We start from the raw sequence: 72,089 nt of genomic DNA, 5'->3' as shown, positions 1-72,089 counted from the left end.
TTTTCCTTTTTTGCGCAATGCTTTCAAAAAAAAAATTTACTCTGAAATATTAAGGATTTTCCAAGTTGGGATTTTGGGGCGTTACAGATCTTGGTATCAGAGCTATGTTTTATGAGTGTGGTTCAAGTCTCTGCACGCATCGACCATCGCACTGTAAGTATGCCTCGTTGAGTGTAATTGTGATTCTAATGTTTAGTTGTCTTTCCTGCATGCTGGTGGTAGACTTCTCTTAAAAGGGTTTGTGTTGCGCTTGTGGATGTGGGTTCCCAAGCTAGTTCATGATTCCTTTATGTTTTCCAACTTCATTGGATATGTTCATAATTTTATCCTTGTTGGAAGATATGTTTTTGGGAGCAATCTTTCGGACAGAAGGTTAGAGCCCTGTCTGTGCTGATTGAATCTTTGTGTTCCTCGTTGGAGGATGTTGTTGTTCCCAGTTGTTCTTGGTGATGAGAACATGTGCACCTAGCAGTGGCTTTTGCGTTGCCAATTATGGCAATCGACTCCTGAGAGGGTCGTCGTTGGGAACAACATAACACCGAAGTTCAGGGTGTTTTTGCTCTTGAGGGAGCGATGTGGGAGTTCTTGTCTCCCAACCACAGTCGAAAGGAATTGTGGTGTGATGAGTTGGCTTAGGGTGGTGATTCTCTAAGTGATGCTACTGAAGTGGTGACTCTTCAGTATTGCCGTTAGAGTGGTGACTCTCTAACGATGCCGTCAGGGTGGTGATTCTCTGACGATGCCATTAGGGTGGTGATTCCTTAGTGATGCTACTGAGGTGGTGATTCCTCAGTATTGCCGTTAGAGTGGTGACTCTCTAACGATGCCATTAGGGTGGTGATTCCCTAGTGATGCTACTGAAGTGGTGACTCTTCAGTATTACCGTTAGAGTGGTGACTCTCTAACGATGCCATTAGGGTGGTGATTCCCTAGTGATGCTACTGAGGTGGTGATTCCTCAGTATTGCCGTTAGAGTGGTGACTCTCTGACGATGCCATTAGGGTGGTGATTCCCTAGTGATGCTACTGAGGTGGTGATTCCTCAGTATTGCCGTTAGAGTGGTGACTCTCTAACGATGCCATTAGGGTGGTGATTCCCTAGTGATGCTACTGAGGTGGTGATTCCTCAGTATTGCCGTTAGAGTGGTGACTCTCTAACGATGTTGTCGGAGTGGTGACTCTCTGACGATGCCATTAGGGTGGTGATTCCCTAGTGATGCTACTGGGGTGGTGACTCTCCAGTAATTTTGCTAGAGTGGTGATTCTCTAGCGATGCCATTAGAGTGGTGATTCTCTGATGAAGGTTGTTGAAGTAATGATTCTTCAACAATGTCATTTGAATAATGATTCTCTTGTGATGATGTCGGAGTGGTGATCCTCCGGACAACATGTTAGAGTGGTGATTCTCTAATGTTGGTCATCAAGAATGGTGATTTTCTGATGACAGCGACCCTATGTGGCGTCGCTTGAGATATTGCGCAATTAGATTTGTGTTGTGACATTGTTTGATTATGCATCAAGTACTCAAAACTTTTGAAAAATTGTTGTGGTTATTACTAGGCGAACATGATTGCGAAACCTATCGCTTAATAACTATTATATATGTTTGTCTTGATAGATGGCCTGGGAAGCCAGGTGCAACGATATCATGGGTACTGTGAACAGCCTTGCGGAGGTTGTGCAACAGCAAGTGGTTGCGATGCAACAGATGGGTGCGAACCTTCAACTGGTAGCCCATGATAGGCAGAACGTTGGTACAACCACCTATAAGCGCTTTATGGAAATGGATCCTCCTGCTTTTATGGGTAAGACAGACCTTGAAGCTGCCCAGTCATGGCTACGAGAGATTGAACGTATTTTTCGCGTTCTGGGTGTTCCAGAGGAGCAGAAAGTGAACTTCGGCACCTATCGTTTGAAGGACCACGCTGAGAAGTGGTGGGACACGATCTCTGCGGTTAAATTCCAAAACAGGAATGTTGCATGGGATGAATTTGTAGAGATTTTTAACTCTGCATATTTTCCCAAGCATGAGCGGAGCAAGAAGATGCAAGAATTTTTGGACCTGCAACAGGGGACGATGACCCTGTCTGATTATATCACCAAGTTTCGTGGTTTGGAACGATATTGTCCGAATGTGTACGTCCTGGAAAAGGATCGAGCAATGAAGTTTGCTCGTGGGTTGAAACCAACTCTGAGAACCAACGTGTTCACTAATGGACCAAAGTCACTTGACGAGGCCATCGAGGTAGCAACACTGTTGGAAGAAGCCCAGATCGAGGAGCAGAAGAACCAGTGGAAGGGAGCCGGATCACAGACCAAGATTCTCGCGTGTACCAGTGAGAAGGATCCCAGTGGAGATGAGTCCACACCGACTGCAAAGAAGCAAAAGCGTCAGGAAGACTACCAGAACCGCCAGCAACGAAGTCGATCTCGACAACCAAATGTCCAACGAAAGTGTAGACGGTGCAACAAGGATCATGCTTTTGGAGTTTGCCCTCTCTATGACGGCAAGTGTTTCGAGTGTGAACAACCTGGGCATATTGCTAAGTTTTGTCCGAAGAGGTCTCTTGAAGATCATGCTTATGCGGATTAGACTCCATCGACAGAAGAGGTCATGATGATGAACGAGGAAGCTGTCAAGATCGTGAATCATCGAGATCAAAGTTTTGCGTACCGAGACCATTCTGTTGGTCAAGGTGTGTTGGTGACTCCATGGCATCGAAGAATGCTCATGGGAGGCTGAAGCGTGTATGAGGGAAGACTATCCCGACTTTTGTGCTTCTGATTTCGTGGACGAAATCCTTTTTAAGGAGGGAAGGATGTAAGACCCATGATATTTTTGAGAAATTTGATATGAAATATGCTTTCAGTATTGGTCATTTCGGGTTTTCCCGCGAGAATTTCTCGTAATTATGCATATAGAGCTATACGAGGTCCTTAATCGCATATTTTTTTTCGAAGCGATTAAGGACAACCCTGGCGAATTAAGGTCCGATATTCCTAAATTAGATTTATTATTAGACTTACCTCAAATTTGGAACCTAAACGAGGATATTACCTCATTATTTTATGTAATTGGCAAAAAAGGGGTATATCGGTAAATACGAGTCGGATCGAGGCCCGAATTCATTGAAACTGGAGATCTAAATATGTAATATTGAAATTTAGGTCTTAAAACTATGAAATATAATTTGGAAATAAAGCATTTAAATTATTTAAATCTAACTTTTAAATAAGAAAGCAATTAGGGGTTTAAATAACTAAATAGCAATTTTTATAAAACCTAATTGAGGTTTTTCAAAAAGTTTAAAGGAGAGCTTGTTCTTGGCATTATTAGAGAATGCTTAGCATAGGGGCCCACCTCAGCCATGCTACTTAAAAAGAATTTCAAAAAAATGCACTTTGTAAAGTGCTTTTGAAAAGTTTACAAAAAAAACAAAATTTGGGTCTTATTTTGGAAAAAGAGGAAGAGGTTGGCTAAAAAGCCAACGTCTTTTCCATGTGGCTGGGCACCCCTTAGGGGATAGCCTTGAGCTGCATTTAATGAACTCAAAAAAAAAAATAGTAAGAAAGTTAAAAAAAAAACAAAAACAAAGTAGAAGTCGATTTTTTTGGTGGGCTTGCTACTTTGGCAAGTCAAGGTCAACCTCCCCTAAATCAAGGAGGATTTAGGGGAGAGTGGATGGGGGGTGGTTGGGGCCAGACCTTGACCCCTTGACTATAGGCCCTAGGGGAGGAATAGGAAGGGGCGTGAGCTGTGGTCACCCTCCATCCCTTCCCTTTTCAATCTTAGCCATCCAAGATGGCTTTATCTTGAGAAAGGAAAAAGGGGGTCCAACGGCTGGCCCTCTTCTTCCATTTTTTTTTCTTCTTCTTCTTCCCTTTTTCTGTTCTTTTTCTTCTTAGTGGGGCTGTGCTGTGTGTGTAAGAGTGGCTCAGCCCCAGCTGAAGGAAAACCTCCATCGTCTTCCTCAAGGTGAGTAAAGCCCTCCTTACGTTTCCTTTCTTTGGTAAAATGTGAATGGTTTAGGCATGGAATCCGGTTTGCACTTGCGAAGTGCAAACCGATCTATGGTGATTTCATGCCATGGTTGTGCTAAGCAAGCCTAGGCTTGCATTTGAAGCCATATGATATGCAAAAGAAATTTTTTTTATGGGTTGCCCTTGAAAAAGTAACTAGTGATTGATTTCGTTTCTCGTTTTTACGAGTTGTCAAAGAACCCTCCGGTAAAATGAGCGTATCTCCCTGGATACGCATCGGATCGGAGAGTTCTTGGGCATTTCGGAAAGCTCAGACATAGCTACACAACTTTTTAGTTGTCAACTTTTCCTGTTTCTGTGACGCCCCAAACCCCGACCTTGTAAAAACCTTTGATTTTTGAGAAAAAAATTTTTTTTTTGTAAGAATTTAAAATAGATGGCGGAAGTGCAAAGGGGTAAGCAAAGGCCGCAAGTCTGAGCGGGCCACAGTAAAAGAAACAAACCACATGTCCATTCCAAATACATATAATATCAGAGTTTTACAAAATGAGACTAAAAACACCCATACAACGAGTCTCTCTCAAAATGAGAGGAAAACTCCCCTCAAACCCCAAAACAAGACACGGACCAAGATCTGCAGCTAAGTGTGGGTCTCAAGTCTCCAACCGTACACCGTCGCATCGCCACTGCGCCTACTCATCACCTGTATCCCCATAAAACGGGGTCAGAACTCTTGCGAGTTGGTAAAGAACAACAACATTGTATATCCATTTTATCAAGAAAAGGCACATATCATGCAACAGGTAAAATGACAGATATATGTGCAAGTGTCAGGTAAGTGCTCGTGCTAGAAGACTGTAAAACTACAAGTAAGTAGCAGTGCAACAACTGAAACAGAGCAGCAACTAACCAATAAAGTACAACAGTCTAATAGAAGTGCAAGCAGTGCTAAAGTAAGCAAGTAACCAACTACTGTACATCAGTCTGTTTGGTTAGTCTTTATGTTCTTCTTTTTAACCTCCTTCGGGTACGCGAAGGAAAGACTCTCGAGTTCTGTGAGACATGCACCCGGCGTCTGTTATTAAATTTCTAGTGTGGTAACCAGGGATGCTACAGAACGAGAAAAACCACCTGCGGGCGACACGCAGCTAGGAGAAACCTTTCGCAAGGGCAAAGGATTGCAATCCGTACTACTACAATAGCAAAGGTCCCTGTGGAGGGCAACCTTGACCTCCCTAACTCCGAGTGACTGGAGGTCAGAGGGCACATCGTCTCCTCAAAAGAACAGGTCGTAGTAACGACACGTCACTTGGGGTTGTACCATTCACCCTCTCCCTGGGTGACCAAATTTGTGAATGGGGCGCGGCAGGATTATCTTATTTAGGCTCATTTTTCAGGTCATACCTCCCTTCGAGGTAGTTGTGCCTCGTGGTCCCCTCGGGGTACGCAAACGAGGACTTGGCCTGCCCATCCACGTGCTCAGCCTCTCACGGCCACCACGAGCACATCGCCTGTGAAGACGATATTATAACATTTTCATTTTTATGCCTAGGGTGACACAAGGTGTGAGTACACTCTCACAAACCCGGGCCACTGCCCGAAGACTCCAACCGAGTCTCAAACCTCAACAGGTCGAAAGTGTCATACCCTACAATGCTTTCAGTTCCTTCCAAGTGTATGTCAGATTGAGTACAAAACACGCCTCTGGTGCATCGTAAATCCATTGATATACGAATGTGAGCCAAAACAAGAAGTACTCGACGAACCTGAACGGGTGACATACGTGTCATGATGTGCCACGTGCATGAACCACACATTATCACGATTTGGAACACATATTCATAGAGGCACAAACCTGAGCGATAACAGGCTCAAAATATATATATCAACATGTTCGTACGACAACTAGTGTCCAAAGCTTTAAGCACGGATCTCCCAAATACACATATTTTCGCCGCCCTACGTCGGCTCCAACACTTAGCGAAACCATTCACTTAGGGAAGACTGTAGTGTAGACACTGATGAGTGTCGAGAAAGGTTCTTAAAGTAACCCCATGTGTACGGGGATTACGTCAATACATCCGTGATGTGCCACCGCACTAGCAAAACTCAAAAAGGTCAAAACGACGGTTTTCTGTTGAAAACGTCGAAAGACCCAATACTTGGGAAACGTAATAAGGTACATGGGCAGCGTACCGCTCGCCACACTATACCCCTTTCCAAACTCACCACGATGTGGCAGCGAAGGCTAAGGTGGTCATTCTGGACCACTGACGTGACGGCAAGGGTATAATTGTACAATGTGTGCCAAAATGCCAAAAGGCTAACCGTAGCCCACCAGGCCCTATAGGCAGTTCCGAACCATGCACCGTTGGTGCCAAGTGTACAAAACGGCTGTTTGAACATCATACACGTGCTACAAGGAGTCTATTAGTGACTCTCTATCAGTTTTGCCTTCATGCGTGCATTTTCGTGCTTTTTGAATTGGCGGCGAGGTGGAAATCCCATAAGTAGGTGGTCTAGGCATGTCGTACCAGACTCATAGGGCTGTGACAGCCACCAACACGAGCTTCACTAAGCTCTACACGAGGCTACTGGGTGGGTGCAGCAGGTCACGCAACCACCCAGTGGTTGGCTAAGCCTTGCGGGCGCACTTAGCACCCGCCGCCACCATAAGGCTCCAACCGGGGTCATTTGGGCAGCCTGGTCTGCTGGACCAGACCTAACCCCGCCTTGGTCTGACCTATGTGTCAGACCCCAGGTTGGTAAGGCAGCAGCCCGCAATGGGTCGCGAGCAGCCTGCACCATGGGGTGTAGCTAAGGTGCCTTTGGGAGGCAATCTGGCCAGCGACCAGCTGGTCTGGTCCACGTGGGGCCAGACCCTGCCGGGTCTAGGAGGAACCCTCCTTGGCCACGGGACAGCCAGCAGCAAGGATGCAGCCTGCAAGCTGCTGGGGCGTGTCCCAGCAAGAGGGTGCTCCGGGTGTAAAGCACACCCGGTTACCCGAAACCGTGGGCGTCCCTTCCCCACGTGATTGGGGAAGACCCAATGGGTGGGTCCGAACCCCGAGGTGGGTCAGACCACCCTGCCTTACCCAACGCTACAGAGGTTGCAGCGGGACACGGCGAGTCCCGACCGATCTCTCTCTTTTTTTTTTATATATATATATATATAGTTATATCTATAGCTCAGAAATGTCCTGAAAGGTGACCCGATTCGAGGTCCGTCTGCACCGAAACAGTGAAAATTTTCAGCACGGAACTCGTAGATCCGTGTCTCAGCTTCGCACAGACACCAAGATCACTCTGATCCGACTATCGGTCTGGAAAAAGAGCGCTGTGTTAACAGACAGTGTCTGGAACTTTCTGGACCACTGTCAAAACCCTGTCAGTCTGCTAAAACATGACTTTTTGAAGGGTTTACAAAACAAATCAGGGGAAATCACAAACATCGAAGTCGTAGATAATTATTCTACCTTTCCAACGAGTTATAGCATGAAAAATTCCGACAAACGGTTTAAGAAATACCAATGGATTACCGGATGATGTTCAGGACTTCCTGTACACTGACAGAAGTTCTGAACGTCTGCTAAAAACGAGGCTTTTTAGCAAGGGTTTCGGACAGAAACAGTGAAAACTGTAAACACATAAGTTGAAGAACATGGTTTCCCCTTTCCGAAAAGTCCAAGATCGCTCCATTCGGACCAGTATCGAGTGAGATACGGTCTTTTGAGCAAAGGCGACTCCGGAGCTCCAGAACTCCGAAATCGCCTAAGGACAGTCCCATTGCGTGGAACGTCCGGTGTGTGCGTGTTTACCACAACAAACTGTCGATCCCTCTAAAACACACCCACACTCATACAAGTTTCATGACTTAGAAAAAAAAGGAAAAACCCAAACCAACCATAACAATTTTTACATGCATTTTTCAAAAGAAGTGGAATGCAAAGTGGAAGCTCTTCACCTTCAGGGTTTTCCGGCGTAGGGACGGAGATGGTTCCGGTGTGGTGGTGCTGGTGCCCTCACTTGCACTCTCTCAGCCACACTTACCTCACTCTCTACACTCTCTTCACTCTCACACTTGAGAGAGAGAAGGGGAAGATGGAAGGATGGAGGGAGAGGGTTGAGGAGGAGGAAGAGAGAAAATGAATTTCTCTCTCCTCCCTCGCTTAAATAGCCACTCCAAGAGATGGAGGGCTGGGATGAGAGGGGAGGAGATGGAGGGCTCTCCTCCCACACGCCCCCCCTCCCTTTAGGTGCTATAAGGCTAGCCCAAGGGGATTTGACCCCCTTCATGATGGGCCTAGCTCAAGGGTGTACAACCCTTGAGCCTAGCCCACAACTACTCTCCCTAAATTAGGGAGAGTAGGTCTCCCCATAGACCACCTTTTGACCCTAAGGTCAAACCCCTTTTTAAAATCAAATCAACCCCTTTTTTTTTTTTTTTTGACATGATGGGCTGGAGCTACCCCCCCCTAAGGGGCGCCCCCCTCCAGCCCAATAGCCGTTGGGTTTTGGGCTACCACTTGTGGTAATGCCAAAACCCAACCCCAACTTTTGAAAATTCATGCTTTTCAAAAATGCTATTTAAATACCATTTTTTTATTATTATTGTTTTATTATAATTTTTTTTTTTTAAAAGTAGCATGGGCTGGGCTCATGCTCACGTGGGCCCCATGCTAACTACCTTTTCCAAATTCCAAATTAGGTCTTGGAGATTTTTGAAAAAATCTCTTCTAACTTTACAAAAATCAAATTTTAATATCTCATAAAACCTTAGTAAATTTTTCATTTAAAAGCTAGGTTTCAAACTTTTAAGAAATTTCATTTCAAACCTTACCCTTTTGAATTAAAACTTAAGTTTTAAGCTTATTTACTTAGGCTTTCCATTCTGACAAATTCACTCTCGTCGTGACTCGTATTTACCGATATACCCGTTTCGCCCTACTACCAGAAATATTTCCTAGTTTAGGTTTCCAATTCGGGATGAACCTACTTAGATGAGTTATAAATCTAGTCTAGGGATATCGGACCTTAGTTCGCCAAGGTCGTCCTTAATTGCTTCGTAAATCGAATCTTACGCGATTGAGACTTTGTATTGCTATATTAGCACAATCACGAAAAATTCTTGCGACAAAGCAAGAGTAACAAATAATGAAGCACATGCCAATACAAAATATCTCAAAAATATCATGGTTCTTACAGTTTCGGCTTGCAAAGCTGACGAAAATCCATGTCATTGGCTGACACGTTTTTCCGCCAGCAACCCAGGAGCGTTCCAAGTGATGCCTGGTTTTTCTGCAATAATTTCTGGACCATATATCGGAATGTGGATTTCTTGGATTCTGTAGAAAGCTAACGAAATTGTCTACGAATCTTGTGTTTAAAACTCTTGCCGGAAATGCCTGTAAATGGTCGAAAAATGGCAGTCTTTTGACTGCAATATTAGAAAAATATATATATATATATACATAAGTATGTAGTTTTTTGAGTTTTGGTGATTTTTGTCCTTCGTTTGCATGTTGGGACAGTACTACCTGTCCGGTTTGTACCCGTATGGGACAGACCTCACTAGGTGCACATTGGTCTGAGCACGAGCTCGACCAAGTGCACCTAGCTGATCCTTTTGGCGCAGCTTATGGCTCTCGGGCGCTAGGCGCCCTACTTCGCTTGGCGCATCCTTGGCAGGCTGTGGGCTGGACCTGGTCTGAGCCCTTTTTGGGTCAGACCACGGGTGCAGGCCCTCCGACAGGTCTCTCACCTGTGCTTGACCCAGTTGGGTCTGGACCCACTGGGTCAAGACTATTGTTCGGTGGGCGCCACCCAAATCTGGTGTGAGCGCCCCCTTTCTGTTGGGTGCACCTTTGGTACGGCTGTGAGCTCAACCAGCGCCCTGGTCCGAGCCCACCTTTGGGTCAGACCAGGGGCTTCCTTGTGACCCAGTTGGGTCTGGTCATGGTTGGACCAGACCCGCTGCGTGGTCTTGGCCGGCCCAATTGGGCCTAGCCTTGTCGAGCCACCGTGGGGCTCTCCTTTCGTTTAGCCGGGTGCAGATGCACCCGGGAGAGCATGGTGTTGGCCTTCAGGCCAGTGCTGCAGCTTGGCAGCACTTGGTCTGCACATGAGGTGCAGACCAAGGTCAATGTAGATCTGGCGGCCCTGTTGCAGCAGGCCCCACCCGAGCCTCGCTCATCTTTTCCCTGTTTGGCACCAAGTTGGTGCCAAGTGCTCAGGCACCCGGCAACTCCGTTGCCACTCGGGTAGCTCTGAGATGGACCCCGGCTCCTGGTTGGAGCTGCTTGCGGACTCGAAACGGGTCCCCATGTTACCCATGGAGTTCTCGCGGAAGTCCATCGATGGCGACAATTGTCTCCCTCGTTGCCGCCGGCCTGCAAGCGGAGATTTGCTTGTTAAGCGAGAATGTTCGCTTCTAAGCAACGAAGCCGTTGCAGCCTCGGGCTTTTGTTGCTCATGCTCTGCTGTCCCATCGTGGAAGCAAGATGGTTAAGCTTGCGACTGGCGTCGCGTCACACACTTGCGTGTGTTTGTCCGTTTCGTCGGACCTTTCTGGAAGATAGCCTTGTCCATGCCCCGTCGTGTGGGCAGAGCGCGACCATGCCTTGAGGATTGATGAGGTGTTTCCTATACGAACGAAATTAGGTTGAGTCTCACTTTCCACACTCGCAAGTATCAATTTGTGAGGGTCCTTTGCGGAAGGCTTCGCTACGCGAGCTTTGCTGCGATACGTCGGTCGGAGTACGTGTATTTGGAAAAATATATATATATATATATGTAGTCCAGGCTCTGGACGCTCTTCGCATAATCAATGGCTACCGTATATGCATTTTGAACCTTGTACCGCTCAAAAATAGCGAGTGGTGTCGTTTTAAGAATATATTTTTTTGTATCGTTGCCTCGGCTAGATACCTGTGCGATTGATTTTGACTTTATGACCTTTCTTGTTTCGCACGTGGGCGTTGGCACATCTTGACCGTAGGTTACTGAATGCGGGTAGTCGAGTGTTACTTGTTGATTCATGTTCATATGTGATGATTGCTTTACGCACAAGAGGTGTGCTTCACACTCGACGTGTCATACACTTAGAGAATCGAACACCATCTGAGTATTAACACAGTTTGACCCGTTGAAGTTTGGGACTCGATTGGAGTCTTTGGGTAGTGGCCCATGATCGTGAGAGAGCTCACGTACTGTGATACCCTAGAATGGAAATGGTAGTGATGTGAGATCGCTTTCACCGGCAACGTTCTCTTCTTGGGTCGGGTGAAGCCGAGCACGTGGGTGACATGGCTAAGACCTCGCTTCGTACCCCACGGGGATAGCGAGGCATTTGAAAAGTTTAAATTTGTGCAAGAAGGCACGTGTTGGGTATGCTTGTATTGTTATAATTGTAAATATCGAAATACGATCACTTGTTACTGCTGGGTGGAATGCCACTTAGCCCTTGCATGTGTTCACACATGACTAGGAGTGAGATATATAAATATTAACATTTACGGTTGATGGTTGGGCAATTATACCTTGCAGTTATCGACATGTATGTCATATGGATTGTATGCGATGTCAGTACGCGTACGTATGCGGTGATTCACCCTTGGCATTGAGCTAATGCTTGTCACATCTCTGAGTGTCATATATGGTTATCGCCTGCGTTGGCAAGGCCCTTTACTATGCTAGTAGTGCTGGAGCACGTAAATGTCTGAGTGTGATCTCGACATTTCTGCTCGTGTTGCCCTGCGGGGAACACCAGGCCGGATGGGCCTAAGTACCTCGGAAGGAGGAATTGTGACTGGATACGCATAATTATGCCTAATTGTGGTTTGGTGTACACGATAATTTTCATCATCGTAATGGCTTCTTTAATTAAGTACTTTACTGCTTAAATGTCCGATTAGTTTTGTATGCATTTTCTTTGGGCACACGACTTACCTCATGATCCGTCCCGTCAGTACAAAAGGGACTTGTTACGTATTTTAGAAATATATGCTTGTTTTGAGATGGGTTTTTAGAGGTGATGAACTCCGTGGCAAGTTCTTGTGGGCGATAGACCCATCTTGTGAGTGGAGCTCACCTGTGCTAAGAATGTGTGGTTACACGTATTTTTCCTTATAGTATATCCCGTGTGCCTTGGATATATAATTAATGAACATTCATTGTTGCCCTAGAATGCAAATGCTAATCGTTTGGACATGATAGCGCTGCTCATTCTTGTTTCGTGACGCTAGAGTTGTAGCTTCCTTGCTTATTCGCTTAGATGGTTGCCGTCACTGTCTATGTTGTTCGTGTTCGACACTGTCACTTATCACTTAGCAGTATTCGCTACCTTGCTTACTTACTCAGATATTTGACGTAACTGTCTAGATGTTTTAAGGCTTGACTTTGTCGCTCATCACTTAGTATTATTTTTACTTCACTACTCGTGTTAGTATCGTTCTTGCGCTTGTCTCGTGCTTGGTTCCTTAGTTGCTTGTTGTTCAGCAGTTGTTTGGCTCAGCCATTTTGTTTTGCTTAGTTCCCTCATCTCATTGTTCAGTAGTTGCGTGTCTTGTTTTTCCTTGTTCAGTTCGTTGTAGTAGTTGTACTTGCTACTTTCACTGTTGCTTAGACTTGTAACACATACACTTGCTTGACACACGCACTTGTACTTTGGTTTAAATGTCTCTAACTGTTCCATCATGTTAGCAGTAGCCTGTTACTTGTAGTTTTCAAGCTTGACATATCTGTATCCTGTTTCATGCTTTATACCTTATGCGTTTCCTTAGAAATGATAAATGTATGGATGGTTTATCTCACCAGCTCGCAAGAGTACTGACCCCGTTTTATGGAGATACAGGTGTTTGGCTTCTAGTGGTGCAATGGAGCTCGATGTGCGGCGGAGGACTGAACCCACACTCTAGAACTTGAAGATCCTGGCAGTGGTCTTTGGAAAAAGGGAAATGATGTATATTGCTCACGTATCAATTTGTAATAAATAAAATGTTTCTTCTTGTTGTTTCTTCTTGTGACCCGCTCAGAATTTCCAACTGTTTTCCCTTGCCAGTTTTCCTTTTTTGCGCAATGCTTTCAAAAAAAAAATACTCTGAAAATTTAAGGATTTTCCAAGTTGGGATTTTGGGGCGTTACAGAGCAGGTGAGTTCAGTGATTTAACATCAGACACCACCAAAGCTCAAGGACCCTGGAGCCCCTATCATTGCTTGTACCATAGGAAACATTCAGATAGAATGCGCTTTGCTCGATCTTGGAGCAAGCGTGAACATTCTTTCCGGATATTTCTATGATTCTTTCAGGCTAGGAGAGATGAGATCGACTCCTATTACACTTCAGCTGGCAGATCATTTTGTCAAGTTACCGAGAGGTGTCTTGGAAGACGTGCTAGTTAAGGTGGATGCTTTTTATTTCCCCGTCGATTTCATCATCCTTGATATGGAAGGAGTGGATAGCCAGCACCAGACTCCGATCATTTTGGGTAGACCATTCTTGGCGATTGCTAATGCATGTATAAATTGTAGGACCAGAGCTATGGATTTATCATTCAGCAACAGGAAAGTCAAGCTGAACATTTTCAATGCCGCGATGGGTCCAGCGGAAGATATGGACTGTTTCCATTTAGATATTGCGCAGGATTTAGTTGAAAAATAGCTCGATTTGTACATTACTGAGGATTCATTAGATCTGTACCATATAGAGAAGAATAGTTGTATAGTTAGTGTAGATGTGTCTAGAGTGTCGTCAGAGTTACCTCGGAGAGTTGGCATTGAGCCTCTCCCACCACTTGCGGAGACCCCCGCCAAATCCTCGATCGAGTCTCCTCCAAAACTTGAGCTGAAACCCTTACCGGATTTACTCAAGTATGCATATCTCAGAAACGGTAAGACTCTGCCTGTGATCATCTCGTCACTGCTCACTGAGGAGCAGGAGCAGAGATTGCTTACTGTTTTACGAGAGCACAAGGCAGCGATTGGCTGAGGAGTGGTTGATTTGAAGGAAATTGATCCTTCGTTTTGCATGCACAGAATCTATTGTGACGAAGAAGTCAAGCCAGTGAGGGATATGCAGAGAAGGTTAAATCCCAGCATGAAAGAAGTGGTGAAGAATGAGGTAGTGAAGTGGTTGGATGCCAGAATTATTTACCCCATTTCTGATAGCCAATAGGTCAGTCCGATTCAGGTTGTGCCGAAGAGGTTAGGACTCACTGTTGTGGAGAATGAGAAGGGGGAAAGAATTCCGATGAGAACCACCACAGGGTGGCGAGTCTGCATTGATTATAGAAAGCTGAATGTGGCAACTCAGAAAGATCACTTCCCATTGCCCTTCATTGATCAGATTTTGGAGAGACTCGCAGAACAGAGCTACTATTGCTTCTTAGATGGATACTCATAGTATAATCAAGTAGCTGTCCATCCTGACGACCAGAAGAAGACGACATTTACATGTCCTTATGACACCTTTGCATTTAGACGTATGTCATTTGGGCTCTGCAATGCCCCGACAACTTTTCAGAGGTGCATGTTAGCTATCTTCTCCGATATGATAGATGATGTCATGGAGGTGTTTATGGACGATTTTTCGATATATGGCTCTTTATTTGAGGATTGCCTCCAAAAACTTACTCGAGTACTGAGTAGGTGTGTGGAGACAAATCTTGTTCTGAGTTGGGAAAAGAGCCATTTTATGGTCCAGGAGGGGATTGTGCTTGGACATATTATGTCCAAGAGAGGGATTGAGGTTGACAGAGCGAATGTGGAATCCATTTCTCGTTTGACTCCACCTACCACTATAAGGCAGATTAGGTCATTTCTAGGGCATGCTGGATTTTATAGGCGGTTCATTAAAGATTTCAGCAAAATCTCTCGACCGCTGTGCACTTTATTGGAGAAGGATAAGCCCTTTGACTTTAGCGAGGATTGCATGAAGGCCTTTTAGATACTCAAAGAGGCCTTGATTACTGCACCCATTATGAAACCTCCGGATTGGACGCTCTCGTTTGAGATTATGTGTGATGCTTCTGACTATGCTATGGGGGCCATTTTAGGACAACGAATTGACAGGAAGCTCTATGTGATTTACTACGCAAGTAGAACTCTGTCTGATGCCCAAATAAATTATACCACGACAGAGAAGGAGCTACTTGTTGTAGTATTCGCATTGGACAAGTTTAGGTCCTATCTTCTCGGTTCGAAAGTGGTTATCTATTCTGATCATGCTGCATTGAAGTATCTTTTGAGCAAGAAAGATACCAAACCGAGACTCATTCGTTGGGTTCTGTTACTACAAGAGTTTGATCTCGAGATTCGAGATAAGAAGGGAAGCGAAAATATAGTAGCAGACCATCTTTCTAGACTGATCATGGAGACCACGCAGGATCAAAGGCCGATCAGTGATTCTCTCCCCGATGAGCAGATCATGTCAGTCAGAACATCACAGTTACCCTAGTTTGCCGATATTGTGAACTGTCTGGTTTCAAGATAGATCCCTGAGCATTGGAATAAGAATAAGCACGAGAGATTCCTATCTCAGGTTAGGCATTATTATTGGGATGAACTAGAATTGTTCAAATATTGCGTAGACCAGATCATTAGAAGATGTGTTTCGAAGGAGGAATACGAGTCTATTCTTAGTTTTTCCCATTCTTTAGCCTGTGGAGGGCATTTCAGTAGTAGGAAGACAGTTGCAAAGGTTTTGCAGTCTGGATTTTATTGGCCCACACTCCACAGAGATGCACATGAGTTCTGTAGGAGATGCATTAGATGTCAGCAAACTGGGAACATGTCCAAGAGGGACATGATGCCCTTGCTCCCGATTTTGATAGTCGAGATTTTTGATGTTTGGGGCATAGATTTTATGGGCCCATTTCCGTCATCATTCAGAAATTTATACATTTTAGTGGCGGTTGATTATGTGTCCAAGTGGGTCAAGGTTGTAGCCACCAAGACCAATGACCATAGAGTGGTGCTTAAGTTAATTAAGCACAACATTTTCAGTTGTTTTGGTGTGCCACGTGCGATGATCAGTGATGGTGGCAAGCATTTCAGAAATGTACAGATAGCTTCTCTGTTGAGAAGGTATTCTGTCAATCATAGATTCACCACTCTGTATCATCTGCAGACCAGTGGACATGTAGAGGTTTCGAATAGGGAAATAAAGCGGATTCTAGAGAAGACAGTTCGCTCGGACCGCAAGGATTGGTCCTAGCGCTTAGATGATGCACTTTGGGCATATAGGACTGCATTTAAGAATCCCATTGATATGTCCCCGTATCGCCTTATATTTAGGAAAGCATGTCATCTTCCTGTCGAGCTGGAGCATAGAGCATATTGGGCTATCAAGAAATTGAATTTTGACCTTACCCAGGCTGGCAAAGTGAGAGCATTGCAGCTCTCCGAATTAGAGGAACTCAGGAATGATGCATATGAGAATGCCAAGTTATACAAAGCTCGCACTAAAGCATTTCATGATAAGCACATTGTCAGAAAAGTGTTTGAGCCAGAGCAGAGAGTTTGGTTATACAATTCTCGTTTGCATTTATTCCCAGGTAAATTGAGATCGAGATGGAAGGGACCGTACATTGTGAAAGAAGTGTTCACACACGGGGCAGTTACATTATTTGATCCTCAGACCCAAGGTACATTCAAGGTTAATGGGGAAAGACTGAAGCCCTACATTTCAGATTCCTTGCAGAATGGGGAGCGTGAGATAGTGCATCTCACGAAGGCATAAAGATTTGACCAGAGGGATGTATCATATGTACATAGTAGAGTAGTTTTGTTTTTCATTTTAGTATTTTCTTTTGTTCATTATTTCATTTCATATGTGCTGACATTTGTTTTTTATTTATGCAGATTGGATCCAACATTTAGTGCATGAGAATTAGTTACCAGGTACAGGGCAGAGCTTTCAGAGCATACATTGATTAGATGAGCAGAAAATTATGCAACCAGATATGCATAGGATGCTATAAAGTCAAGTCAAACAACTTCAGAAGCCTAACACATATCAGGTTGTATCTATCCTTTCTCCTGTAGCTAGTATTGTCTTTTAGTGTGCATTTGCATTGCATTCTTACATATTTTGTATGCCACTAGGGACAGTGTCATTCAAGCATGGGGGGGTGGTTTAGATGCATAGGATGCTACCATTTTTTTTTCTGATCTGATTCAAATAGAGTAGTTATTTATGAGAAAATTCAAAGAAAATATAGTATTGGAATGTTAGAAAGTTTTGAATCACTTTAGTATAAGTATGCACAGTATGTTTGGTGGAAGAAATAAGCAATGGAAAGATGTTTTTGAAAAATGAGCTTAAAAGAATCGAGCTACGTTTAGTTGTTGATGTCTTCGTGATTCCTAGTAGTGGAACTCAGACACAAGATGAAGTGTTTGAGTCTCTTGACGAAATGGATAACGAAGAAGATCATCTTCTTGTCTAGTCGATATCTATGGCCTTTGTAGTTCGAGTAAGTAGAATCTGAAGGGTGTTTTACACCTGGTGCCCTAAAGCCATCTGGTTTGGGAGCCACTGATTCAAAAACTTGTTACATGAACTGCATAGAAAGCCTAAGAGATAGAGACATTGCACATGATGAGAAGAAGACTATACGTGAACTATCAGAATAGAAGGTCTAGTGACTCGAGCAATTAAGTCTGAGGGATACTCTGTATCTAGTGCCCTAAGGACATCTGGCCTGGGAGTCACTGACCCAAAGCTCGCTACATGGGTCACGAAAACTGGATATTCGAAATAGTGCTCAAAGTGAGAATCATCCAAGAGAGAGAATTAAAAAATGGTGAAAAATTGAAAATCAAAAGAAAAAGAATAAGCCGAATGAGAAAATTTCATTGCTTAGGAATATTTGTGAATTACTGTGCAGAAAATATACAAGTGAGGATAAATGAGTACTAACATGATAATACTTGACTTTTTGAGAAAAATCATAGATAGCTACAATTTTAGAAAAGTGAAGGAAAAAATTTTTTGTTGTGGTGGCATGAGATTTCTGAATTTGTTTTGAGAGTTTTTATTACATGAAATACTTGCTCAAACTGATTTCTTGATTGCCTAATATCTTTGAAAAATCATTCCTGCATATTATTGATGTTTGTGGGTAGCATCTCTGCAAACCCTCACGAGACCTTACTCGTCCACTGGGTAACCCAGGGGTTTAAAGGGCTTGTTGCATAAGCTAAATGCAACCGTGATTCCTACGAAAGTGAGTTACTTTTTATGCATATGTGTCTATCATTTTTAGTTTGGTTGCATAACATAGTTAGTGGTTTGTTAAGGGACTAACAAACATTCAAGCATGGGGGTATTTGAGGATGCATGAAATGCACATCATGTTAGTTATTTATTTATGCATTTTGTGGTGATTTTAAGGTTTAAAACTCATGATTTGATGTATTTTGATGTCAAGGGGTTGTGGTTCGAATTTCAGAAAAATCGAAGTTAAAATAAGAGAGTTATGGCTATTTTAGTGTTTGGGCACGGATTTTGAGGTGGATCGAATCCATATCCGACCCAATTAGGCTGTTTTGGACCTTGTATCAATATTTAAAAAGTCTAAATCCAACCCACACACATATCCATATCCATTTAGAAAAGTTTTACAGAAAACCCCTCTAAAAGTGGCGCAAAGCAATAAATTTTTTTATAAACCTCTTTCTGAAAAAGGCAAAAAGTATAAATAGTATTTTTGCTCCAGCCCTAGACGTTTTTGGCTTTGGAATATGCGCCCCTTTTGTGATTCTTGCTCCAGCCCCCTTCCCACCTCACATCCCACGCCATTTTCAATTTAAGATCAAGATTGTGCTTGGAATCCAAGCATTTCTTCATCTCTTCTTCCCTTCTCTTTCAATTCTTATTCTTCCTTGTTGGTATTAACCTTGGATTGTTGTGTTTTGCAGGTGTAGAAGAGGTTGAAGGCACCTTTTCTTGCATGGAAGTGCGAGACACTCCAATAAAAAGGATCGGCTCTACCTCCATACGATCTTCTAAGCCACCCGATCGAGAATTAGTTCATTTCCCATCTTCGGTGGACTTCAAACATGGTGCAGCTGCAGAGGAGAGTTCCATGGCATCGTTCCAGCATCCTTGAAAAAGATGGGACACAAATCCAAAGGCATCTTCTGCACTTTCCTTCCCCACGATCGTCGGATTTCCCTGGAGGTTGGTCTTCATCTTTTCCCCGTTCTTTTAGCTAGAATCGAGTCTACCCAAAGTCTTTCTTCTATCTCCAACCCCTTTTCTGTTTTTCTATTTATTTGACAGCAAACCACTGTCATCTTCACTTTATTTTCTGTTTTTGAATCTCGTTTTAGAGTCTAGATTAGTTTGAGTCATGTTTTCTAATTGTCTTAAGCCAAAACATGAAAATCAGCTAGATCCTTTTCTAGCCGGTTTTATGATTTTTCAAATTTTGGTTTTCTGTAGCAATTTAGCAGGAAAAAAAAATCGTGTTTTACAGCCTATCTTAGATCTAGATTTGTCGTTGGATTTGGTTTAGTGTTTGTTTGAGTAAAAAATCCAAAAGAGCATCGGCTAGATTTAATCTAGCCGATCTTGGCGTTTTTTGTGTTTGTGTGTTCCAAAAAAATTCTATAGTTAAAACCTGTCAAGTCCACCTCGTTTTAGTGTTTTCCTTTCTCTTTGGTACTTAAATCCAAGTTAGGTCAGTCTTAGGTGTCATTGAGTTTAGTTTCGCATTTTGTTTTAGATCCTAAACCGAAATCGGCTAGATTATTCTAGCCGATTGTAGTGTCTCTTTCTTTTCAGATTACTGCAATTCTTGTAGCAGTGTTGTGTGTCAAAACTGTTTGTTTTCGAGTAATTTTCTGATAAATAAGTGTTGTTTCTTTTGTTGGGTCGTTGGTTATAGTTTAGGTTTATCAATTTAGGTAGCTTAGTTAGATAGGTCGTGTTATACGTGATAGTTTTCTTTATTTTGGTTTAGTCCTTCTCTTAAGTCTGTTGTAGGTCAAGACTTAACATTTTTTATTGTTATTTGATGTAGTTAGTAATTAAGTCAGTTTTCATGTCGTTTGAATTTGTTAAAGTGAAAAAGTAAGAAAAAGTGTCGATTTCTTTGGTTTTAGATTATCCAAATGTAGTAGAAATGTGTTTAACGTTTTCTATTTTGTTTTAATTTCCATCATATTAGCTAGTTAGTTTATGTGTTCATTAGTTTAAATAGTTAGTCATAATCGTGTGTTAGCTTAGATTCGTAATTGTCGTGGTGGTATTAGTTTAATTTGGATATTCAGTTTTGCATGTGAGTGTAGTCATCTTCTCCAAAGGTAGGGCGGCCATTAGAGGTCCAGCAAGGTTGTAGGTTTCAATTAGTAAGTCATTAGGTTTTAGGAAATTATAGTTAGAAATGTCTAGATTCAATGTAGTGTGTGTCTTGTAAAAACATTGTGTGTATTGTGGTTTTGGTAATGTTTGCATTGTGTGATTAGTTTTCTAAAATCGATTTTTATAGTTTAAGTAAGTTTTGAATTGGGAGATAGTGTTTTAATTCGAATGTGGTAGTTTCCTTTTGAGTGCTTTAGGTAATGAGAAGTGTCTAGGTTCGTTGTAACTAATTTTAATTATTTCATTTACTAAGGTCGATTTCTTGTAGTATTTAGCATAGTAACTCATCCTAACGTGTATTTTATTGACTATTTTTGTCCTTTGGGTTAGATTAGATAATTAATTAATTTTGAAATTCAAGAAGGGCAAATGAGTCATGCTATTGGAAGAAAACGGTTTTTGCAATTTGAGAATCTTACCTAAATTCGTGGAATTCAAGTGGATAATTTTTAACTCCTTTGTGGCTAGCATTTATAGAAACCTCTCTCATTTCAATTTTGGAAACAAAGGTAAGTTTCAAATTCATTACTAAAATCGGGTTGGGAAAGAATTTCAAACAGGGAATATTGTTTTGAAAGGAAAGTGAAAACCGTGTGGATCTCTTAAGTTGGACGTTTTTATTGCAATTACAATTCTTCCAATTTATGAGATCAATTTAATGATAGATGATTGTGGCTCATTCCCAAATTCGTGAGTTAGCCTTTAAAGCCCTATTTACTAATTGCTTAATTGGAATTAACATTGATTAGATATTCATTAGTTTAGGAAGGTTTGTAATAGCTTAGATAGTCTAAAATCGTGTGTGACTCCTTTAGGTAGGTATTAACATTAGTTGTATTTCATTTAGGGGTTTTAATTAGATAGAATTATTAGTGGTTGACCCTTTTAGTAGGTAGTGATATTAGCTTACTTTTCATGTAGGAATTAAAATAAATTAGTATTGCATTAATGTTTTAGTAAGCACTAATTAAGTAATTAGCATAGTTAGTACTTATCTCTATTTAACGCCTAACCTTAGTCGATTAACTTTAGGTAGCTAGTTCACCTTAGTTAAACTTAACCATACCTTATCTAACCTTAGTTACATTAGTTAGTGGCTAACTCTAGTTACGTTAATATTATGTCAATGTCGTGTTCCATTATGGTGTAGAATTTATACTAGAATAGTTAGTGAATTAATTAGTTCTTATTAGTCAGAGTTACTAGTTAAATACCTAGTTAATTAGTTAGTTTAAGTTAGACATAATACATTAGGTTTAATTAAATTCATGTACTTAGATAGTTTCATTAGAATAGGATCTTAGTTAGATTATTTTACATTTACTAGATTAGATCTAATCTTGAATTGCATACTTAGTTAATTTTTCGTGTAGTTAGTTTAATTGCATTCATCCTCTGTGTTTTGACAGTCATTTAACATCATTTAGGACTATGGTGGTGTTTGATTTGCATTCATAGTGTTAAAAATGTATTTCCAAAGTGAATAGTGTACTGAATTCCAAAATTGATTTTTTCCCTGTCGTGCACTCGTTATTTTATGTGCAAAATTTTTTATTTTTCTGAATTTTTTTTTTGTATTCTCTTTATTGGTGTGTTCACTGTTTGCAGACCAAATTTCAGCTCATTTTGAGTTGATTTGGTATGGTTTTTAAGTGTTTTGTGAAAACAACTTTTTCAGGTTTTTAAATTTCGGGTCCAGTGATTTCCAAAATTATCCTGGTTTTGAAACTCTTATATCTGAAGTTCCAAATATAACTTTTCAATTCTGTAAAAACTGTCAGATTCTTGAATCTGTTAGTTACAGAACAAAAGAAAGTTTGGGAATGAACTTCGTTTACCTTGTCAAACAGTCCGATTGCGAAAAGCTGTCAGAAATCATTTTTGCACTAGTTAGGGGTAAGATAGTCATTTCACTATTTTATTCAATTTCGGTTAATTTTCAGTGTTTTCTGCATTTTAGTTAGTGAATCTGCATCCATTAAAATAATTAGAATTAGATTAATTAGTTTTAGAAGTATTTTAATATTTTACTTGTTCTTTAGTGTTAATTAGTATTTAAGTTAGTTGATTCCTTTAGAATTAAGTTTATTTTCATTTTTAGCTTTATTTGTTATACTTGATCACTGACTTTGTATTTTTCTTTGTGTTAGGTTGAAAAGCATACTAAAAATTCCAGGATATTCTTGTCCAAGCATAAAAATTTGATAATCGATGAAAGGACAGAATTGCCCTTGGCGAGCAACAGAAGGCTTTAATTGCTTTTTTATTTAGTTTTAGTTTTAAATTGTAATTGTTATTAGAATTATACTTGTTGACTTAGCTTTGTGAATTAATAAATTGAATTTCTTAGAAATAATTAAATAATTCTCGTTCCCTCTGGATTCGAACCGTGCTTACCACTTCTGTGGAAGTCGGTTATTTACTTTTGGTTGACGATTTTCCAAGTATTTTATTGAAAATTATCTTCTAAAAAGAGTGTTTACAAAAACTCAACCACTTTCAAAAACCAGTCATCGAACTGGTCATTTTAAATTTTCGATCTTAGATTGAACCATTTTTTGGAACCCAATTCTCGAACTGGTCATTTTAAATTTTCAATCTTAGATCGAACCATTTTTTGGAACTCAGTCATTGAACAAGTCATTTTTTTCAAATTTTTTCAAATAAAGGGAAAGTCCATTTGAGGAACCCGATCCTCACATAGGTTATTTCTCAAAAAAATTCAATTAAAGACCAAGTCCATTTGAGGAACCCAGTCCCCGCACTGGTTATCTCCCAAAATTTTAAACTAAAGATCAAGTTCATCTGTGAAAACCCCGGTGCTTGCACTGGTTATTTTTCAAAAATGTTTAAATCTAAAGACCAAGTTCATTTGAAAAACCCAGGCCTCGCACGGGTTACCACTCAAAATCTTCAAATCTAAAGATCAAGTTCATTCACAAAACTCAGTCCTCGTACTGGTTGTTTCTAAAAAAGTCTCAATCTTAGATCACATCATTAAGGTTCCAACTCTTTTGCTGGTCATTAAATGAAAGGTCCCAGTTCTCACTGGTTGTTAAATCAAAGGTTTCAGCTCCTTCGCTGGTCGTTAAATGAAAGGTCCTAGTTTTCACTGGTCATTAAATCAAAGGTTCCAGCTCCTTCGCTGGTCGTTAAATGAAAGGTCCCAGTTTTCACTGGTCATTAAATCAAAGGTTTCAGCTCCTTCGCTGGTCGTTAAATGAAAGGTCCCAGTTTTCACTGGTCATTAAATCAAAGGTTCCAGTTCCTTTGTTGGTCGTTAAATGAAATGTCTCAGTTTTCACTTGTCGTTAAATCAAAGGTTTCAGCTCCTTTGCTGGTCGTTAAATGAAAGGTCCTAGTTTTCACTAGTCGTTAAATCAAAGGTTCCAACTCCTTCGTTGGTCGTTAAATGAAAGGTCCCAGTTTTCACTGGTCGTTAAATCAAAGGTTCCAGCTCCTTCACTGGTCGTTAAATCAACGATTTCAGTTCCTTCGCTGGTCGTTAAATGAAAGGTCCCAGTTTTTACTGGTCATTAAATCAAAGGTTCCAGCTCCTTCGTTGGTCGTTAAATGAAATGTCTCAATTTTCACTGGTCATTAAATAAAAGGTCCCAGCTCCTTCGTTGGTCGTTAAATGAAAGGTCCCAGTTTTCACTGGTCGTTAAATCAAAGGTTCCAGCTCCTTCGCTGGTCGTTAAATGAAAGGTCTCAGTTTTCACTGGTCGTTAAATCAAAGGTTCCATCTCCTTCTCTGGTCGTTAAATGAAAGGTCCCAGTTCTCACTGGTCGTTAAATCAAAGGTTCCAGCTCCTTCGTTGGTCGTTAAATGAAAGGTCCCAGTTTTCACTGGTCGTTAAATCAAAGGTTCCAGCTCCTTCGCTGGTCGTTAAATAAAAGGTCCCAGTTTTCATTGGTCGTTAAATCAAAGGTTCCAGCTCCTTCGTTGGTCGTTAAATGAAAGGTCACAGTTTTCACTGGTCGTTAAATCAAAGGTTTCAGCTCCTTCGTTGGTCGTTAAATGAAAGGTCCTAGTTCTCACTGGTTGTTAAATCAAAGATTATAGCTCCTTCGCTGGTCGTTAAATGAAAGGTCTCAGTTCTCACTAGTCGTTAAATCAAAGGTTCCTGTTCTTTTGCTGGTCGTTAAATGAAATGTCCCAGTTTTCACTGGTCGTTAAATCAAAGGTTCCAGCTCCTTTGCTGATCATTAAATGAAAGGTCCCAGTTTTCACTGGTCGTTAAATCAACAGTCCCAGTTCCTTCGCTGGCCGTTAAATAAAAAGTCCCAGTATTTACTAGTCAGAATTTCCGAAATCAAAGATCCAGCTCAAGGTCTCATTAAAATCTATATTGAGGGAATATTTCACATAGAATTCTTGAAAACTTTGCCAATTTGCTAAAAGCATTTGTTGATTCCAACATTTTACTGCACAAAAGAAATCACCTCAGATTACCTCTAGTATTCTTTCCAAAAAGGTAAAACTTTTTGCGAAAAGGGGATAAAATTCAAATCTTTTCTCTGTTGATCAACCCAAAGGATGTAAGAAATATCCTCGGTATGATTAACGAAAGAAATATTCAATGATGTTGAAAAGCCGAAAGCGAATCGATATTGATTATAGCTATGACACATGTTTAAAGATGACTTTTTGGCAATTAGGCTGTGGAAATATCCTGAGCGATAAAAAGAATTCACTCAATCCATATCTCCTCATTCATTTAAGCTGCAATCAAATATCTGCAAAAGAGATCTCTCAATTGTCGTCGAGATGAAGACGAATATGCGAGCTAGACCCCCGGGGCCAAAGAAGATTTGGATCATCTTCAAGATGAAGGAGTTTGTGACGGATCCTTCCAGGGAAAGTTTAGTTCACCGTTAAGATGAAGGCAGATGCGATGAACCTACCGACAAACCCTAAAAGATATTTGATTTTTGCTATCATCTAAAGACCTTTTGAGCCAATATCATCAGTATAATCCCTGAGACAAAAGAAGGTTCGAAACATCTTCAAGATGAAGGAGTTTGTGACGTACCCTTCCCCGAAAAAGAGAGAAAAGTCAGGACGTCTCCAAAATGAAGGATGATGTAAAAGCCAGAGAAAGCTCAATGACTCAAAAAGAGTGCAAAAAGATCATCATGGGAAAAACACCCAGATATCAAACTGCCAAAATTGCCAAAAGTCATCTTTTCTTATGCGAAATTCTTTTATCAATATCTTTTCCCTGCTTACTTTTATGAAATTAAGAATATTTTTTCTCTTCTCATATCAAGGAAATCTATAGCTTCCTTCAAGAAAACCATCAGTGCTAAAAATTTGAATATGACTCTTAAGACCGAGGAGTTAACCTCGTTGGAGGAAATACTCCACATAAAAGAGGAAATGTCTTTTGCACATACGTACACATTTTCAAGCGTTTGAGTCAACTATAATTTTATCTTATTGGCAAAATTTTCTAGCTATTTCAAGAATGAAATAAATATTCAATATCCGTTTTGATGCAACCTAGAGTTGATTTCTAAAAAAGTGTTGCCTCATTCAGGATAGGTATCTCTTCTTGTCCCATCATGGTTTCTTCGTCCGAGGATTCCATCTGGTCGTCCCCTTTAGGTTAAGGGTTAAGCCTGAACCTCGCCCCTTGAGGTATCTTCCTTTTTCAGGTTTGGGTTAAACCTGAGTCTCGTTCCGACGAGGTTCCTCATTTTGACGAGGTGTTTTCCTCCAGTCCCATCATGATTCTTTCCATCGAGGAATCCATGCTTTATATATCCATCCAGGATAGGATCATACTTGAGCTTCATCTCACGAGGCATTTTCCAAAAATGTCCCATCAAGATCTTCATGTATCCCTTTCCCATTCAGGTACGGGTAAAAACCTAAAATTCATCATGACATAGCTTCGTCCCATCTAGGTTAAGGGCTAAACCTGACTCATTCAAAAGGTTGATCCTGTCTCACCCATGAGACTTGATCAAAATTCTTATTTTCTGCCATTTCGGGATTTTCACCCAAAAGTCCCATCATGATTTCCTCATTTCTGTTATTCAGTTATATCATCTTCGAGGATTTCGTCTTCTTAAAGCCATTCAGGGTAAGGTATTAAGTCGGAGAAGCCATATTTTCAAAATAATTCTTCCACACCCAGTTCAGATCTGCTGACTGGGGCATTTTTCAAAATTTGGAGTATTTTCTTTACCACTAAGCTCGGCTTTCAACCGGCTTAGTAGCAAAGAGGGGCATCTGTGAATACCCCAAATTTTTCAAAATTGTGTAAATATCCCCTTTTTTCCCCTGGCCCCCATTTTCTGAAGAAATTTCCCCAAAATTACCCTGAATTCTCAAAAGACCTTTCTTTTGTAAATATTTGTAAATTTAGTTTAAAAATTCCTTAGTTTTAGAATTTTGTTTCAAAAATACCAAAAAAATATAGAAAATGAAGAAAAGAGCAAAAAAAATAAAAATAAAAATAGAAAAGAAAAATACAAAAAAATAGTTTAGAAAACCCCTTTTTGAAAGTTATTCTTTTAGTGAAAACCACCCTTTTGAAAAGACTTCTTTTCAAAAAAAACCTTATTGTGGAAATTTTAGAAAATTGAAAGGACCAAATTCGAAGAAGGCCTAATGGCCTTCTGTTATAAAACAGAAGCCGCAGGCCTCTGTTTCCTCATCCATTATTCATCTTCACCTCCCCATTTCACGATCATCTTCTCCTTCTTCTTCCCCTTTGCATTTTCTACATCCCTCTAGTGTTTCCCCTTTCAAGCAACTAAAGATCGAAGGCATCTATAGGTAAGTAATCATTGTCCTCTTCTTTTCTGCAAACATTTCTTTTACCTTCAGCATTTCTCTATTCTGATTTCTCTAGTTTTCATCATTTCTTTTCTCCGATTATAAAGCAAAATGGATGGAATCGACCTGCATAATAGCAGGACCGACCCACCCATGGCAACATCACCGGAATCATTGTATTCTGACGTTTTTTTCTTTTGTTTTGTCTTGTCTTTCCTTTCGTTCTTTTCTTTTGTTAGCAATTTATCTTGGTTTTCTTCAGTTTACATGAATCTAAATGTGTATTTATGCTATCCGAATTCGATGGTCGCTTGTAGCTTATCTGAACCCCTGACTGATCTTTGTTCATGCTCCTCGTTGTGAGATCGGATGTTATTTATGTTTTATCCAGTCTCATTAATTTGATTTCAACGGCACATCGTTTTGATTTTCCCTAATTTATTCCTTGCATCCCAGGCCGGATGATTGATCAACACATCAAAGGGGGGGGGGTCTCATTGTTAGTTTCTGTTCATATTTCTTTTCTTTTTTTTCTTCTTCTTTTTTTTCTTCTTTTTTTTTCTTTTCCTTTAATTTTCCCTGTTTTCAGCCTCATTTTCGCACCAGTGGTGGCGTTAGGTTGCCTGTGCAACCCCCACCCACCCTTGTGCTATAACAAGAGGTCATGTTCCGACAGTTTTGTGTTTTATTTATTTCATTGATCTACACTTTATCCATTTTTTTTATTATTTTTACTCTATGTAGTTGGTTGTACTTTTGGAATGATATTTTTTTACAGATATTTTCACTAAAAACAATTGGAAAATTTTCAACCAAAGATAATAAAAACCAACTTTCCATAGAAGTGGCAAGTACGGGTCGAATCCACAGGGAACGAGATACATTCTGAATTAAATCTAAAATAACAATTTATTAATATCATAGAGTTTTACAACTATGTTAATATTATAAATTGAATTAAATAACAATCTACAAATAAAAATAAACTAAAACATGTATCTAAGTCTTCTCCAGATCGCCAGGGGCAAATCTGTCTTTTCACCACATGTGCAGTTGCACTTCACAGTGTAAATGCACTTGTAAACCTGATTCTAACTTATCAACCTACACAAATAAAAACAAAAGTCAGTAAACAATTCATAATTAAATCTAAAATGCAATCTAACTATTTCTAAACTAATTGAGAAATTAAATTACAATTAATTAAATTCAGAAAACTAAAATTACAATTTCTAACTAAACTAACTAAACTATTAAATCCTAATTATTCTAACCACAGTTAATTCACTAACTACAAGCTATAAAATACTGAAAACTATGTTAAATCAAACAAATAACCAAATGACTATTTTATCTCTAAATAATGCAAAAGTGGATTCTGACAGATCTTTGCAAACAGATGATTTGAAGGGTCAAACGAATTCCAAAATTTACGAAATCAATTCTGTTCTATTCTTGACATGTTCAAAAATCTGACAATCTTTACAGATTTGAAAAATACGTTATGGAACTCCAGATATAAGCGTTTCAAAATCAGAATAATTCTGGAAATCGCAGGACCCAAAATTGAAAATTCTGAAACAGCTGTTTTTGGGAAACGCTTAAAAGTCAGACCAAACCAACTCGACATGAGCTGAATTTTGGTATGCAGAAAGTGAACACACGAAAGTGGAGAATAGAAAAAGAATGTTCAAAAAACTCCAAAAATTTTCACATAAAATGATGAGTGCCAAATACGATAAAAATCAGGTTTGAAATTCAGTGCACTATTCATTTATGTAAATCCACTAATCACATCTTGACATTAAACCACCAACAAAAACAGTCCTAAATTAATCCTAATCTATTGTTAAACTACATCAAAAGGGCAACAATTAAGCTAATCATAAAAATGGTACATTAACTACTCTAAATTAAGACTAAATCTAATCCAAACTAACCAATAAGACTAATCTATCCTAAACTAATTTATGCTGCTAATTAACTTTCTATATGAATATAACTAATATACTCTACTATACATGACCTAACATATACTAACTAAGTAATATATACCATACTTAATCTAAACCCTAATTAATACCCAAATAACAAACTAATGTTAATATAACTAAGGTTATGAACTGACTAGAGTTAACTAGGGTTAGTTACTAACTAAGGTGAGTTAGGGTGGTTAGGGTTAGGATCTGGAATTGAATTGGGTCCACGCCAACCTAGAGACTAACTATGCTAGCTAAGATGGACAACTAACTAAATTAACACCTAACAAATAAGGACTAATTCCTAAAATCGATATTTAAGAAATTAACACTACATCCTAACATAATTAATTTAGACAACTATCTAGATTATAAACTACCACTAATGAAACATAACCCACCTAATAGACTTTCCTAAAAACATACCACACGGTTTTACCAATTCTAATCTACTTTAATACATACTAAATTAATACTATGCTATCTATACTAAGTCAAAATAGGAAATTAGCAAGGAGGGCTATAAAAATGAGACTCCACGAATTTGGCAAGGATCACCTCCATTATATCTTACTTTATTAGCTCATTTGGAAAGCTTATTATTCAAAAACCGTCCAGCTAATGACTCCACACGTTTTTGCATTTTTTTCTTTTAAATCATAAAACCAAGTTGAAACTCCTTCCCAAAAACCTTGTATACGATTTTAGAAAGTGATTCAAAACTCAAATTTATTGCCAAGCATATAAAGGAGATAAAAGCTTTCTATTTTGCTGGATTACCCAAAGTCAAAACTTAACTGAAAGGGATTCAACGAATTTGGATTTCTCATTAAAGACTCTAAATCCTTTTTGAAATACTTTCCCAAACTCGATTTTTGTAATGGATTTGAAGCTGGCCTTTGTTTCCAAAATTAAAATGAGCTATATTTCTATAAATGCTGGATACAAAGGAGTTACAAATTCTCTACTTGAATTCCACAAATTTGGGTAAGATCTTCAAAACGCCTAGAAAAAGAAAGATTACATCTACACGAATCCTAAGGTAATGAATTCGACCAAAACAAGATATATGAGACTGGGAAACACTGAAAAAATGCAGACACACAGAAACAGAAAATTCAAATCACACGCACACACCCAAAAATCAACGCTAGATTGAAAATCACGATTAAATAAAATAAAATACCTAGACACCTCTATGTGCTGGTCTATGCACGAAACATCTATACTAAGGCTGACAAAAAACAACACACATGCACACACATACAAAAAAGAAAAGAAAAGAATACCACACGCAGTTTGGGTTTTAACTAGAAGCAAGGGATGAGAAGATCTTACCTCAAGGGCGATCCGACGACTGGGTGGAAGGAAAGAGCGGACTTTGCTAGGATTTTGCACCACGAGGAGCCTCATTGATGCTGGAATGTCACCATGGACTCTCTTTTGCAGCTGCAACACGTTTGAAGTCCACCGAGGGCGGAGGAGGAACCGATTCTCGATCGGGTGGCTTAGAAGATCGGATGGAGGTAGAGTCGATCCCTCTTGTTGGAGTGTCTCGCACTTCCACACAAGAGAAAGTGTCTTCAACCTCTGCTACACCTACAAAACACAACAAACAAGGTGATTATCCAACAGGGAGGAAAAAGAACTGAAAAGATATGAAAGAAAGAAGATGGATTGCTTGAATCTCAAGTAAAATCCATGGCTCCAATGGAAATGGTGTGGGATGAGAGGGGAGAAAGGTGGCTGGACCAAGATTCGTGCCCCTAGGGCACGAAAACCAAAGCAAAGACAAGAATGGCTAGGCGTCACCTTCTCTTTTAAACGGTGGCCTTTATTTTTGGTTATTTTCAGAAACGGGTTTAAAAACAAAATAATGTTTGGGCATTCCTTTGGATTGGGGGTTTTTAGAAAATGATTTATGACAACGTGAATGGGCTGGAGCTGGGTGGAATCTATGCGTTTTGGTCCAGATCCAAGGCCCAGATGAGTGGTTTGGATCTTGAACCTCCAGATTTGCTCCTAGGTTTGACCCGCTACACTGTAAATGCAATAATTTCTTCATTTTAAGTCCGATTTCGATGAAATTCTAACCATAGCTTTATAACATCATTATGCACCTAAGTGTGGACCTTAAACCTATAGATGATGCATTTATGCAGTGAAAATGTATTAAGAAAACGTATAATTTATGCATCATTAGTAGTATATCTTGATCCACATTGGGTTTCTATTCTCTATACTTATAATGGTACCCAGGCCTCTATTTCAATTGCTTATCGGAAAGGTGTGATCATCGCAAAATTTTTCCTCTCTCGTTTGGTTTCTCTCGCTTCCTTCTCTTTTCCTTTTCTGACCTCTATTTTCCTCCTTTTTGAAGGGAAGAAAATAAAAGAAAGAAAAGAAAGAGAGAAGAGAAAAAGAAGAGAAAGAAAGAGAAGAGGAACTCTTTTACGCGGTTTTCACTTGACCTTTATTTGAAAACATTTAGAAAATTACTCACCTCCGTTTTGAAAATATTTGCGGGAAAAATGGAGAGACGGGATTCGCTCGTCGGTATGAGGTTCGACCGTTCCTGGTGCCTTTACCAGGGGTAATCGAACCAAGGATCGAATCTATGCCTTTTGCTTTGCCTAAACATAATCTAAGAATTTATTCTAACTCTAAATGCATAAAGAATCATGCTTGTGCAATGCAAGAATGTTATGCTCTTTTGAAAGGAGGTTTTGGAAATTTCCAAGTATTCTGAGATGAACTTGGTACGGGAGTGAAGAAATGTTTAAATCTCACTTAGAACTTGAAATAGATCAGAGAAGTAGATCAGAATTTTTTAAAAAAATAAATGAGGAGGAAATGACTTGGAGCTTTGAAAAATAGAAGGAGATGAAGTTTCAAAGTTTAAGAAAAAATGGATTTTGAATTTGAATTTAAATTTTAGGAAAGGAAATGAAATGCTTGAGATGAATTTGAATTTAGATTTTGAAGTTTGAAATTTAGAATAGATCTGAGGGATACAAATGGTATTTAGGAATAGAAATTGATTTAGGGAGTTCAAATGAGATCTGAAAATGGAATTGGATTTGAAATCTAGAATTGGGAATGTAGATTGGGTTTCGGAAACTAAAATAGATTCGGATCTGAAGTCTAAGATCCAAAGTGAAATTGGAGTCTGGATGTAACGCCCCGGATTTCCAAAACAAAGCTAAGTTAAAATTTTCATGAATTTCTTTTTTTTTTCTTTGCAGCGGAACTTAGAAAAGCTTTTAGCAGCGGAATAAGACGATAATGAGTCGTCGGTTTTAGAAAACTCCGAGCACGTTGCAGGTATGTGGTCAAGCAATTCATTGACCACCAAGGTGTTCCATTTTATCGAAAACTCATGTTTATTACAACACTACTGCTTAGAAAAGCAGTGTAGGTTCAATAAAAGGAAGCAGTACAACTCTGTCTAGAGAAACCCTGGAACTCGATGCCGCCTTGCTCCGCATATCGCCACGCAGGTTCAACACCTGAAATCCCCATAAAACGGGGTCAGAACCACTGATGGTCTGGTAAGCATGCAGTCATACATCCATTCAACTTAAGTACGATAATGACCACTCAGGGTCGCAATGCGCAATAACGACGCTCAAGCCTCCAAGACTTAGCGTATATCGCAAGAGCCTCCTCAGGGCTATGAGTTGAACATCCGCTCGAGTCTTCATGACTTAGAGCAAGCCTTTTCAGGGCTGTGATTTGAATAGCCGCATAAGTCTCCACGACTTAGCCATGACCTCTTCCGGGTCTCAAAGTGATGTCTAGCTCAAGTCTTCATACTTGGCACATCCGTATCCCACGCATCTAAGGACAACTCCTCGAGCTTCGCTTAGTCGTGCGGATACAACACGGGTCTTTGCCCAGTCGGTCCAGTAGTATACCGAACATGACACCTTCACAAAGGTTATGCAGGACTGACTCAACACGTCATCCACTCATACATTCAAAGCATCGCTGTACCTAGAACTAATGCATTGTTTGATAATTAACCGCTCCCGCCTTTGGTACGCAGGTAGAGCTATTGTCCGGGCATCAACGCGACGTTCTGGGGGTTGATTATTCTATGTATTTTAGATACCCCAGAGGCCTGTTGACCCTATCCATAGTAGGGCAGTGTGTTTCAACTGGGAGAATCCTACTAGGCCCATATTCGGATGCATCCTCTACTTGCAGTAGTTGGGTTCAATCCTTAGATCTTAAGGATAACCACGACCCCAAAACCCATGAGTGACTGAGGCCATCGTGGACTCTATCAGGTCCAAAGTAAAATACATGTCACTCAAGGCTGTACCATGACTGTCATTCCACAGTGAGCATAATTCCTGAAGGGGTCTGCCAGTCTTACAATTACTTGGACAGAATCTGCATGCCATTTAGGCAGCCCGTGCTTTCAGCACTACGGGAGTATGTACCCGACCCCATTCAGTCTGCCCCAACACAGTCATTACTGAGGGGGTACCCCTAACACGATTTTCAACCGCGGGGTATGTGCGACCTTAAGTCTTATTCATATGCATGCAGAACACCGCTCTTTGGCACTTCGGCCACCACGAGCATCACACCTCTTTGGGTGGAAACAACACACTCTGGCTCTTCGACCCTTACGAGTCTGGTTGTGTAACCGTTCTCAATGAGCATGCATATGACTCGATCTAAATAGATCGGCTACTCGGCGTATTTTTACGCAACGAGTCCAAACCTAGCCAAGGCGCAACCTCTACTCCGGCTCAGCGGCCCTTACGAGCAAGGTGCCCTTGCAGGCACAAGGATACGAGCCGATCTGGCATCGTTCCATCAACAGACATCATTATGCCTTTCCATTGGTTCCGGCAGCTCTTCTGCCAACCATTTCGTCAGCACCTCCCCTGCTCTACCGGCAGTGGTGCGACGAACCCTTCTACGTTGTAGAGGGCAAACCATGAACTAGGTAGCACTCTGCTATATGTCAGAGTATCCTGCTACGTTCTTTCTGAGCTATTCATAGCTTCTTCAGAAATTTCAGCAGCACTTCCTCTCTTTTACGGAGAAAGCGTGCGTTTCTTTTATCCATTTCAGCGGCATCTCCCCTCTTTGGTAGGAAATCGCCACGCTTAATTCGGAAAATGGATGCGCACCGTTGTGCGTACTTTGCATCCATCAAGGTTGCAGGAACCCTTGGCCATAGCCAGGCCATACGAAATTGACTTAGTCATTACGTAAAGAGCATTTTGCCAAAAACCGAAGCCTTTCCAATAGGGGCTTCATTCGTCAAGCAGAATCTTGAACGAGGAGCGGTCAAAGAATCGCATGGGCGATTTGGAGTTTGATCTCCATTTGAACGCTCATTTATTCGCTATATATGTAGTATAAGCAGAAGCCTGTGCTTTATACAGCGGCGGCGTAAAGAAATGCATATACTATTGTTCAGGGTGTGTAACTTAACGAAATATTCTACATATATAACAAAGCAGAAGCCTTGGCATCGTTCGACGCGACGGCGTAAGTAAATACATTGCAGAAAGCAGGAGCCTTGGCATCATACGACGCGACGGCAAAGGTAAATTACATAGCCTGTGCGATATAAGACGCGTCGGCAGAATCAGCAGATATACACCTAGATCCGCATCCAACGATAGTTACGAGGCGAGCGGGTGAACACCGAAGTGTCCTAAAGGGCTCAACCAAGAACTAAAGCGAGATACCATTTTGAAGAACGCAAATACTGCGTGTTTGAACATAGATATATCCGACGATAGTTACGAGACGAGCGGGTGAACACCGAAGTGTCCAAAAAGGGCTCAATCAAGAACTAAAGCAAGATACTACTTCAGAAAGTATATTCTATATACAAACAGTCAAATACTTGAGAGAGATGGATCAACGAAGCGAACTTACTTCAAATCGTGGAAGAAACGGCTCCGGGTTGCTTCTTTGGCTTCGAGCCTTCCTTCGAGAGGTCAGACTAAGTCAGATGAAGCTGACTTAGTTGAGAAAGAGGTAGAGCAGGTCAAGCTACTCAACCTAAGTGGTTTGAACCAAACAGGGTTCAATCCAAGTCAACTGGGTTCAGCAGGTTCGAACTCAGCTCAAGTAGGCTAAGTCTGGGTTCAGAAATCCAAACCGGAATCTGGACCAAAAAGGACTTTGACTTTGACTTTAAACCCAACTGGGTTCAAGCCAAGTCAACTGGGTTTGGACCAGGTCAAGTGGGTTCAGACCCAGGTCAGGTGGGTTAGGACCAGGTCAGGCAGGCTCAGGCTAAGTCAGGCAGGCTCAGACCAGGTGAGGTGGGCTCAGGTGGGCTAGGCTAGGTAGGGGAGGTTTAGGAGAGAGAGAGAAGGCAAGAGAGAGAGGGGGGTCGATTTTTATGAGAAGAGAGAGAGTGGGGAGGGCTATTTATAGCCCAAGCCCACCTCCTCTTGGATTTTTTCATGCCCCTTCTACCCCCTTGGCTTCTTTTTAATTCCAAGAGGTTCCTTGGTGTGGGGCCCACTTGGATATTCCATGGGATATTTTTGTGGGTCCCACCAGATATTTTCTGAGGAATATTTCTGTGGGTCCCACCAATATTTCCGTGGGTCCCGCAAGGATTTCGGGTTTCCAGCGATTTTTTCCGAAAAATTCTGAGTACGCCATTTTCTTCGTATTGACGTAACTAAGAAAGTTGGCTCGTACGAATCTATTGATTTCGTTTAGTTAGGAAGTTATGGCTTCCCGAGTGTTTGAGCATATATTCGCAATTCGACGAATATCCTAAGTATAACTGGCTCGCAGGAATTGATTTGTTTCGCATTCTGAGAAGAAATGCTATTTTTACCGGTAAATGCCTCATGAATTTTATTCAGATATTTTCTGAAAAATTGCAGGTCTTACATCATTACCCCCTTAAAGGAATTTCGTCCGCGAAATTCAGCTAAGAGTACAAGGTGAAGAGTTCAGGATATTTATCCCGCATATCCGATTCGGGCTCCCAAGTGCAATCATCGATTCCATGATGCTGCCCCCTCACTTTAACAAGTGGAATGACCTTCGTTCTTAGCACTTGCTCCCGTCGGTCCACGATCTCCACTGGCCTTTCTTCTACCGTCATATCTTCTCGGATGTCAATGTCTTCATGTTGAATGACGTGAAAAGGATCATGAACGTACTTTCTAAGCATTGATACGTGAAATACATCATGTATTTGCGCGTATTGTGGTGGCAATGCTACTCGGTAGGCAGTCTCTCCGATCCGGCTCAAAACTTCGAAGGGACCAACGAATCTGGGGCTGAGCTTCCCCTTCTTTCCAAAACGAAACACACTCTTGGTTGGAGAGACCTTGATAAAAACCTTATCTCCAACCGCAAAAGTGAGTTCCCTACGCCGCTGATCGGCGTAGCTCTTCTGTCGACTCTGAGCAGTCAGTAGCTTCTTTCTGATCATGTGGACCTGCTCAGTATAATGCTGCAACACAATGGGCGAGTCCAAGGTTCGCTCACCCACTTCACCCCAATGGATCGGTGATCTACAGGGTCGTCCATACAAGGCTTCATACGACGCCATCCCAATGCTAGCTTGGTGGCTATTATTATAAGCAAATTCAGCCAACGCTAGGTGAGAATCCCAATCACCTTTCCATTCCAGCATACAGGCTCTTAGCATATCTTCAAGAGTCTGTATGGTTCGTTCTGATTGCCCATCTGTTTGGGGATGGAATGCTGTACTGAACTTGAGTTTCGTCCCCAGGGCTTTCTGAAGCTGCTCCCAAAAGTGAGAGGTGAACTTCGAGTCACGATCAGATATGATCGAAATCAGCACTCCATGGAGCCTAACGATTTCCCGAATGTAGATCTCCGCCAATCGTTCAGTTGAGTATCGAGTGTTGATTGGCAGGAAGTGAGCAGACTTGGTGAGTCTGTCCACGATCACCCATATCGAATCGTGTTGTCTCTTGGATCGAGGCAATCCAACGATGAAATCCATCGTAATGCCTTCCCATTTCCATTCTGGAATCTCGATCCGTTGCATCTTTCCACCAGGTCGCTGATGTTCGATCTTAACTTGCTGGCAGATCAAACACTTCGAGACAAACGTAGCCACATCACGCTTCATACCCTTCCACCAGTACTTCCTCTGCAAATCTCGGAACATCTTCATACCTCCAGGGTGAATGGTGTACTTGCTATTATGAGCCTCCTGGAGTACTTCCTGTCTTAGCTCAGGGTTATTTGGAACCCAAATCCTTTCTTCCATCCATATTCCTCCATCTTCTTTCAAATGGAAGAAAGTGTCATCCTTTTCAACACGAGCTTTCAATTCCAAGTACTGGGGATCCTTGAACTGTTCGGCTACGATGCGATCGAGGAACTCAATGTGGATCGTCAAACATGACATTTGGATTCTACCTGAATCAGCCAAAAATGGCTTCCACTTGACGAAATCCTCCATCAACTTCCATTGTCCGGTTAGGCTGGCCAGAGTGCCAACAGCCTTGCGACTAAGGGCATCTGCTACAACATTCGCCTTTCCAGGGTGATAGAAAAGCGTGAATTCATAGTCTTTGAGGAATTCCAGCCATCGCCGTTGCCGCATATTGAGTTCTTTTTGAGAAAAGAGGTATTTTAGGCTTTTATGGTCCGACATGACCTCAAATTTCTCTCCATACAGGTAGTGTCGCCAGATTTTAAGTGCGAACACTACCGCGGCAAGCTCCAAGTCGTGGGTTGGATAGTTTTTCTCATGGACCCTCAACTGTCGTGATGCATAGGCGATTACTTTGCCATGCTGCATCAACACACAACCCAGACCCGTTCCTGAGGCATCGGTATATGCCACGAAGCCTCCCTGACCAGAAAGTAAGGTAAGGACAGGGGCAGTGGTAAGCCTCTGTTTGAGAACCTCAAAGCACTCCTTACACTGGTCAGTCCATTCAAACTTGACTCCCTTTTTCAGCAATTTCGTCATCGGTACGGCGATTCGGGAGAAGTCTTGTATGAACTTCCGATAATATCCGGCAAGTCCAAGGAAGCTACGAACCTCAGTGATATTTTCTGGCTGCTTCCAGTCCATTACAGCTTCCACCTTCGCAGGATCTACTGCGATTCCATCTTTCGAGATCACATGACCAAGGAACATCACTTTATCTAGCCAGAATTCACATTTTGAAAACTTAGCATAGAGTTGGTTATCTTGAAGGGTTTTCAAGACGATTTTCAAGTGCTCCACGTGTTGTTCCTTGTTCTCAGAATATACGAGAATGTCATCAATAAAGACGATGACAAAGCTATCCAAATATGGTCTGAATATCCGGTTCATTAGATCCATAAAGGCAGCAGGCGCATTAGTGAGTCCGAAGGGCATTACTACGAACTCATAATGGCCGTATCTCGTTCTGAAGGCAGTCTTGGGTATATCCTCTTCCTTTACTCTGAGCTGATGGTACCCAGACCTGAGGTCGATCTTGGAGAACACCCTCGCTGTTCTGAGTTGATCGAATAAGTCCTCAATCCGAGGCAACGGGTACTTATTTTTAACAGTTGCCTGGTTAAGCATCCGATAATCGATGCATAACCGAAGGGATCCATCCTTCTTCTTTACAAACAGTACCGGGGCTCCCCACGGTGACACACTAGGACGGATGAACCCTTGTTCCATCAGTTCTTCCAACTGACACTTCAACTCACTGAGTTCAGCTGGCGCCATTCGATACGGGGCTTTGGATATCAGCGCAGTTCCAGGTAAGGATTGAATTCCAAATTCAACCTCACGAAGTGGCGGAAGTCCTGGCAATTCCTCAGGAAACACATCGGGAAACTCCCGCACCACTTCCAAACTCTCAAGGGGTTGGTCATTGGATTTTTCCACCGAGAGACTCAACAGGAAGGCCACACAACCCTTCCTAAGGTATTTTTGTACCTTAAGTGCCGATATGAGCCTTTTCTGTGGAACTGGTTTGGATAACCGGTACTCCATCTTAGGCAATCCGGGTCGAGATAGAATCACTCTGCCCTCGCGGCACAGAATCTTGGCATTATTCTGAGCCAACCAATTCATTCCCAGAATGACATCGTACTGTATCATATCGATCAGGATGGCGTCGGTAGGCAAGTGTTGCCCTGCTATCTCAATATCCAAATTTTTCACACACCGAATACATTTGGTGCGTGAACCCAACGGGTTATATACTTCGATCATTTTATCAATCGGTTGCACCGAAGCGTGGAGTTGTTCGGTGAAATCGTCAGAGATAAACGTATGAGTAGCACCACAATCAAACAAGACGTAAGCTGCATGTCCATTAACAGGTACGGTGCATTCAATCAGGTCACCATTTTCGACTTGTTCAGTCGTTACAGCATATACACGACCTGCAGCAGGCCTTTGTTCTATTCTAGGTGGAGGTCGTTGAAACTGAGAACGTTGTGATGCTGGTCGAGAGGGTCCGGCAGATCCGGCACTACTCCTCTGTTCATCTGCAGCCTTCTTGGCGCAATCCCTTATAAAGTGGCCCATCTTGCCACAATACAAGCACCCACCAATGTCACGATGACATGGCTTTCCGGGGTGGTTCATACGACACCTTGGGCAGCTGAAGTTGGACGGCTGACCATTCAGAGTTGTGTTCTGTCTTGGCCTCACGACTTGCTGAGTGTTGTTCCCTCCTTGGAACTTCTTCTTTTGAAAGGGTTGTCGTGAACCCTGGCCACTTGGGAACGTCCTTTTACGATTCCCACCATTCACTATGGGCTTCTTTGCTACGATCACTTTAGATCGTGCCCAGTCCTCTTGGATTTTTGAAGCTGCTGCTACCGCAGCCTGAAAAGTCGAAGGCATGCTTGTTATCACTCGAGATCGCAGCCCTTCGCGCAGACCATTCACATATTTGTCGGCCCTTTCTTGGTCTGTTTCGAACAATCGAGAGCAGTAGCGCTCTAGATTCTGAAATTTGGTGGTATAGTCCATTAGACTAATACCGCCCTGTTCCAACTCCAGAAACTCCATCTTTTTCTTGTTTCTGGAATGCAACGGGAAGTAGTTATCCATAAAAGTCCTCCGAAAGTCAGTCCAAGGAATGACTTCGACTTGTGAGAACTGGATAAGTTTAGTGGTATCCCACCACTTCCGTGCATTATCTTTTAATCAATACGTGCCAAAGTTGGTCTTCTTCTTTTCTGGTACTCCCAGTACTAAGAAGGCACGTTCTGTCTCTTCGATCCAACTCTCCGCGAGCTCAGGATCGGCTCTGCCAATGAAAACTGGCGGGTCAAGCTTGAGGAACTTCTCATAAGTCACTCCTCCCAGGTGCTCATTTCGTGGTGCGACTGGTTCTGGCCTCGTTTCACGGATGGCGGTAACCAGGTTGTTGAGTGTCTCCAACAGGAATCCTTGCGTATGGGACTCCTCGCTTGGTATGGTTCTCCTCGTCGTAGGAGCCATTTATCTATGCACACACAAGCACTTGTTTTTAGTTTCTCAATGTATATGAGGAAGTAAAAGCTTTATTTACTTAATATACATCACATTTACACAAGCATCGTCTTAAACAAAACGTCATGCCGCACTGGCAGACTTTAGGCGTTGAGAAACTATATACATGAGTCTACTGACTCCAAAACATCACCAGTCTCTTTAAGACTTGGATTTCTTTGATGAAGACGAACTCCAAAAGGTCCATCTATTGCCACATGGCCTTGGTGCAGGCACTACTAGCTTTGGCTTGGGCGGCACTTCCGCACTAGCAAGCGAATACTGGGGATATATGAGAGACTCCAGTCCACTTTCCCAGTCAGCAAGATCAAGACTCTGGGAGTCTGGAATAATGATTGGCGAACAGAAAGAATCCCCTCTTTTGTTCCTGCCATTTACGCTCGGCATATGTGATGCCGGATGGTAGCTTGGCGAGTGATAGACTTCTGCAGGGAAGTTCAAATCAAAATCCCTCAGCCTTGGTAATTCATCAAAAGATGTTGGGGTATGGTTGCTCCCAACACTAGAGTGATGCGGTCCACTGACACGCGAAGTCTCATCCCTGAGACCCTTTGAAGCCCGCCGACCCATATCGGCGGTATATTTCCTTTGGCATTCGTTGGCGGAATGCCCATCTTCGCCACAATATTGGCAGTCTTGGACTTCATACAGGCATATCCACTCATCGTGCATGACCTTGCAGCGATAGCAGTATCCACGCGAGTCATGAGTTGCCATCTATACAAAGATGCACCCAGATCAGAACCAAATATAAAAACATATACTTACAGTGCGATATCGGGACCATGACGGATCATGAACCAGGTTTCTCAGACTCATGCTCTGATACCAATTCTGTAACGCCCCGGATTTCCAAAACAAAGCTAAGTTAAAATTTTCATGAATTTCTTTTTTTTTTTCTTTGCAGCGGAACTTAGAAAAGCTTTTAGCAGCGGAATAAGACGATAATGAGTCGTCGGTTTTAGAAAACTCCGAGCACGTTGCAGGTATGTGGCCAAGCAATTCATTGACCACCAAGGTGTTCCATTTTATCGAAAACTCATGTTTATTACAACACTACTGCTTAGAAAAGCAGTGTAGGTTCAATAAAAGGAAGCAGTACAACTCTGTCTAGAGAAACCTTGGAACTCGATGCCGCCTTGCTCCGCATATTGCCACGCAGGTTCAACACCTGAAATCCCCATAAAACGGGGTCAGAACCACTGATGGTCTGGTAAGCATGCAGTCATACATCCATTCAACTTAAGTACGATAATGACCACTCAGGGTCGCAATGCGCAATAACGACGCTCAAGCCTCCAAGACTTAGCGTATATCGCAAGAGCCTCCTCAGGGCTATGAGTTGAACATCCGCTCGAGTCTTCATGACTTAGAGCAAGCCTTTTCAGGGCTGTGATTTGAATAGCCGCATAAGTCTCCACGACTTAGCCATGACCTCTTCCGGGTCTCAAAGTGATGTCTAGCTCAAGTCTTCATACTTGGCACATCCGTATCCCACGCATCTAAGGACAACTCCTCGAGCTTCGCTTAGTCGTGCGGATACAACACGGGTCTTTGCCCAGTCGGTCCAGTAGTATACCGAACATGACACCTTCACAAAGGTTATGCAGGACTGACTCAACACGTCATCCACTCATACATTCAAAGCATCGCTGTACCTAGAACTAATGCATTGTTTGATAATTAACCGCTCCCGCCTTTGGTACGCAGGTAGAGCTATTGTCCGGGCATCAACGCGACGTTCTGGGGGTTGATTATTCTATGTATTTTAGATACCCCAGAGGCCTGTTGACCCTATCCATAGTAGGGCAGTGTGTTTCAACTGGGAGAATCCTACTAGGCCCATATTCGGATGCATCCTCTACTTGCAGTAGTTGGGTTCAATCCTTAGATCTTAAGGATAACCACGACCCCAAAACCCATGAGTGACTGAGGCCATCGTGGACTCTATCAGGTCCAAAGTAAAATACATGTCACTCAAGGCTGTACCATGACTGTCATTCCACAGTGAGCATAATTCCTGAAGGGGTCTGCCAGTCTTACAATTACTTGGACAGAATCTGCATGCCATTTAGGCAGCCCGTGCTTTCAGCACTACGGGAGTATGTACCCGACCCCATTCAGTCTGCCCCAACACAGTCATTACTGAGGGGGTACCCCTAACACGATTTTCAACCGCGGGGTATGTGCGACCTTAAGTCTTATTCATATGCATGCAGAACACCGCTCTTTGGCACTTCGGCCACCACGAGCATCACACCTCTTTGGGTGGAAACAACACACTCTGGCTCTTCGGCCCTTACGAGTCTGGTTGTGTAACCGTTCTCAATGAGCATGCATATGACTCGATCTAAATAGATCGGCTACTCGGCGTATTTTTACGCAACGAGTCCAAACCTAGCCAAGGCGCAACCTCTACTCCGGCTCAGCGGCCCTTACGAGCAAGGTGCCCTTGCAGGCACAAGGATACGAGCCGATCTGGCATCGTTCCATCAACGGACATCATTATGCCGTTCCATTGGTTCCGGCAGCTCTTCTGCCAACCATTTCGTCATCACCTCCCCTGCTCTACCGGCAGTGGTGCGACGAACCCTTCTACGTTGTAGAGGGCAAACCATGAACTGGGTAGCACTCTGCTATATGTCAGAGTATCCTGCTACGTTCTTTCTGAGCTATTCATAGCTTCTTCAGAAATTTCAGCAGCACTTCCTCTCTTTTACGGAGAAAGCGTGCGTTTCTTTTATCCATTTCAGCGGCATCTCCCCTCTTTGGTAGGAAATCGCCACGCTTAATTCGGGAAATGGATGCGCACCGTTGTGCGTACTTTGCATCCATCAAGGTTGCAGGAACCCTTGGCCATAGCCAGGCCATACGAAATTGACTTAGTCATTACGTAAAGAGCATTTTGCCAAAAACCGAAGCCTTTCCAATAGGGGCTTCATTCGTCAAGCAGAATCTTGAACGAGGAGCGGTCAAAGAATCGCATGAGCAATTTGGAGTTTGATCTCCATTTGAACGCTCATTTATGCGCTATATATGTAGTATAAGCAGAAGCCTGTGCTTTATACAGCGACGGCGTAAAGAAATGCATATACTATTGTTCAGGGTGTGTAACTTAACGAAATATTCTACATATATAACAAAGCAGAAGCCTTGGCATCGTTCGACGCGACGGCGTAAGTAAATACATTGCAGAAAGCAGGAGCCTTGGCATCATACGACGCGACGGCAAAGGTAAATTACATAGCCTGTGCGATATAAGACGCGTCGGCAGAATCAGCAGATATACACCTAGATCCGCATCCAACGATAGTTACGAGGCGAGCGGGTGAACACCGAAGTGTCCTAAAGGGCTCAACCAAGAACTAAAGCGAGATACCATTTTGAAGAACGCAAATACTGCGTGTTTGAACATAGATATATCCGACGATAGTTACGAGACGAGCAAGTGAACACCGAAGTGTCCAAAAAGGGCTCAATCAAGAACTAAAGCAAGATACTACTTCAGAAAGTATATTCTATATACAAACAGTCAAATACTTGAGAGAGATGGATCAACGAAGCGAACTTACTTCAAATCGTGGAAGAAACGGCTCCGGGTTGCTTCTTTGGCTTCGAGCCTTCCTTCGAGAGGTCAGACTAAGTCAGATGAAGCTGACTTAGTTGAGAAAGAGGTAGAGCAGGTCAAGCTACTCAACCTAAGTGGTTTGAACCAAACAGGGTTCAATCCAAGTCAACTGGGTTCAGCAGGTTCGAACTCAGCTCAAGTAGGCTAAGTCTGGGTTCAGAAATCCAAATCGGAATCTGGACCAAAAAGGTCTTTGACTTTGACTTTAAACCCAACTAGGTTCAAGTCAAGTCAACTGGGTTTGGACCAGGTCAAGTGGGTTCAGACCCAGGTCAGGTGGGTTTGGACCAGGTCAGGCAGGCTCAGGCTAAGTCAGGCAGGCTCAGACCAGGTCAGGTGGGCTCAGGTGGGCTAGGCTAGGTAGGGGAGGTTTAGGAGAGAGAGAGAAGGCAAGAGAGAGAGGGGGGTCGATTTTTATGAGAAGAGAGAGAGTGGGGAGGGCTATTTATAGCCCAAGCCCACCTCCTCTTGGATTTTCTCATGCCCCTTCTACCCCCTTGGCTTCTTTTTAATTCCAAGAGGTTCCTTGGTGTGGGGCCCACTTGGATATTCCATGGGATATTTTTGTGGGTCCCACCAGATATTTTCTGAGGAATATTTCTGTGGGTCCCACCAATATTTTCATGGGTCCCGCAAGGATTTCGGGTTTCCGGAGTTTTTTTCCGAAAAATTCTGAGTACGCCATTTTCTTCGTATTGACGTAACTAAGAAAGTTGGCTCGTACGAATCTATTGATTTCGTTTAGTTAGGAAGTTATGGCTTCCCGAGTGTTTGAGCATATATTCGCAATTCGACGAATATCCTAAGTATAACTGGCTCGCAGGAATTGATTTGTTTCGCATTCTGAGAAGAAATGCTATTTTTACCGGTAAATGCCTCATGAATTTTATTCAGATATTTTCTGAAAAATTGCGGGTCTTACATCATTACCCCCTTAAAGGAATTTCGTCCGCGAAATTCAGCTAAGAGTACAAGGTGAAGGGTTCAAGATATTTATCCCGCATATCCGATTCGGGCTCCCAAGTGCAATCATCGATTCCATGATGCTGCCCCCTCACTTTAACAAGTGGAATGACCTTCGTTCTTAGCACTTGCTCCCGTCGGTCCATGATCTCCACTGGCCTTTCTTCTACCGTCATATCTTCTCGGATGTCAATGTCTTCATGTTGAATGACGTGAGAAGGATCATGAACGTACTTTCTAAGCATTGATACGTGAAATACATCATGTATTTGCGCGTATTGTGGTGGCAATGCTACTCGGTAGGCAGTCTCTCCGATCCGGCTCAAAACTTCGAAGGGACCAACGAATCTGGGGCTGAGCTTCCCCTTCTTTCCAAAACGAAACACACTCTTGGTTGGAGAGACCTTGATAAAAACCTTATCTCCAACCGCAAAAGTGAGTTCCCTACGCCGCTGATCGGCGTAGCTCTTCTGTCGACTCTGAGCAGTCAGTAGCTTCTTTCTGATCATGTGGACCTGCTCAGTATAATGCTGCAACACAATGGGCGAGTCCAAGGTTCGCTCACCCACTTCACCCCAATGGATCGGTGATCTACAGGGTCGTCCATACAAGGCTTCATACGGCGCCATCCCAATGCTAGCTTGGTGGCTATTATTATAAGCAAATTCAGCCAACGCTAGGTGGGAATCCCAATCACCTTTCCATTCCAGCATACAGGTTCTTAGCATATCTTCAAGAGTCTGTATGGTTCGTTCTGATTGCCCATCTGTTTGGGGATGGAATGCTGTACTGAACTTGAGTTTCGTCCCCAGGGCTTTCTGAAGCTGCTCCCAAAAGTGAGAGGTGAACTTCGAGTCACGATCAGATATGATCGAAATCAGCACTCCATGGAGCCTAACGATTTCCCGAATGTAGATCTCCGCCAATCGTTCAGTTGAGTATCGAGTGTTGATTGGCAGGAAGTGAGCAGACTTGGTGAGTCTGTCCACGATCACCCATATCGAATCGTGTTGTCTCTTGGATCGAGGCAATCCAACGATGAAATCCATCGTAATGCCTTCCCATTTCCATTCTGGAATCTCGATCCGTTGCATCTTTCCACCAGGTCGCTGATGTTCGATCTTAACTTGCTGGCAGATCAAACACTTCGAGACAAACGTAGCCACATCACGCTTCATACCCTTCCACCAGTACTTCCTCTGCAAATCTCGGAACATCTTCGTACCTCCAGGGTGAATGGTGTACTTGCTATTATGAGCCTCCTGGAGTACTTCCTGTCTTAGCTCAGGGTTATTTGGAACCCAAATCCTTTCTTCCATCCATATTCCTCCATCTTCTTTCAAATGGAAGAAAGTGTCATCCTTTTCAACACGAGCTTTCAATTCCAAGTACTGGGGATCCTTGAACTGTTCGGCTACGATGCGATCGAGGAACTCAATGTGGATCGTCAAACATGACATTTGGATTCTACCTGAATCAGCCAAAAATGGCTTCCACTTGACGAAATCCTCCATCAACTTCCATTGTCCGGTTAGGCTGGCCAGAGTGCCAACAGCCTTGCGACTAAGGGCATCTGCTACAACATTCGCCTTTCCAGGGTGATAGAAAAGAGTGAATTCATAGTCTTTGAGGAATTCCAGCCATCGCCGTTGCCGCATATTGAGTTCTTTTTGAGAAAAGAGGTATTTTAGGCTTTTATGGTCCGACATGACCTCAAATTTCTCTCCATACAGGTAGTGTCGCCAGATTTTAAGCGCGAACACTACCGCGGCAAGCTCCAAGTCGTGGGTTGGATAGTTTTTCTCATGGACCCTCAACTGTCGTGATGCATAGGCGATTACTTTGCCATGCTGCATCAACACACAACCCAGACCCGTTCCTGAGGCATCGGTATATGCCACGAAACCTCCCTGACCAGAAAGTAAGGTAAGGACAGGGGCAGTGGTAAGCCTCTGTTTGAGAACCTCAAAGCACTCCTTACACTGGTCAGTCCATTCAAACTTGACTCCCTTTTTCAGCAATTTCGTCATCGGTACGGCGATTCGAGAGAAGTCTTGTATGAACTTCCGATAATATCCGGCAAGTCCAAGGAAGCTACGAACCTCAGTGATATTTTCTGGCTGCTTCCAGTCCATTACAGCTTCCACCTTCGCAGGATCTACTGCGATTCCATCTTTCGAGATCACATGACCAAGGAACATCACTTTATCTAGCCAGAATTCACATTTTGAAAACTTAGCATAGAGTTGGTTATCTTGAAGGGTTTTCAAGACGATTTTCAAGTGCTCCACGTGTTGTTCCTTGTTCTCAGAATATACGAGAATGTCATCAATAAAGACGATGACAAAGCTATCCAAATATGGTCTGAATATCCGGTTCATTAGATCCATAAAGGCAGCAGGCGCATTAGTGAGTCCGAAGGGCATTACTACGAACTCATAATGGCCGTATCTCGTTCTGAAGGCAGTCTTGGGTATATCCTCTTCCTTTACTCTGAGCTGATGGTACCCAGACCTGAGGTCGATCTTGGAGAACACCCTCGCTGTTCTGAGTTGATCGAATAAGTCCTCAATCCGAGGCAACGGGTACTTATTTTTAACAGTTGCCGGGTTAAGCATCCGATAATCGATGCATAACCGAAGGGATCCATCCTTCTTCTTTACAAACAGTACCGGGGCTCCCCACGGTGACACACTAGGACGGATGAACCCTTGTTCCATCAGTTCTTCCAACTGACACTTCAACTCACTGAGTTCAGCTGGCGCCATTCGATACGGGGCTTTGGATATCAGCGCAGTTCCAGGTAAGGATTGAATTCCAAATTCAACCTCACGAAGTGGCGGAAGTCCTGGCAATTCCTCAGGAAACACATCGGGAAACTCCCGCACCACTTCCAAACTCTCAAGGGGTTGGTCATTGGATTTTTCCACCGAGAGACTCAACAGGAAGGCCACACAACCCTTCCTAAGGTATTTTTGTACCTTAAGTGCCGATATGAGCCTTTTCTGTGGAACTAGTTTGGATAACCGGTACTCCATCTTAGGCAATCCGGGTCGAGATAGAATCACTCTGCCCTCGCGGCACAGAATCTTGGCATTATTCTGAGCCAACCAATTCATTCCCAGAATGACATCGTACTGTATCATATCGATCAGGATGGCGTCGGTAGGCAAGTGTTGCCCTGCTATCTCAATATCCAAATTTTTCACACACCGAATACATTTGGTGCGTGAACCCAACGGGTTATATACTTCGATCATTTTATCAATCGGTTGCACCGAAGCGTGGAGTTGTTCGGTGAAATCGTCAGAGATAAACGTATGAGTAGCACCACAATCAAACAAGACGTAAGCTGCATGTCCATTAACAGGTACGGTGCATTCAATCAGGTCACCATTTTCGACTTGTTCAGTCGTTACAGCATATACACGACCTGCAGCAGGCCTTTGTTCTATTCTAGGTGGAGGTCGTTGAAACTGAGAACGTTGTGATGCTGGTCGAGAGGGTCCGGCAGATCCGGCACTACTCCTCTGTTCATCTGCAGCCTTCTTGGCGCAATCCCTTATAAAGTGGCCCATCTTGCCACAATACAAGCACCCACCAATGTCACGATGACATGGCTTTCCGGGGTGGTTCATACGACACCTTGGGCAGCTGAAGTTGGACGGCTGACCATTCAGAGTTGTGTTCTGTCTTGGCCTCACGACTTGCTGAGTGTTGTTCCCTCCTTGGAACTTCTTCTTTTGAAAGGGTTGTCGTGAACCCTGGCCACTTGGGAACGTCCTTTTACGATTCCCACCATTCACTATGGGCTTCTTTGCTACGATCACTTTAGATCGTGCCCAGTCCTCTTGGATTTTTGAAGTTGCTGCTACCGCAGCCTGAAAAGTCGAAGGCATGCTTGTTATCACTCGAGATCGCAGCCCTTCGCGCAGACCATTCACATATTTGTCGGCCCTTTCTTGGTCTGTTTCGAACAATCGAGAGCAGTAGCGCTCTAGATTCTGAAATTTGGTTGTATAGTCCATTAGACTAATACCGCCCTGTTCCAACTCCAGAAACTCCATCTTTTTCTTGTTTCTGGAATGCAACGGGAAGTAGTTATCCATAAAAGTCCTCCGAAAGTCAGTCCAAGGAATGACTTCGACTTGTGAGAACTGGATAAGTTTAGTGGTATCCCACCACTTCCGTGCATTATCTTTTAATCAATACGTGCCAAAGTTGGTCTTCTTCTTTTCTGGTACTCCCAGTACTAAGAAGGCACGTTCTGTCTCTTCGATCCAACTCTCCGCGAGCTCAGGATCGGCTCTGCCAATGAAAACTGGCGGGTCAAGCTTGAGGAACTTCTCATAAGTCACTCCTCCCAGGTGCTCATTTCGTGGTGCGACTGGTTCTGGCCTCGTTTCACGGATGGCGGTAACCAGGTTGTTGAGTGTCTCCAACAGGAATCCTTGCGTATGGGACTCCTCGCTTGGTATGGTTCTCCTCGTCGTAGGAGCCATTTATCTATGCACACACAAGCACTTGTTTTTAGTTTCTCGATGTATATGAGGAAGTAAAAGCTTTATTTACTTAATATACATCACATTTACACAAGCATCGCCTTAAACAAAACGTCATGCCGCACTGGCAGACTTTAGGCGTTGAGAAACTATATACATGAGTCTACTGACTCCAAAACATCACCAGTCTCTTTAAGACTTGGATTTCTTTGATGAAGACGAACTCCAAAAGGTCCATCTATTGCCACATGGCCTTGGTGCAGGCACTACTAGCTTTGGCTTGGGCGGCACTTCCGCACTAGCAAGCGAATACTGGGGATATATGAGAGACTCCAGTCCACTTTCCCAGTCAGCAAGATCAAGACTCTGGGAGTCTGGAATAATGATTGGCGAACAGAAAGAATCCCCTCTTTTGTTTCTGCCATTTACGCTCGGCATATGTGATGCCGGATGGTAGCTTGGCGAGTGATAGACTTCTGCAGGGAAGTTCAAATCAAAATCCCTCAGCCTTGGTAATTCATCAAAAGATGTTGGGGTATGGTTGCTCCCAACACTAGAGTGATGCGGTCCACTGACACGCGAAGTCTCATCCCTGAGACCCTTTGAAGCCCGCCGACCCATATCGGCGGTATATTTCCTTTGGCATTCGTTGGCGGAATGCCCATCTTCGCCACAATATTGGCAGTCTTGGACTTCATACAGGCATATCCACTCATCGTGCATGACCTTGCAGCGATAGCAGTATCCACGCGAGTCATGAGTTGCCATCTATACAAAGATGCACCCAGATCAGAACCAAATATAAAAACATATACTTACAGTGCGATATCGGGACCATGACGGATCTTGAACCAGGTTTCTCAGACTCATGCTCTGATACCAATTCTGTAACGCCCCGGATTTCCAAAACAAAGCTAAGTTAAAATTTTCATGAATTTCTTTTTTTTTTTCTTTGCAGCGGAACTTAGAAAAGCTTTTAGCAGCGGAATAAGACGATAATGAGTCGTCGGTTTTAGAAAACTCCGAGCACGTTGCAGGTATGTGGCCAAGCAATTTATTGACCACCAAGGTGTTCCATTTTATCGAAAACTCATGTTTATTACAACAATACTGCTTTGAAAAGCAGTGTAGGTTCAATAAAAGGAAGCAGTACAACTCTGTCTAGAGAAACCCTGGAACTCGATGCCGCCTTGCTCCGCATATCGCCACGCAGGTTCAACACCTGAAATCCCCATAAAACGGGGTCAGAACCACTGATGGTCTGGTAAGCATGCAGTCATACATCCATTCAACTTAAGTACGATAATGACCACTCAGGGTCGCAATGCGCAATAACGACGCTCAAGCCTCCAAGACTTAGCGTATATCGCAAGAGCCTCCTCAGGGCTATGAGTTGAACATCCGCTCGAGTCTTCATGACTTAGAGCAAGCCTTTTCAGGTCTGTGATTTGAATAGCCGCATAAGTCTCCACGACTTAGCCATGACCTCTTCCGGGTCTCAAAGTGATGTCTAGCTCAAGTCTTCATACTTGGCACATCCGTATCCCACGCATCTAAGGACAACTCCTCGAGCTTCGCTTAGTCGTGCGGATACAACACGGGTCTTTGCCCAGTCGGTCCAGTAGTATACCGAACATGACACCTTCACAAAGGTTATGCAAGACTGACTCAACACGTCATCCACTCATACATTCAAAGCATCGCTGTACCTAGAACTAATGCATTGTTTGATAATTAACCGCTCCCGCCTTTGGTACGCAGGTAGAGCTATTGTCCGGGCATCAACGCGATGTTCTGGGGGTTGATTATTCTATGTATTTTAGATACCCCAGAGGCCTGTTGACCCTATCCATAGTAGGGCAGTGTGTTTCAACTGGGAGAATCCTACTAGGCCCATATTCGGATGCATCCTCTACTTACAGTAGTTGGGTTCAATCCTTAGATCTTAAGGATAACCACGACCCCAAAACCCATGAGTGACTGAGGCCATCGTGGACTCTATCAGGTCCAAAGTAAAATACATGTCACTCAAGGCTGTACCATGACTGTCATTCCACAGTGAGCATAATTCCTGAAGGGGTCTGCCAGTCTTACAATTACTTGGACAGAATCTGCATGCCATTTAGGCAGCCCGTGCTTTCAGCACTACGGGAGTATGTACCCGACCCCATTCAGTCTGCCCCAACACAGTCATTACTGAGGGGGTACCCCTAACACGATTTTCAACCGCGGGGTATGTGCGACCTTAAGTCTTATTCATATGCATGCAGAACACCGCTCTTTGGCACTTCGGCCACCACGAGCATCACACCTCTTTGGGTGGAAACAACACACTCTGGCTCTTCGGCCCTTACGAGTCTGGTTGTGTAACCGTTCTCAATGAGCATGCATATGACTCGATCTAAATAGATCGGCTACTCGGCGTATTTTTACGCAACGAGTCCAAACCTAGCCAAGGCGCAACCTCTACTCCGGCTCAGCGGCCCTTACGAGCAAGGTGCCCTTGCAGGCACAAGGATACGAGCCGATCTGGCATCGTTCCATCAACGGACATCATTATGCCGTTCCATTGGTTCCGGCAGCTCTTCTGCCAACCATTTCGTCAGCACCTCCCTTGCTCTACCGGCAGTGGTGCGACGAACCCTTCTACGTTGTAGAGGGCAAACCATGAACTGGGTAGCACTCTGCTATATGTCAGAGTATCCTGCTACGTTCTTTCTGAGCTATTCATAGCTTCTTCAGAAATTTCAGCAGCACTTCCTCTCTTTTACGGAGAAAGCGTGCGTTTCTTTTATCCATTTCAGCGGCATCTCCCCTCTTTGGTAGGAAATCGCCACGCTTAATTCGGGAAATAGATACGCACCGTTGTGCGTACTTTGCATCCATCAAGGTTGCAGGAACCCTTGGCCATAGCCAGGCCATACGAAATTGACTTAGTCATTACGTAAAGAGCATTTTGCCAAAAACCGAAGCCTTTCCAATAGGGGCTTCATTCGTCAAGCAGAATCTTGAACGAGGAGCGGTCAAAGAATCGCATGGGCGATTTGGAGTTTGATCTCCATTTGAACGCTCATTTATGCGCTATATATGTAGTATAAGCAGAAGCCTGTGCTTTATACAGCGACGGCGTAAAGAAATGCATATACTATTGTTCAGGGTGTGTAACTTAACGAAATATTCTACATATATAACAAAGCAGAAGCCTTGGCATCGTTCGACGCGACGGCGTAAGTAAATACATTGCAGAAAGCAGGAGCCTTGGCATCATACGACGCGACGGCAAAGGTAAATTACATAGCCTGTGCGATATAAGACGCGTCGGCAGAATCAGCAGATATACACCTAGATCCGCATCCAACGATAGTTACGAGGCGAGTGTGGATCCAGTGTTATTTCGTAAAAGATAAAAATACTAAGTTTTGTCCACACCCTGACTATGGTCATTGATATGGATCATCAACTTAGAATTAATTTACCTCTTACAAAATGGTGCGCGTGCCATTCGTGTTTCACCAATGTGATATTTTGAGAAATAAAGGAAAAATGCATGAAGAACAAGTAATTCATGATATTTACAATGCTCATTCATTCTATCTAAAAGCTAAAATGTAAATTCTCATTATATCTAGCTATTACAAATTTTAACTTAAATTTTACAAGAATCTCTAATTCTAGAAAATAGCATCTTTCATGTATTTCCTGCAAAACACAAAAATATTAGAAGAGGATAGCAAATATTAATTTGATATTAGAGTTACAAGTGGTGAGAAACTCATGTATCTAACTTAGGCTTTAAATGAAATGATGTTTACGATCTTAGGCGTGGGGGGATGGCGAATGAGGAGAAATAGGGGTTGTGCTAGGCAAATAGCATTGCCAGTATAGTGAGTGAAAATGCTATGATATGTTACATAATACAATGAATATATATAGTCCCAACAATAAAGGTCGACTAAAATATCATCATGAAAGCAGTGATGATGTATTGGAGGTGAGGAATTGGGTAAATAGTGATTGTGGCTGGTGAGGGGAGTGCTGGCTGGAGAATAACTATTGGCACAAATGGGAAAATATGTGAGACATATACTACTACAGACCGCATGTTGGACGATCTCAAACATCACGAAGGCAAAGGCAACTGCTTGCTGTCTCGCTTAAGTCACAATTTGGTATTGACTGCAGACTCCATGGCTGCATAACATTTGCCAATCAGTTGATCCAGGCTGGGAGCTTATGTACATCTAAAAAAAGTTTTTTTTTTCTATGGGATTTGTTGCAGAATTGTCTGCAATTTCTAACAGGGAGATAGCTGGATATCATGATTATTCTTGGCTTGATTCCCTTGGAATCTTGTTTACCTGGGGGTTATAATGGGGCTGGAACATCATAATTGCAGGGGATTAGGTGAGTAATAGGATAGTGTCTGAAAATGTAGGTAGATATTCATGTGGGCTTCTATGTTAAGAGCTGGGCATAGGCTATTAGTATGGTGACAGGCATAAACGCAGAATAATGAGCTGATGAAGCTGGGCTCAACAAAGCTTGATTTTGCAGAGAATTCAGATCTAATCCTGGAACAGCAAGACATCCCACTTCAACCATGTATCTCCAGAAAGCAGAACATCTACTTTCAATTTGGCTACCAGTGAATCAAAAGGAAGGAAGTAGGGCTTGTTCACAATGCTCCTTCTTTGTTAAAACAAAGGTCGGATTCACCTGGAGATTTTGCACTTTCATCAGTCTAACAGATCATCCACACTTAGATCTATTTTGATATCGAAGTGCCATCCTTCAGGAGTATGCTTGATGCCTGCGTATAAGAGCTACCTCCTGTTGAACTTTGAAACTCTTTGGGGCATGCACGAATTGAAAACAATAAATCAATTTACATGAATAACTTTATAAATAACATAGAGATGAGGAAGAATGAATTATGTGATAATAACAAAATGAGAGTATACCTGCAGCACAATATCAATAACATCCAGGCAAGAGACTGAAAGATTGAGAGCCTCATCACTTATTACCCCTATTCACTAAGATGCCTACATGCATCGATTAAGGCAGAATCCCATAAACATGGCGATGTAATCATTGGTGATGACACACCAGTCCCATGGATATACCAACTTGGAATAGATTAGCTAGTTTAATGTGATGGAGAATAAACATATAATCATGTAATGAGAGATGTACAGGGAAATGGGAGAAGATGATGCTATACTTGGCAAACACTATGTAATATAATTTACAGCATGCTCCAGCACATTAATCATGCGACGAATGATACTGGGATAATGATCCAGCCAAAACCAACACGATGTGGTGAATGGGTCATACAACATGCAGGACAGGTAAGAATATATCTCTGTATAGGTTTTATGGACTAACCAAATGACGCCATGCTCAGTCGTACCATATCATGGGTAGATCCATCGGAAGAATTGGTGATCAAATGTGTTCATGCCATATAACAAAACATCCAGAACAGAGCAAGAAGTTCAATAAAACAAGAAAACAGATGCGAAAACATAACGACAGTGGAGTTAAGATCAAAATCGCTATATGTAAACTAATGACGACATAGATTAATGCGTGAAATGAAAATGCCCAAATGCAACTCATATCTCATGATAAAATCAAGTGCAGAATGATTAATGCCTTGCTCCAAAGAAATTGAGTCAGAATCTAGCTTGCTTTCAACAAACCGAGTCTGGTTTCATCAAATTTTTTTTTTTTTTGGCCATTACCTGAACAATTGTTACCAATGCCTCCTAAATCATGAGGAATTGATGGAACACCCTCTGTTTACTGGGTTTTCATCAGTCCATCACTTGTCGATGGATGATAGTTGTGCTATCCTGAGAGAAACTCCAAGGTGATTACTAAAGAGGAAGGTTTTTATACCTTGAATCTTACAAATGCACCCTCTGAATTTTCTGAGCAAACATCACTCATCAGAGATACCAGCTCTATTTCAACCAATGCAAACAAGCCTATGAGGAACGATGGCCTCACCATCATCCACAGGGGGTTTTAAAATACATATTGTAACATGCTTGGTCACTTTGTAGGAATATTCAATAAAGAGTACCTTGGATTTTTAGTAAACAAAACAGATAAAAATAAGAGGTGACATCACAAGGCAAACAAATGATATGAATATATTGATGACTTACAGAAATTTGAGAAAATATTTAAGATGGGGACAAACATAATGTTGGGTTGCAGATGGGACTACAAAGGAAATTATGTTGGGATGCTGTGAAAGTTCTAGTATAGGAATTAGACTAAACGCACAGATCAAGAGATGATGCTTCCCCTTCTTTTTCTCTTTTTTTTTTTTAAACCTATGCTTTTAACAGGAGTATGCGTATGAGCTAAAAAAAAATGTATACATATGAACATAAAGAAAGAAAGGAGGAGAAAAAAAAAAAAGAAAAAAAAGAAAAAAAAAGAAAATGTATATATGGATGCAAACCTCTGACTGAACTTAATGTTAATATCAAAACATAAAGCACAGAATCAATGTGCAGAAATCCTTCAAGCCTTTGTGGTGAATTTCTTCTGCAGCCTTTTTGACTCCCTGAATTTCTCTCCTAGCAAATTGTGAACTCCAGATCGACATCTATCTTGAAACTTCCTAAAATATCTTTCCAGAAGATCAGCATTGGTACATGAAATTACTACCAATCGTCATTGGTCCTTGTAGACCGATGTTTGATCTAAACCTTGGATCATGCAACCCACCGATCACAATATGATGAACTAACATGCTGGAGAATGTTTACACAGGTATAGATTTACCATAACCTGTTCGCCTGCCTTACCCCTCTGTGAAAGGCGTATATGATGTATTATAATGAAGGTAAGAGGTGACATGATGGTGGTTTATTGTTGTCATGAAGGTAAAACGGTGAATGATGCACAGTGTGGCAGGGGATGGAGATCAAACATATGTAAGTGATGGAGGGGTCAACAGATGATGTATAGGATGGGTGAGTCTCAATAAGTGGAATGATGATGCAGGTGGGAAAGAAATGGCGAGGTTCATTGGTTTAAACCCGTAATCAATAAATCAAGGGATTAAACAACCATTGCTGAAACAAATATATAAGTCAATTGAGCAAATCCCTGGTACGTTAATCAATCCAAATCTATAGGACCAGCAAGGAGACCGAATATCACGGATTGATGCAAACGATAAATCAAAACAGGGAAAATAAGAAATCCAAAATTGAAAATGAAGAAAGAAATGGGGAAATCGATCATATCCCAGAAAATTAAAATCAAATAACATTATACTAAATCGATGGATACTCAGAATTACTTAAATGTAAAGAAAATTTTAAAATAAAGGAAGTAACATAGGTATTGGAACGATCGGTTCCATTGATATTGCACAAAGGGAGGGATTGATGTTGCTATAGGCAACTCACCCCTCCATAGTGCGTTGATAGTAAAACAGGAAAAATTTTTAGGAGAAAACAATAGAATGACAGAAAGGAGGAGGGACTTACCTGATCCTGAATGAAAGAGTCGAGCCTTTTCTCCCACCGTGGGGAGGTTTTCTGTTACAGGATTTCTTTTTTTTTACCGTTCCCTCATACACCCACTCCACAGAGTGACAGATTTGCTGTTTGGAGGCGACAAAGGAAAAAATATAGATGGAGGGGTCGAAGATGGATGCGTGAAGGAGAAGAAGGTGGAGGGGTGAAACTGGATGCCGATGGAGAGGAGAATGTGGAGGGGTAGAAGACGACCCTTTTGCCCCTTCTACGAGCTCTCCTCTTAAAGGGGAAGAGGATCCTTCCAGAGAGGGAGATGGTTGGAGATGAGGGGTTGAGGGAGAAGGAGTTTGTTTGAAGATCAATGGTGGGAATTGAGAGGGGAGAGTGCGCGGGAGATGGCCGTTCGACCTTTTTCAAATTTCCAAAACGAGGATTCCCTCTTTTAAAATTTTTTGTAAAATGGCTCAAGATGAGGTTTTTGGCAAAAAACCTTCAAAACCTACTTATTTTTCTCGTAGTTTTTCCGATTTTTTGCTTTTCGTGTTATTTTTCTATTTTTTTGTATTTTTGGAATAAAATCTAGGATTTTTACGAGAAAACAAAGATTAAACCCTAATTTTTTTTGTCTTTTTGAGAAATATTTACAAAAGAAGGTTTTCTAGGCTATTTTGGGAAAATTTCTTAAAAAAATGGGTTTGGGTCCTTGTTTTTGAGAAAATGTTCGAGTTTAAAACTCGAATCGAGAAATACAACATGATGGATCCAAACGGATGTCAGATGGACTGTCCGAGCTATTTACAAACTATTTTTTTTTCTGTAATTTTAATTTAAAATTTGAACAAGGAGATTCGGATTTGGATCTGGGCAATGGATCCAGATCCAAAATCAATTTAAAATATAAAATGAATTTAATTTCAATAAAACTTGAGAAATGAGCCAGAATTTAGATTTAAAATGACTGATTTACTCAAAAAATGAATTTAGGGGCAAGAAGGGAATATTTAAAAGAATTTGAAAAATTTGGGGTGTTCACAGATGCCCCTCTTTGCTACTAAGCCGGTTGAAAGCCGAGCTTAGTGGCAAAGAAAATACTCCAAATTTTGAAAATGCCCCAGTCAGCAGATCTGAACTGGGTGTGGAAGAATTTGATTTAAAAGACATGATTTTTCAGATTTAAATCTTTATCCTTGAATGGCTTTTGGAAGACGAAATCTTTAAAAGTGATATGACTGAATAATATAGAGGAGGAAATCGTGATGGGACTTTGGGTGAAGATCCCGAAAAGATAAAAGGTAAGAATTAAAATCAAGTCTCATGGGCGAGACAAGATCAATCTTTTGAAATGACTCAGGTTTGGCCCTTAACCTGGATGGGACAAAGATATATCAAGATAACCTGAATGGGGAAAGGAATATATGAGGACTTTGATGGGACATTTATGAGAGAAGGCCTTGTGAGATGGAGTTCAAACAGGACTTTATTCTGGATGGATATACAAAGCATGAATTTCTCGACGAGAAGAACCATGATGGGACCTTTTTGGACGAACAAATCGGAAGGGGGTTTCGCGAAAGGAGGAAGGAAATGGGGCTCCCTAAAGCTTAAAAAAAGGGATGAATTTGGACGTCTCATTGCTGAGACTAAATCAGCTTTTGAATTTAATGACCTCTCGCAGAGAGTACAGGTTTTGACCCTTAACCTGAGTGGGAACAACCGTACGGATTTCTTGAAACCGTGATGGGACAGGAGAGATGAGACTGAATGGGGTAATTCTTCCGGGAATGTAAGAGATGAACGATGAACAAGGTAACAGGAGGCGAATCTTTCGATGGTGTGAAAGATGAATAAGGCGAACCTTTTATCAAGGAGACGAATCTCTTGACAAGGCAAAAGATGGAGGAGGGCAAATCCTTTGGACAGGAGAAGGTAAATGTGAAAGGTGATGAAGATGGCAATAGTAAGGAGAAGGTGAAATGTGAAATATGAAGATGGCAATAGTAAGGAGAAGGTGAAATGTGAAATATGAAGAAGGCAATCCTTTAGGTAAGGAGAATGTAAGATGTGAAATATGAAGAAGGCAATCCTTTTAACAAGGAGAATGTAAAATGTAAAATATGAAGAAGGCAATCCTTTAGGTAAGGAGAATGTAAGATGGGAAATATGAAGAAGGCAATCCTTTTAACAAGGAGAATGTAAAATGTAAAATATGAAGAAGGCAATCCTTTAGGTAAGGAGAATGTAAGATGTGAAATATGAAGAAGGCAATCCTTTTAACAAGGAGAAGGCAAGTCTCTCGACAAAGCAAAAGACGAGGAAGGCGATCATTTAATCAAGGAGAAAGACAAATCTTTTGACAACGCAAAAAGACAGGGAAGGTGATCCTTTTATCAAGGAGAAGGCGAGTCTTTCGACAAAGCGAAAGATGGAGAAGGCAATCCTTTCATTAAGGAGAAGGCGAGTCTTTCGACAAAGCGAAAGATGGAGAAGGCAATCCTTTCATTAAGGAGAAGGCGAGTCTTACGACAGAGCGAAAGACGGGGAAGGCAATCCTTTTATCAAGGAGAAGGCGAGTCTTTCGACAAAGCGAAAGATGGAGAAGGCAATCCTTTCATTAAGGAGAAGGCGAGTCTTACGACAGAGCGAAAGACGGGGAAGGCAATCCTTTTATCAAGGAGAAGGCGAGTCTTTCGACAAAGCGAAAGATGGAGAAGGCAATCCTTTCATTAAGGAGAAGGCGAGTCTTACGACAGAGCGAAAGACGGGGAAGGCAATCCTTTTATCAAGGAGAAGGTGAGTCTCTCGACAAAGCGAAAGACGAAGAAGGCAATCCTCTTATCGAGGAGAAGGCAAATCTCTCGACAAAGCGAAAGACGGGGAAGGCAATCCTTTTATCAAGGAGAAGGCGAGTCTCTCGACACAGCGAAAGACGGGGAAGGCAACTCTTATGAAAGAGAGGAAGGCAACTCTTTCGACTACGCGAAGGGAGGAAAAGGCAACACCAATATATATCCAAACAGATGTCAAGTTCTTATTTCTCATCAGGAAAGCTGGAAAATTTTGCCAAAATGATAACATTTATAGTTGTTTCAAGGTAATTGAAGGTAAGCCCTTTTTGAAAGACATTCCCTCTTCCACCTAGAGTATTACCCCCAACTAGGTTAACTCTATAGAATCCAGGAACAAAGTCAAATTTTGTTGTTGATTTTTCTTCAAGGATGCTATCAATTTCCTTGATATGAAATAAGAGGAAATATTCTTAGCTTCATAAAAGTAATTGAATGAAAAGATATTGATAGAAGAATTTCACATAGATAAAGAAGATTCTTTGCAGTTTGGGCAGTTTGATATCCTGGGCACTTTCCCATGATGATCTTTTTGCACTCTTTTGAGTCATGGGGCTTTCTTGGGTTTTTACATCATCCTTCATTTTGGAGATGTCCTGACTTTTCTCTCTTTTTCAGGGAAGGGTACGTCACAAACTCCTTCATCTTGGAGATGTTTCGATCCTTCTTTTATCTCAGGGATTATATATGATGATATTGACTCAAAGGTATTTAGATGATAGCTGGAATCAAATATCTTTTGGGGTTTGTCGGTAGGTCCATCACATCCGCCTTCATCTCGACGGTGATCCGAACTTTCCCTGGAAGGATTTGTCACAAACTCCGTCATCTTGGAGATGTTTCAAATCTTCTTTGGCCCCGGGGGTCTACTCGCTTAATTCGCCTTCATCTTGACGACAATTAAGAGATCCCCTTTGCGGATATTTGATTTGCAGCTTAGCTGACTTGAAGAGACATGAATTGGGTAGGTTCTTTTCTGACTGCCCAGGATATTTCCACTGTCTTAATGCCAAAGAATAATCTTTAAGAATGTGACATAGCTATGATCAATATCAGCTCATTTATGGCTCTTCAGCATCATTGAATATTTCCTTTACCGGTCATGTCGAAGATTTTTTTTTCTTCATCCTCTTGGTTGACCAACAGAAAATTTGGAGTTTGAGCCTTTCTTCACAGAAGCTTCACCCTTTTGGAAGGAATACTTAAGGAGATTTGAGGAAATTCTTTATGTAATAAAAGTTTGAGATCAACAACTATTTTATGGCATTTCGGCAAGATATTCCTAAAATCCTTGATGACGAAACCTTTGCTTAACATCAAATTTTGACATATTAGTGGGATTCTGGGGAAGAATCCAACATGAGGCTGAATTCTGAAGGTAAATGTAAATTTGAAGTTCTGAAGGTAAGCTTGATATAAAACTGGATTTTGAAGGTAAGCCTTTGAAAAAGTGTCTGAATCAGGACTCGGATTCTACAAGGAAAACAGGGAAATTAGAGTTAAAACTTGAGTTTTCAAAGGAAAACTGGAAGGTTCGAGTCGGGGCTCGAATCTCAAAGGAAAGCTTGAAAATTCATTTATTGAAGGCAAGAAAACTCGAGATAAAACTCAAATTTTCGAAAGACAGCAGGAAGGTTCGAGTTAGGGCTCAAATCTCAAAGGAAAACTTGAAAGTTCATTTATTGAAGGCAAGAAAACTTGAGACAAAACTCAAATTTTCGAAGGGAAGGAAAGCCGGGAGGTTCGAGTCAGGGCTCGAATCAAAACTTGAAGGTTCATTTACTGAAGGCAAGAAAACTCGAGATAAAACCCAAATTTTCGAAGGAAAACGGGAAAGTTCGAGTCAGGGCTCGAATCTAAACTTTGAAGGTTCATCTATTAAAGGCAAGAAAATTTAAAACTCAAATTTTTGAAGGAAAGTTGGAAAGTTCAGGCCAGGGCCCGAATTTCAAGGGAAAACTGGAAAGGTTCAGATTTGTGAAGGAACATAAGACTTGAGTAAAAACCCAAACCTTCGAAGGAGAACTGAAAAATTCGAGTCAAGGCTTGAATCTCAAAGGAAAGAGTTGGAAGTTCGAGTTGAAAACTCGAATCTTCAAAGGAGAGTTGATGAGAATGGATAGAAGAAGACTGGCAGAATTTAAGGAAAATCGAGGAAAGATTGTAACATGAAGGCTTGAATTTGAGACTTGAATGACCCAAAGATCGACATTGGATTTAGAGCTCTGATTTTTTATGAAGGGTCAGTGCAAAAGACTGATCCTGAGAGGCTAACTGATCGGTCAGCCAGGCACTAGCATGAGTGCTAGGCTTACCTGTATGAGTACTGAATTCTTTAAAAAATGCCCCAGTGTAAGTACTGGGTTTTCTGATGGAGATTTGAAGAAAAAGGGGACACCGACATTCTTTAAGATACTTGAGATTCGAGCAAGAATGATTGTCGGCGTTTTCAGGATTTTCCCTTATCCTGAAGGGGAAATGGAATAGACATTTGATGAGAATTTAGAGAGGAATGATTCAGGTTTACTCCTTAACCTGAAAGGGGAGAAAAATAAAAATGGAGAAGAAGAAAGGAAAGAAATTTTGAAAATTTATTTTAGAAAGGAATTCTCACAGGTAGCATTGTTGCTCCTATGAGGGGTTTCAGGATTATTTTTTTATCCTGATTTTAAGAAAAGTAAAATGAAGGAAAATTGATATAAATCTAGAGAATCAATAAAGATTGGCAAAACTTGTATTTACGAAAGCATCCTCATAGGTAGCATTGTGGCTCCTACGAGGGGTATCAGGATTATCCCTTATCCTGAATGGGAACACCTCGGACAACGAGGGTCAGGTTTATCCCTTAACCTGAGCGGGAAAAATAAGAATAAAGGAAATACCTCATGGGAAAGAGGCATCAGGTTTATCCCTTAACCTGAAAGGGTAATGGATTGATAAAATTTTAATGGAATTTTTGAGAAAATATTTGATAAACTTGATAAAATTGATGTAAACTTGACAAAAATGTGAATAAAATGAATGAAACTGAAAAAAAATATAAAATTTAACTGAACATTTATAAGATTTGAGAGGAAAAGGAGTTTTTCTGATCCTGCCTGCATATGGGATCTTGAAAAGAAAATGTTCATTTAAGGGATAAATGAGAAATCATTTTAGGGGAAGAAAATCCACCACAAGAAGAATGATCAGCGCAAGATCTGATCCTTTAAATCAAACATGAGAGATCATCATGAGGGTTAATTTTCGAAGGCAATGGTTTTGAAATCTAATTTTGAAGCAGAAGATCAACAATAGATCTGATTTCTAAAAATAACAGTTCGAAATTGATAATAATAAGATCAATACAAGGGTTGATCTTTTGAAGATAATGTTAAAAATCAACCTTGGAAGATAAGATCAATCACAGGGGTTGATCTTTAAATATAATGATTTAAAACCCAATCCTGAAAGATAAGACCAACACCGGGGTTGATCTTTGAATATAATGATTTAAAACCCATTTTTGGAAGATAAGACCAACACCGGGGTTGATCTTTGAATATAATGATTTAAAACCCATTTTTGGAAGATAAGATCAATACAATGATTGATCTATGATGATTTGTAACCCATTTTAAAAGATAGGAACAACGCCAGGGTTGATCTTTGAAAAGTTTTGAGATCAATTTTGGAGGATAAGACCAACGCAAAGGGTTGATCTTTTGAAAAAAAAGATTTGAAATCCATTTTGGAAGATAAGATCAATACAAGGAATGATCTTTGAATATAAAGGTTCTGAAATCCACTTTGAAAGATAAGGGGTGATCTAAAAAGATTTGAAATCCATTTTGAAAGATAAGACCAACATAAAGGTTGATCTTTGAATATAAAGATTTAAAATCCATTTTGAAAGATAAGATCAACACAAGGATTGATCTTTGAATATAAAAGTTTAAAATTTATTTTGGAAGATAAGACCAACATAAGGGTTGATCTTTCAATATAATGGTTTGAAAAACTTATTTTTGAAGATATGATCAACACGAGGGTTGATTTTTTTGTCAAAGGTTAGACCAAGGAATATTTGAACTCCTTGGTCATAATGAAGATTTTTAAAAATTTCATGATTTTTGAAAAAGCCCTCATAGGTAATATCATTTCTCTCATGAATGATGTCAGGATTGGTTCCGCATTCTGAAAAGAACAGGAATTTAGACGTGATTTTAACAGAAGCTGATGAAGAGATTTTTGAAATATAGATTTTCAAAAGCAAATGCCCCTATGTGGTAGAGGAAGAAAGTATTGGGATATTTAGAGATATAAAGGAAAATTGACATTTCATTAACGAGCAAAACTGATAACAAAGAACTGAAATATTTACAAACACTTTGACCAAAAGGTCACAAAAGGACTGGGTTGACTGGCCCCCTACAAGATGACTTGGCAAAAAGGGAAAAGGTAGGAGAATTCTGACATCTTCAGTCTTCTGAGTAGCCGGGGAGAGACTTGGTCATGACGGCTAGGTCATCTTCCTCTTCATCTTCAGCAAAGAGATTCTTGTCGACGCAATCCTGAACAATATTTTTGAAGACGAAGCAGTGATCGGTGTCATGCCCCACTGCTCGATGGAACTTGCAGAACTGATTTGTGAACCTTCCCATGACCGTAGGAGGATCCACGACTTTTGGGAGTTTAACCAATCCTTTGGCCAACATGAATTCAAGGGCTTCTTCGAGCGTTTGCTTTAGAGGAGTGAACTCACGGTCATTACTCCAACCTTCGCGCTTTATCTTCTCCTTTTGCAGAAAGTTAGACTGAGACGGCTTGTTATTCTGCTTGGAAGACTTTTCCCTTTGAGCTGCGCCGTGGTTTTGACCATTCTTGCTATCATTTTTGTTTCTTCTGTTGCTATCAAGATCATTGCCAGAGGTACCAGCTGCATGAGTGAACTGCGCTTTCTTTTTCTGATCTTGGATATTTTTGGCAAGAGGCATGCCCTCGTAAAGCCCACTTTCTATTCCTGCCTCGAGCCATTCGGCTCGTTCAATCAACTTGATAAAGGATTTTGCTGGAGAAGTGGCAATGAGGCTTCTCAAGGGCTGAGAGAAATTGCTGAGGATTATTTGCAATGCATGCTCCTCTGGAATGGGAACTTTCATCTTGTTGCAGGTACTTCTCCACCTGTGGATGAACTCTCCTGCTCTTTCAGTCTCATTCTGCTTTAGGTTGTAAAGGTGATTGAGCGTAGGGGAAATCTCAGTGTTGAATAGAAAACGCTCAATGAACATATTTACTACCTTATCGAACTCTCGTAGTTCGATAGGATTCACATGATCAGCATACCATCTGGCTGCTACTCCCTCCAGACTGCGGGGAAAATAGATGAACAGAGCCCTGTTATCTTTCCTGAAACGGCTGCACTCTGCATAAAATGTGGCTAAATGGGCTTTAGGGTTGCCAGTTCCATCAAATTTGAGAAACTTGCAGGGAAGATTCTCCAGATTATCATCCCCATCTAGACCATCATAAAAATCTTCGCCGGTGTAGGTCTGCTTGCCCTTACCCTTGGCTTGAATGTCCTTGATTGCTCGACTCATTTCCTTCATCTGCTTGCTCATCAGGTCCTCTGCTGGAGCCCCAGACTTGGGCTTGTTGACGGATTCTGGCTCTTCTGTAGCTATTTTTACGGATCGCTTCGGAGGATTCTGCTTGTAGACAATCTGCTCTTCCTCTTCTGACTCTTCCTCGACTGACTCTGATTCCTCTGAAGTAGTGTCTGGCTGCACCTTCTTTTTGATGATTCTGATTGTCTTTTTCACAGGCTTCTTCTTCAGCTTGCTTTTAGGAGCTGCCTCTTTCAGCTTGGCCTCAGCTTGTTCCGACATCATCCTCGCCATCATCCTTTGGAACATATCATACATAGCGGGGTCGATGTCATCCTTCTTGTTCTGATTCTGTCCCCTGACTGATTTAGGAGAGCTTATCTCTTCCGCCTCACTGTCGCTGAGTTGAGGAGCTGTTTCTTTTCCCCTCTTGTAGTGACCATTTTTGAAATATCAGAACTCTCTGTGGAGGAAAAATGGAGGTTTTTAGACCAAAGAAACTTTTTGGAGATATTTTGACAAAGAGGAAGGATTTAGGTTAAAAATTTAATTGTATCCCATTACTAGGGATTGAGTCGCCACCAAATTTGTGACAATTGTGTTGTTTACTCTACGAGGGAGAGTAACCAACTGAAAATATGAAAAGAAAATATTATTTTTGAAAAGGATATCTCTTGATGGAAAGAGATTTTTATGAAAATATAAACAAGAATATAAAAACAGAAGAAAATAAAAGGAAAAATGGAATTTTGAGAATAAATGGTAAGGATTTAAACTTTTGAAGAACTTGCAGGCAGGATCAGAAGATTTTGGAAGAATTTTTAGAAGAAGAAGAAGAAAAGGATAAAGAAAAATACACCTGGGTTTTAAAAATAAAGAGGACATTTTGAAACATATACCCAGGGTTTTGGAAAATATAAGGAAGATATAAAATATCACACAATCACATATATACAAGCAAGGATATACCAACAACACTCCCTAAAGCTGACTCTATATGCAATATTTGAAATGGCTGATAGGACCTTAATCCTAACTCTAAGATTTATATCATCTGATTTCAATCAAGATACGCCGATATACTCAAGCCGAAGCTCAAAGTACGTGGCATATAAAGTATTTACTCCGGTTGTGAGGCTCTCTCCCAAACTATGGTTCAGTGAGACAGCCCAGCAACGTGAAGACCGGGACAATATATATAAGGTTGTTTTCAAAATATGATCAACATGCAAATAAAATCAGAAGGCTCTAATGCAAGTCCTAAAGAGATAGATTTTAAAAGAAGCATACACTTGCATACATTGTCTGCATTCAATCCCTAAAATTGAGGAGAGTTGTATTTAAGACCTAAGTCTAATGTGAACATGGATAATCTCCTCAATATGGTCCTACTAAACCATACTTAGATCCTATATGCAATGATGTCAGCTTAGGACAAAATCTAGGCTTCCTAAGGTTTGCATGGAAAAAAATGTAGCTGACATATGTTAGAATAAAGACTTAGATTATATAAAAGCAAAGCAAAGGCATAGATTCAACCGGACGAAGACGAGGTCCCATCACGGTCGCCAAACCTGTGATCATCGCAAATTTTTTCCTCTCTCGTTTGGTTTCTCTCTCTTCCTTCTCTTTTCCTTTTCTGACCTCTATTTTCCTCCTTTTTGAAGGGAAGAAAATAAAAGAAAGAAAAGAAAGAGAGAAGAGAAAAAGAAGAGAAAGAAAGAGAAGATGAACTCTTTTGCGCGGTTTTCACTTGACCTTTATTTGAAAACATTTAGAAAATTACTCGCCTCCGTTTTGAAAATATTTGCGGGAAAAATGGAGAGAAGGGATTCGCTCGTCGGTACGAGGTTCGACCGTTCCTGGCGCCTTTACCAGGGGTAATCGAACCAAGGATCGAATCTATGCCTTTTGCTTTGCCTAAACATAATCTAAGAATTTATTCTAACTCTAAATGCACAAAGAATCATGCTTGTGCAATGCAAGATTGTTATGCTCTTTTGAAAGGAGGTTTTGGAAATTTCCAAGTATTCTGAGATGAACTTGGTACGGGAGTGAAGAAATGTTTAAATCTCACTTAGAACTTGAAATAGATCAGAGAAGTAGATCAGAATTTTTGAAAAAAATAAATGAGGAGGAAATGACTTGGAGCTTTGAAAAATAGAAGGAAATGAAGTTTCAAAGTTTAAGAAAAAATGGATTTTGAATTTGAATTTAAATTTTAGGAAAGGAAATGAAATGCTTGAGATGAATTTGAATTTAGATTTTGAAGTTTGAAATTTAGAATAGATCTGAGGGATCCAAATGGTATTTAGGAATAGAAATTGATTTAGGGAGTTCAAATGAGATCTGAAAATGGAATTGGATTTGAAATCTAGAATTGGGAATGTAGATTGGGTTTCGGATCCTAAAATAGATTCGGATCTGAAGTCTAAGATCCAAAGTGAAATTGGAGTCTGGATCCTAAAGGAGAATTGGATCTGAAATCTGAGATCCAAAGTGTGATTGAATTCTGGATCCTGAGATGGATTTTTGGATCTAAAAGCCTGAGATCCAAAGTAGAATTGGATTCTGGATCCTAATTAGGAATTGGATCTGGAGTCTGAGATCTGAAAGTGAAATTGGACTCTGGATCCTAAAGAGGAATTGGATCTGGAGTCTGAGATCCAAAAGTGAAATTGGACTCTGGACCCTAAAGAGGAATTGGATCCGAAGTCTAAGATCCAACATGAGTGTTGAATTCTGGATCCTAAAGAGAAATTGGATCTGAAGTCTGAGATCCAATATGAGTGCTGAATCTTGGATCTTAAAATGGATTTGGAGTTAAATTTAGAAGATGAATCAAGAATTTCTAAGTCTGATTTGAATTTGGGAAAAGAAATTTTAGAAATTGAATTTTAAATATACAGATGAATTCCAAAATCAATTTAGACCTTGGATTTGAAGTTTGAAATGAATCAAGAATCTCAAAGTTAAATTGAACTTTGAGTTTGATTGGAGCTTTTGAAAATGAATTTGAAATTTCAAAGTCAAATTGAACTTTGAAAATGAATTTGAATTGGAAATTTTGAATATGAAATGAATTTGAAATCTCAAAGTTAAATTGGACTTTGAGATGGAAAATGAAATAGAATTGAAAATGAAAAGATGAATAGGATTGAAGATTGATTGAAGAAGATATTTACATCACTTGGAGTTTTGAAAAAGGAAATTTGGAAAATATGATGTAGTTCTATCCTAAATGATGAATGAATTTAAAGAATTTGAAATTGAATTTTGAAAAGCTATTTCATTCTTTGGATGAATTAAAACAAGATTGAAAATATAATACATCCTTGACTATGGTCATTGAATGTATTACATAATAATCTATATTTAAATTCAAGAGAAGAATAAAATACATTTGGTGCTTTTATAGAATTTAAAATGAAATTAACTCTCAATATACCCTGACTATGGCCATTGGTATATATTTTGAGTCAATTTTAAGTTAAATTCTAATAAAAGAAGAAAATATTTAAGGAAATATGATGACTTTTGAAAATAGTTCCAGTGTGGATCCAGTGTTATTTCGTAAAAGATAAAAATACTAAGTTTTGTCCACACCCTGACTATGGCCATTGATATGGATCATCAACTTAGAATTAATTTACCTCTTACGAAATGGTGCGCGTGCCATTCGTGTTTCACCAATGTGAGATTTTGAGAAATAAAGGAAAAATGCATGAAGAACAAGTAATTCATGATATTTACAATGCTCATTCATTCTATCTAAAAGCTAAAATGTAAATTCTCATTATATCTAGCTATTACAAATTTTAACTTAAATTTTACAAGAATCTCTAATTCTAGAAAATAGCATCTTTCATGTATTTCCTGCAAAACACAAAAATATTAGAAGAGGATAGCAAATATTACTTTGATATTAGAGTTACAAGTGGTGAGAAACTCATGTATCTAACTTAGGCATTAAATGAAATGATGTTTACGATCTTAGGCGTGGGGGGATGGCGAATGAGGAGAAATAGGGGTTGTGCTAGGCAAATAGCATTGCCAGTATAGTGAGTGAAAATGCTATGATATGTTACATAATACAATGAATATATATAGTCCCAACAATAAAGGTCGACTAAAATATCATCATGAAAGCAGTGATGATGTATTGGAGGTGAGGAATTGGGTAAATAGTGATTGTGGCTGGTGAGGGGAGTGCTGGCTGGAGAATAACTATTGGCACAAATGGGAAAACATGTGAGACATATACTACTACAGACCGCATGTTGGACGATCTCAAACATCACGAAGGCAAAGGCAACTGCTTGCTGTCTCGCTTAAGTCACAATTTGGTATTGACTGCAGACTCCATGGCTGCATAACATTTGCCAATCAGTTGATCCAGGCTGGGAGCTTATGTACATCTAAAAAAAGTTTTTTTTTCTATGGGATTTGTTGCAGAAATGTCTGCAATTTCTAACAGGGAGATAGATGGATATCATGGTTATTCTTGGCTTGATTCCCTTGGAATCTTGTTTACCTGGGGGTTATAATGGGGCTGGAACATCATAATTGCAGGGGATTAGGTGAGTAATAGGATAGTGTCTGAAAATGTAGGTAGATATTCATGTGGGCTTCTATGTTAAGAGCTGGGCATAGGCTATTAGTATGGTGATAGGCATAAACGCAGAATAATGAGCTGATGAAGCTGGGCTCAACAAAGCTTGATTTTGCATAGAATTCAGATCTAATCCTGGAACAGCAAGACATCCCACTTCAACCATGTATCTCCAGAAAGCAGAACATCTACTTTCAATTTGGCTACCAGTGAATCAAAAGGAAGGAAGTAGGGCCTGTTCACAATGCTCCTTCTTTGTTAAAACAAAGGTCGGATTCACCTGGAGATTTTGCACTTTCATCAGTCTAACAGATCATCCACACTTAGATCTATTTTGATATCGAAGTGCCATCCTTCAGGAGTATGCTTGATGCCTGCGTATAAGAGCTACCTCCTGTTGAACTTTGAAACTCTTTGGGGCATGCACGAATTGAAAACAATAAATCAATTTACATGAATAACTTTATAAATAACATAGAGATGAGGAAGAATGAATTATGTGATAATAACAAAATGAGAGTATACCTGCAGCACAATATCAATAACATCCAGGCAAGAGACTGAAAGATTGAGAGCCTCATCACTTATTACCCCTATTCACTAAGATGCCTACATGCATCGATTAAGGCAGAATCCCATAAACATGGCGATGTAATCATTGGTGATGACACACCAGTCCCATGGATATACCAACTTGGAATAGATTAGCTAGTTTAATGTGATGGAGAATAAACATATAATCATGTAATGAGAGATGTACAGGGAAATGGGAGAAGATGATGCTATACTTGGCAAACACTATGTAATATAATTTACAGCATGCTCCAGCACATTAATCATGCGACGAATGATACTGGGATAATGATCCAGCCAAAACCAACACGATGTGGTGAATGGGTCATACAACATGCAGGACAGGTAAGAATATATATCTCTATAGGTTTTATGGACTAACCAAATGACGCCATGCTCAGTCGTACCATATCATGGGTAGATCCATCGGAAGAATTGGTGATCAAATGTGTTCATGCCATATAACAAAACATCCAGAACAGAGCAAGAAGTTCAATAAAACAAGAAAACAGATGCGAAAACATAACGACAGTGGAGTAAAGATCAAAATCGCTATATGTAAACTGATGACGACATAGATTAATGCGTGAAATGAAAATGCCCAAATGCAACTCATATCTCATGATAAAATCAAGTGCAGAATGATTAATGCCTTGCTCCAAAGAAATTGAGTCAGAATCTAGCTTGCTTTCAACAAACCGAGTCTGGTTTCATCAATTTTTTTTTTTTTTTTGGCCATTACCTGAACAATTGTTACCAATGCCTCCTAAATCATGAGGAATTGATGGAACACCCTCTGTTTACTGGGTTTTCATCAGTCCATCACTTGTCGATGGATGATAGTTGTGCTATCCTGAGAGAAACTCCAAGGTGATTACTAAAGAGGAAGGTTTTTATACCTTGAATCTTACAAATGCACCCTCTGAATTTTCTGAGCAAACATCACTCATCAGAGATACCAGCTCTATTTCAACCAATGCAAACAAGCCTATGAGGAACGATGGCCTCACCATCATCCACAGGGGGTTTTAAAATACATACTGTAACATGCTTGGTCACTTTGTAGGAATATTCAATAAAGAGTTCCTTGGATTTTTAGTAAACAAAACAGATAAAAATAAGAGGTGACATCACAAGGCAAACAAATGATATGAATATATTGATGACTTACAGAAATTTGAGAAAATATTTAAGATGGGGACAAACATAATGTTGGGTTGCAGATGGGACTACAAAGGAAATTATGTTGGGATGCTGTGAAAGTTCTAGTATAGG

This window comes from Nuphar pumila, chromosome 4, assembly GCF_984573655.1.
Source record: "Nuphar pumila chromosome 4, dmNupPumi1.hap1.1, whole genome shotgun sequence".
Lineage (NCBI taxonomy): Eukaryota > Viridiplantae > Streptophyta > Magnoliopsida > Nymphaeales > Nymphaeaceae > Nuphar > Nuphar pumila.
This window is presented reverse-complemented; position numbering follows the sequence as displayed.